The 72,089-nt window shown below is 36.1% G+C and overlaps 1 protein-coding gene across 1 annotated transcript; it reads right to left on the bottom strand.

The window, feature by feature from the left end:
* Positions 1-40,149: 40,149 nt before the first annotated feature.
* On the bottom strand, positions 40,150-43,789 carry LOC116267387 (transcription factor MYB58). Its single transcript, XM_031649064.2, has 3 exons — positions 43,565-43,789; positions 42,135-42,264; positions 40,150-41,407 (listed from the first exon to the last, which is right to left on the bottom strand). The coding sequence occupies exons 1-3, from the start codon at positions 43,701-43,703 to the stop codon at positions 40,747-40,749; spliced, it is 930 nt and encodes a 309-aa protein (XP_031504924.1). The 5' UTR covers positions 43,704-43,789; the 3' UTR covers positions 40,150-40,746.
* Between the last annotated feature and the right edge of the window lie 28,300 nt (positions 43,790-72,089).

Below are 72,089 nucleotides of genomic sequence, written 5' to 3'. Positions count from 1 at the left end.
AAAAGATTTTGAACATAAAAATATCAGCCTCAATTAAAGTTGATCCCTTTGCAAAAATAACTTAATAAGCAGCCATTTGGGCATGCTCTCCTTTTAATTCAAATCTTTTTGAAAGATTTTATTAAAAACAGGTCAGCTTAGTTAAAGCCGACCCATTTCCAAAAAATGAATTAGAGCAACCTCTTTTTGCATGCTCTCTTTCTCTTCTTTCAAGTCATTTGAATGGCTTCAAATTAAAGCAAAACCGACTCAATTAAGGTTGGTGTTTTTTCGAAAACCAATTAAAGAGCAGCCTCTTTAGACGTTCTCTTTTTCGCTTCTTTGAAAACTACATTGAATGATTTCAATTGAGATCAAAGATAACTTAATTGAGTTAGCTGGTTTGCAAAACAAAACAATTAAATCAGTCCATCCTATGATGGAGCATTTAAAGAAAAGGAGGCTAGCCAACTAGACACAGACCCACTCTTCCTTTTCTTGGCTAGAATCTCAGCCACCTAATGAATGAAAACATTAATGCCTCCTTGGTTCCTAAAGCAAGGGAGAAGTCCCCAGGGAGCCATCAATACAACCTGGTTCTCAAGTTGAAGGGATTAAGTCCCTAAGAAATCCATCAATGCACAACTAGGAAACTCTATAAAAACAGCCCAAGCTATAGGCCCTGGGGGAGCTTCTCCTTTGGAAAGAAAACCCCTCTTTGGGAGCTTCCCCTTGGGAACGTCTTGAGCATCTCCCCTCAAGGATGAGCAGCAGTACACTACAGCTTGCCTCAGCAGCTATCAAGCTCCACCAGGCAGCCCCGACAAGTAGGCCTAGCACCGGGCTGGGCCGCTGATGAGTACCCGGTACCCGGCCCGGTACGGGCCCGGTCTGAGTACATTATTTACATTATCAGGCTTTAGCCCGTTGCACCTGGCTCGGCCTGACATCATAAGGGGCTGGGTCCGGGTTAACCGACTTGGCCCATGGGCCTGTTAGCCATTAGGTTTCGAGTTTTACGAAAGGGATTAGGGATTTAGGGTTTTCAAATTTTCATTTTTCATTGGAAAGAGAAAGAGCTGTGTGAGTTTGAGCCAGTCGCCTCACCCCTGATCCACCATTGCCGCTGTCAACCTTCGGTCCGCCACCGGTGCACCTCATGGCAGGACTAACAAGTGCTGGGGTTCGTTCGTCAGTCGTCACCGAGTCTGTTTCCCCTCTGGTGGTTCTTGTAGGAGGCTATTGATTTTCATCTTCATCGTGAGTAGGTCTGGCTGATCTCCTTTGATTTTGGATTCTTAAAGTTGGTGGTTTAAGTTCAGACATTCTGTTCGATTGTCGCTGTTCTTTTTCTTACTCTTCTCTATTTCTTTATTTTTCATCTACCATGATCCTATATGATTTATTCATCAGGAAAGGAGCCTTTTTGTGTTTTAAACATGATCCTCTCAAGACACATTAGTTACCAACTTTTACATGTTTTAGCAACATTAGTACTTAGGTTCGCCAACCATGCTCTATATTTAGGCATGATAGATCAGATTTTTTTGCCCTGTTTGGTTTTCCCACCCATGTTTAACAACTCCTGAAATATCACCGACTTGATTATTGTGTATATCTCCTTCACTCTTGTTTGCTCCCTTACCTTCTCCTTGATGGTAGCTGGCATCACACACTGACACAACTCTTGATTATTGTGTGTATCTCCTTCACTCGTATTACACATCCACCAAGTTTGTCATGAAGGCCAACCTTGCATTTGTTGGAGATTTAACTATAACAATAAGAAGGTTGGCCTTCAATAGAAATGAATTTGTTAATGCTAATGTGAAAAAGATTTCACTCTACCTACTCAAGATACATCGAAAGAGCCTCTCCGAGCACTCATATTTGACAGGCATCTATCACTGTTTCTAGAATCTATTTCATTTCTTTCTTTTCATATATCTTTGTTACATAGAGAGAATTTGATTAGCTTTTTAGTTAATGAATTTGATTAGCTTTTTAGTTACTAAATGATTTTATATACATGATGTCAAATGAATCTTGTTAGCTTTTTCTTCAGCTCAAGAGTTGAATCATTTCATGTGTTTAGGTTGTTTGGATTCTATTCAAATGGTAAGTTATGTCTTCCAGCATTGGGAATGAAGAATATCGTCTGATGGCAGATATGAAGGAAAATGAATCTTTTTCATCTACTGAAAAGAAAGTTGAATTTAAGAGGAAAAAAACTTCAATAGTATGGAATGACTTCACATTAGTACAATTTAAGGAAAAAGAGTATGCAAAATGCAACTATTGTGGTGAACGATTAGATGGACATAGTTCCAATGGTACGAGCCACTTAAAATGACATAGACATACTTGTGCCAAAAAAGAAATTACTGATGGAAAACAACAAACTTTGTCATTTGGAGTTAGTGAATTTGGTGCTACTTCTTTATGTCTATATAAATTTGACATGGAAACTATAAGAAAATGTATGGCTAAGTGTACAATAATGCATGCACTTCTTTTCAGTTTTGCAAAATATGAATATCATAACGATCTTCTAAAGGCTACCAATTCAAGGATTGTTCTATTTTCTAGAAAAACACTTACCAAAGAAGTTCAGTCAATGTTTAAGACTGAAAAAATGAAATACACAAAGTTTTAAATAACTACACGTAGTGGATTTTATTGACATTTGATATGTGGTCCTCACAGATAATGTTAGGATACTTATGCCTGAAAGCCCAATATATTCTTATAGATTGGTAATTGCACTCTCATATACTTCATTTTATACATGTGCCTCCATCACATAATGCAAGTTGTATATGTGACATTTTATAAGAGTGCATTACTACTAAGTGAGAAATTCAATTGAAGTTGTTTTCTGTTACTGCTGATAACTGTTCAGCAAATGATAGTGGAATAAGTTTACTAAGAAGGACCATAGAAAGAAACAATATTTCATTCCATTGAGAGGGGAATACATTCATATTCAATGTGGTGCACATATTATAAATCTCATGGTTAAAGATGGTATTAATGGTATGAATGATGCAATTTCAAAACTCGTGGCAATGTCAAATATGTAAGAAGATCACCAAAATAGCTACACGCTTTCAAGCAATGTGTAAAGGCAATGAGTTTGGATGAGAAAAAAAGTTTAAACTATGATGTTCCTACTCGATGGAATTCTACATTTATAATGTTGAGAGATGCATTGTTATTCAAAGATGTTTTTTAACATTTGACATCGTGTGATCCTAATTATGCATGTTTGCCTTCTGAGGATGAGTGGTCACATACATCTAATTTATGTCAGTTTTTAAAGGTATTCTACAATGTAACATATCTATTTTCTACCTCTAAGTTGGTAACATCTAATCTTATTTTTGAAGAAATTTTACCAATATACCATCATTTTCAAGGCATTGTGGAACATCAAATAAACGTATAAGGGAATTCATATGCAAAATACAAGAAAAAATTGACAAATACTTCTAGAGATACGATATTCTCTTTGCAATTGCAGTTGTTTTGAATCCTCGGTTCAAGTTGTCATACTTGAAGTATTTTCTTGACGAGTTGGATAAACCTGATGCAGTGGTAAAATATGAAGTTATAGAGAGCATTCTTCATGAATTGTATGTTGAGTACAAAAATATATATGATGATAGTGATATAAGTAATATGCAAAGACGCAATGCATCCACTAGTACCATGATTGCAATGAAAGAGTATATAAGTGTGACTAGATATGAGTTCAAAGCATACTTCAGCTCTGTATCTCTTGTAGTAGCTCACACAGATCAAGACAAATATTTGATTGATCTAATGGAAGGAATTGCACCTACTGCAGACTTCAAAATATTGTCTTGGTGGAAGACAAATGAAAACAAATATAAAATTGTTGCAAAGATGGCTCGAGATGTATTAACCATTCCCGTATCTACAGATGCTTTAGAATCTGCATTTAGTTATCAGGAAGAATTCTTAATGATTATTGATGCTCAACTACTCCTGAAAATGTAGAATCATTAATCTACACACAGAATTGGATTCATGATGCATGCAACTTATGTGAACTGTAAGATCTTCAAAGTTCAATCCAATTTATTTTACATATTAACATAGTAGTGTGCTTACATTAATATGTGTTACAGTTTTCATGATGCAGAGCACCATATTGACGAGGAAAGTTAATCCAATCCATGATTATCATGGTAAGTTTTTTTTTTAATTTGTAGTTTTTAGTATTCTATGCATGACCTTTAAGTTGCTTTTTACTGGACCTAGTTAATCTATCTTTCCACACTCACATGTATGATTGCAAACAACCACCTGTTAATTTTTATTAACACTTCTTTTTCATGTTAAGTTGCAGATGGACATTTCAAGGTTGCTAATGGACATTTCCTTGGTTTTTTTCAGGCTTGCTAATTGTGTATGATAAAGATAGTATGATTTTGTAGCTTTTGTTTATTTGGTTATTTTGGTTCATGGGAGGTCAAACCATTTGCCTTTTCTTGTTATGCCTGTACTTGGTATTATTTCTTTGGGTTTGAGGCCATATGGCCAAACTGATGTACCACCAAGGCAACTCGTGAGAACTGGAATTTCAAGAGCCTTGCTTGCTTGATGATCAAAATGTTCTTTGGAGGAAAATATGGAAAAGCTAATGAGTAGACGATCCGTCTAACTTTTCGATGTGGTAGGATTATGATATGTTTGGACGTGGGTGATGGCTAATGATCATCGTGATGGTGGTACTGGCTTTGGATGTTTCTTGGTGGCTACTGGTGCTCTTGTCCATGTGATGTGTTGTGTGCTGATTGATAGGTATGTTGTCGATATGGCACACAAATGATTGATATCAATGTAATATTGCTGCTTTTGTTGATGATTGACCACGTTTGGCAGATGATGGTGGTGGTGGTGGTATTAGTGTGAACATGCCACATTCAAGTTTTGATATTTCTCTGAACCGAACTGAACTGCAACCATCAACTTTCTCTTTTTAATGTTCATTTGATGCAGACCTCACTCTGTTGACTAACGTTAGAGCAAATATTACTGAACAGGCAGGACAAAGCATAAGCGAAAGAGGTTCTTATAAAGGGAGGGGGAGAAAAGTATGATGTAATTTTAAACACTGAACAGTATGCACATGAGATTAAAAAAACAGGGCCGACCCGATCTGACCGGGCCAGGCCTGGCCCATTTATCAATTAAAAACATGGGCCGGGCCGGGCCGGGCCTCAGAAGTGGTTGACTAGGCCGGTACCCGGCCCATTAATAGTTGGGCTGGGTAGCGGGCCGTCCAGATCCGAATATGATTTCTTAATGGCATTTTGTAATCGGGCTGGGCCGGGCCTTGGACGTCTCACAGCTCCAAGACCTTCTACAATTCCCTTGAATGCCTAGCAGCGGCAAGGTCCTCTTCAACAACCTTAGACATCCAGCTCCAAGGTATTCTGCAACAACTTTGGATGCCTAGCATCTCCAAGATCAACTATAGCAAGCTTGGGCACTCAACTCCAAGATCATCTACAGCAACTCAGCTCCAAGATCCTCTCCTCCTGTACGCCTCAAGTACAACAGGTTTGGACGTCGATGACTTTGAACTTGTTTTCAGCAGCTCTCAACTCTACTGCCCCTATCAAATTCAGCAGCTATGCTACTCCCTATCAAGCTAAACTTGCTCTGGTTCCATATCAAGCCAAGCACTCCTCAGCAACCCAGCTAGGCAGCTCCCTACCAGACAAATTCAACAACATCCCAAGTTGGCATAATGGCTGCCCCTTTCCCAAGCTTGTTTTCAGCTCATCAGCTCCCAAGCAGTAGCTTGCTCAGCAAGTATCTCCCTTTCGTCTACAGCAGCTCAGCCTGCTAGCTCCTACTCCAAGTAAACAGCCCTTGCTGTTCTCAATGGGACTCAGCAGAGCTCAGCCCTGCTACTCCCAAACCAACATAGCAGCTTCTGCTCAGCTGCTACTACCCAATCAGCCAGCAGTCTCCTTGCTGCTCTTTACCTATTCCAACAGAGTCCAACCTCCGCTGCTCCCAAATAAGCATAGTAGCAGCCTTATCATGCTGCTCCTATCAAAACCAGCAGGTTTCCTGGCGTGACCTACCAAGTCAAGCAGGGTTCAAACCCACTAATTTCTTCCAAACCTTACAGAGCTCAGCTCAGCTAGACCCTATCAAATCCATCCGAGCTCAGCCTTGATTTTGCTGCTCAAACTCAGCAAAGCACAATCTTTGCTACTCCCAAAGTCCCTAAAACAGTGACATCCTTGATGTCTTTAAGATGAAAACAGCAGCTCTGCTGTTCCAACCAGCAAAAACCTGCTGCTCCTCCCAATCAGCCACGATTTTCTGCTGACCCCAAGTCTCAAACAACAGTTTCAACAGCCCCCTTTTGTCCCCAAGCTTGGACCAGCAGCTCCCTGCTGTCCTCAATCCAAATCAGCAGCCTCATTGCTCCAGATTCACAGCTCACCTGCTGTCTTCAAGCTCCAACCAGCAGACCTGATGTTCTAAATCAGCGACTCCCTGCTGTCTTGAAGCTGCAGCTCCCTACTGCTCCCAAATTTGAATTAGTCTTGCTATTCTAAACCAAGCGCAGCAGTTCCGGTTCAACCCTTCTTCCTTCAAGCATTGGCTCAACCTTCTTTGCTCGAACAAGGTCAGCACTCTAAACTAATTTCAACTTGATTTTTGTTTGTTTGTATGAGATGAATGAAGAAGCCAGTGTGGGAAGAGACTTTGTTATCCAATTTAAAGCTGGGAACAATGTCCAGTGAGGTCAACTATGCCAAGATTGTACATGTTTATGCATATTTATGCATGCATCTATCTGCGTTTTGATAAAGAAACCCATTCCAAACTTGTTTTCAACAAAGAAAATGATTTTTTTCTCAATTGAACCACAGATGGACTCAAAACCAGATCTTTCAAAAGTCCTAAGTTGAGAACACCCATGGCAAGAAATCATAAAATAAAATGAGTGATGCTTGGCTCGATCATGTGGTGTCGTGCAACTTTCTTTCTTTTTTTTTTCATGTTCTTGTGAATGAAACACATGAGAGAGGGAAAAGAGAAATGAATGTATGACGTTCATACTCCAAAATGTTGCAAATCAAATACAATCTCAAATCTATCTACTCCAGCCTGCTAAGAATCAAACTCACTCAAATAATGAGTGTAGTCTACCTTACTAGCACCGATCAATCGTAATGAGCATGTTTTCAAATGAACCATTACTTATCCAAACTACATATTTTGAAATTTTCAAAAATCCCTACAATTTCTAAAATTTGGTTTGCCAAAATCGAAGAAAAATCAATGTCTAATCTAACTAGATTAGCAATCCTACAAACTAGAGTTATTCTCTTGTTTGAATCACAAGAAATTGGCTTAACTGTAGTCAAAATTGGTAATTTAAGAGAGAAATCTAGTTTTCCTCTTTTTCTCCTTTCCAAACCAGATCATAGACTTTCCCCAACAACATCTAAAATATATATTTTCAGATCTCAAACCAGCCATCACAAAGAGGGATGAGGACACCCAATTCTACCAGTTCTCCTAAGAACTGGACTCTTTCAAAAGAAAATTTTAAAAAATAAATTCTAAAAAGAGATTGATTTATCTCTTTCAAAATTCCAAAACCATCAAAAGAGATTTGAAAATTCAGATTTCAACCAATCAAATCCGCACTCTTTTCAAAACTCAAAAGAAGGTTTGGATTAGCCTGCCAATCCCTTAGGAACAACTCCTAAGTTCCCAAATGCTTCAAACTCCCCAAATATGACTTTAAGCAATACCAATTTTCCCAAAAATCAAGTTGAAGTCGTTGGAACAACAATTAGTCTCCTCATTACATTAGCTAAAGCTTATTTGTTCCTGTTCATTCCTATCTCAACAAGATGGACTTTACCTAGGCTGAGAATGGATCAACTATTAAATCTTGGGTGGAAATCTCTTTTACCTATTGCTCTCGGTAATCTATCATTGACAACTTCTTCCCAACTTGTTTCCAAAAGGGTGTGGAAACACATAAGAACTCTTGAATGGAAATTGAAAAGTACGATTGGATCAATTAAAACCCTTATTGAATAAATACTTCACTACTTGTGAACCCTCAGGTACTGTCTTCTTTAATGTTTGTTCAATTACTCTTTTACCTGCCAATGCTTTTAATCAAAATTCCACCAATATTTCAGCCAAAATGAGCTGAAATCAAACTTCCAACCAGCAAGTAAAAGCTCACCAAACCAACTAGAATTTTCAAAATTATTATCAATTTTACACCACTGGATTCAAGTTGATCCCAATGAGTTTTAGAACTCTACAAATCATTTTGACACAAAGATTACAAAAATTTAAAAAAATTTTGATTTCTAAAATCAAGCCAAGCTCAAAGACTATGTGCTAGGGCACATTCTTGATCCAAAATATCGAGAAGGAGTCTAGAAGCTATCCAACAATCCAAAACCATCCATTACCCTATCTCCAGGAATGAAAACTAAATACATTGCTCATGGAGAGGTGAAAGGTAAAAGTATGAAAGAAGCATACAGTTTGCTTTCATCTAGCATGCATTCACTCACTACAACAAGCACACAAACTCAATAATGGCTACTATATAAACACACCAATTCAAAGTTGCTACCATGGCCAGGACATATTGCAATGAATATTTGGATCCTTCATTTATGTCAAAGCGATAGACATTCAATCCTATTTCAAAATGATCTTCAAGGCTTAAAGCTTTCAAATCAATAATTTTTCAAAAGGAAATTTGGTTTTTGATTTCTCAAAATTTGGGTCTTCCAAAATAAGACTCCAAAATAAGCATTTTGCCTTTCATTTTGAACTTTAAGAGAAATTCAAAACCGGCAATGCCACCTATTCAATCTCGAAATTGGTTTATAACTAACCTTTAATTTCCAAAATCCCCATTTTCAATTATCAAAAGCATCAACATCCATTTTCCAATTCCAATCAAATTTTCCAGATCCATATTCAAACCAATCTTGGGATTAAACTAATAATCCAATTCAAATATTCATTCTTCAAAAAATTACTGGAATTCAAAAAAGAATCTCCATCAAACCCAAATTTTCAATCAAGTTCGAATAAACTTAAAAATCAAAATCCAATTCCTATACAATCATATAGAAAGATGATCAAATGATTTGTTGTTGTCACCTCAAAATTTTCCAAAAAGACTGTATTTTAATTTCACCTAAACAAAATTCTCAGTTATTTAGATTTAAATTAGATCCTAAGCCCAAGCCTAGACCCAAAACAAATTCACGACTATTCGATCCAAAAGGAATCTCTAAACCCATGTCCGAACCCAAACACAAAATTCAAATTCAAAACCCAACTTTAGACGTAAACTTGAAATCCAAAATCCAACTCTCAGATTCGAATTTGATCCAAAACCCAAGTTTAGATCCAAATTGAGAATTTCAATCTCAAAATCCAAAATCGAGATCAAAACAACGAAGTTTAATGCTATCAAGCACCGCACGAGCACACACAAACCTTCCCTTCATTTTATATCTCGTCCTCACACCAAAAGTGTGTTTTTAAGCTTAAACTACTCAGTAGAACCCGTTGGCGACCAATTGAACCTAATCCGGATCTAAAACGAACTCGGAATGATTCAAAATGAATTCAGTCCCTCCAAAAACTATTTTTACCCCTTGTAAATATACATAAAGTATGATTTTTGCATTTATTATTATTATATTATGAACGGCCCTCTCGGAGGCTAGGGAGGTGAAAGCCGCCCCTTAGTGATCCAGACGAGGAAATAAGGGGGGAGTTTCACCCCCCTTTATGAAGAATCTGAATGGTAGAACTGCGCTAGTGCTCGCTCGCATGGCAACGTGCTGCCACGTGATAGCACACACTCGCAGCGGCAATGTGGTGCAGGCCTATTTTGGGTCAAAAACCACCCCTTGGGGTGCAGGCCAAGGGGCAGTTTTGGCCTTGTTGGGTGGGCAATAGCCCCACCTACACCCCAAAGGGGTATTTGTAGGGCTAATGGTCAATCCCACTTGGTCAAAGCCCATGAGAAGATGTTAGAGGTATGTAGTCCTTATTTTAATTTCATTTTTCCTTGCTACTTTCCTATGGCCGTGCAAGAAAGTTCTAAGGACTTCTTATCTGGAGTCGAGAGTTACACTTGAGTGCACTGGAAGTATGAGCAAGGCGAAATAAATTTCATTTTTCATTTATTTTCGAAAATATGCTTGTAATGTTGTTTTATTCACAATTTATGCTTGAGATGATGTTCATGTGTGATAGATTAATTTTCCTTAACTAATGAGCAAATGCATGGCGAGAATGGGTGTTTGGGTTGGGATTTCTTCATTCTTATGTTGATTTTTGAGGTTGGGATTTGTCCAACCCGGGGAAGCCATTCACATATATGTATATGTTAAAAATGCATTTTCATGTCATTCTCACACTTAATTTCTTTCTTAATGACCCGATTAGGAATACAAATGAATGCTTTATTACATTGTTTGATTTTCTTTTATACCCAATGGTGGAAGAAATAAATTCTCTTGTAACAAACAAAATAATAATGTATTATGTTCACATATAAAAATATTTGGAATCATGTTTTTCAAAAGATTTTCAAAAGCAAGAACTCTCTTTAATGATGCCTTGGAAATTCAGCCTAAGCTCTTGCATGAGCCCAAGTTCCCCTCCGGCCTACATATAAAAATTGAAGTCGGATATTTTCAAGTTTTTGACACTCATGAAGACATATACATATATACATGTTATATACATATACGTGTACATGATTATCTCTCTTTGTCATTCTCCCTTTATAATTCAATATATTTATTTATGAATTTTCATATATATACGAATGAATATATATGTGTATTTCATTTTCCCTCTCTAGAATCTTTTGTTTCTCTCTTCAAGTTAAATGTCATCTTTTACAAATTTCTCTCTCTCTCTCTCTCTCTCTCTCTATATATATATATATATATATGTATAGACATATAAAATACATATAATGATACATATCTCCCTCTTTTTTTAAATCCTTTATTTGGTAATCTTTAAAATCTCTTTCTCTCTAAGGGCCGTTTGACAGCAAGAAATCTAGAATAAGAAATATGTTTCCAGAAACAAAATTTCAGAAATAGTGAAATGGAAATAAAATGCATTATTTCCAAAATGGCTGTTTGTTTGATAGATCTGGATTTACATCCATGGAAACAAGTTTCCATGTTTGTCAGTCGAAGTGGAAACGAAGGGAGGGGCAGCCGAAGAGCTTGGGGGTTCTGTGTGTGGTTGCGAAGCGGAAACGAAGGGTGGTGGAGAAGAAGAGGGTTGCGGCGGCAAGAGATGGGGAGCGCGTAATGGAGGCGGTGCCATTGGCGGCGGCGGGGGACGTGGGGAGGTGCGGAGGCGGCTGCCCCAACCCTCTTCACAGCCCTCCTTCCTATTCACAGCCATCCTTCAGGCAACTCTCTCTCTCTCTCTCTCGCTCTCTCACACACAGGAGGCCAACGCCCTTCACCCCCAAATTCTTTTAAACCCGTTCTTCCTCCTTCTCCCTTCTTCCTCCCCCTACTTCCCTTTTTCCTCCGCGTCCTTTCTTCCTCCTCCCTCCTTCCCTTCTTCCTCCTTCCTCCTTCCCTTTTTCCTCTCTCCTCTCCCTTCTTCCTCCTCTCTCCTTCCCTTCTTCCTCATTCTTCCTCCTCTCTCCTCTCCCTTCTTCCTCCTCCCTCCTTCCCTTCTTCCTCCGCGTCCCTCCTCCTCCTTCCTCCCCAACGGGCAAAAAAAAAAAAATACTGGAAAAATGTTTCCACCCTCCCGGTGGAACCATCTTTCCGAAAATAAATTTCCGTTTCCCATTTCAACGGTAAAAAAAAAATTTCCATGTTTGATAAAACTGAAAATATTTTAAAAATTCGAAATTTATTTCTTCTGCTATAGTAGATTTCTCGCCCATCAAACGGGCCCCTATGGAAGTATTTCATCTTTCCATTGTTTTGGATATTTTTCTCCAAAGATTTAATACTTTAACTTTCCATTTGTCGACTTCACCAAGACCAAAAATCAAGTAATGACCCAATATTGGAATCAATGATCTACAATTCCATTCCATTTTCAAAAACTTTTCTCTTTTCATAAAAATACTTATGACAATTTTATAAATAAAAATGAGAAACTTAGATGTATGTGATGGTAGGAATGATTCTAGATGAATGTCATGGTAGAAATGAATGATTTTCTTCTAATCTTGTAGGATCAACGCATTCATACATTCACATTCACTTAAAATCACAAATAATTACAAACACATCTCTAAAAGAACTTAAGCAAGATGAGATGAAGCTCTAACTACGTAGTAACCGAATTAAAGCAAAATTTTAAACCTACTTACAGTCTTAAAAGAACACTAAAGTGACTTCAAAAAGTGATCTCCAAAGGTTTCTAAGCGATATTTGTAAAGATTTCTCAATTTAAAACATCTCAAATCAAAATGTTTTTCACTCTCAAAATCTTGAAACATCAAGTCTTCAATATTTTTTCAAACACTACACCATATTTAGAATGAAAAGATGTTTAAGCCAAAACGAAATGCATAAAAAATAAATATAGCCCTTGGATTGGTTACATCCGGTAGAGGTACTGAGAACGGTCAATCTTCGTACCAACAGACGAGTCCCTTTCTCTCTCATTTAAAATAAAATCTCATTTTTCTGGAGCACTCCACAAACTAAAATATTTTTGGAGATGCAAAAACTTATACAATTGAAAAATGTTAGACTATGGCCTGATTATCCCTATTAAAGATGATAGGAATGATATGACCTCATATAGATAGGTGGATCCCTTTTTCCTAAAATCTTTCAAAACCAATTTCAAAATTCTGTTGCTTCATGCATCCTTCCCTATTCTCGAATAAGAGGGCTGTGAACAATGAGTTTAAAAAGGAGGAAGAAAATACTATGATTGTATGTTTTTGTATACTAAAGAGAAATGATTTATAATACTTATGAATATAGTATTGACATTTCCTGCAATAGCATTCTCATAGCTGCTACTTCACCTAGCATTGAAAACCTTAACATGTGAAGGTTCCCATCTATATGCTTCCCACTACAAGGCAGTGCAAATAATGAATCTTCCATCCATTAACACATAAGTATAACAATTTGAATAATAATTTACCTTGTCCACCTTAAATTGTGTGAAGACCTTAGTACTCATAGGTGCGTCACACATACTTGGGTATTTTTTGGCACTTGTTGCCTATAAAACAAAACTATTCTATGATGGAAAGCAATAATATCAAATATAAAATAAAAAATATTAATTACCTAAACACAATTTCATGCATCTTTTTTTAGATGAGCTGACAATATTCCATGAATGATATGTCAGTGGTGTTACTTCTATATTTTAAGCCATGGTTCCAATGAATGAACTCAACCACTAGCCTCCTGACCAAGTGGAGACCTTAATTGTTCACACGAATCATGTGCTTTTATCCACCATTCAACTTTGTTGTTACAGGTGTTTGATTCACACTACGAGTGGTTATTTTTTGGCATACTTTGACAGTTGGTAACAAGGGATTGGTATTTCATGATTAAATATAAGTAATATGCTTTGCTAGTAGAAGATGATATATTTCATGTAGGCCATTTCAGTTTCTTTCTATTTAATGGAGAAAGTAGGTTTTTTTCTCAAGAGGAATTATTTGTTATGATTCTAATTGGAGCAAAAAAAAAAGAAAAAGATGTGACCATCCTCTTTGCCAAAGAAGAAGTCATTGGCAATTGAATTGCCTGTGTTAATCTTGGTTGAGAATGCAAAGCTACGTAAGTGTGGACATCAACCTCTCTCTAAACTACTTTTATTAGTAATGAAGAGGAGTGTAAACAGATCAAATCCGAGTCGGATGCATGTACTCTTCCCCATATCCACTTTACCAGGTTTTCACATATTTGGATTTGAAACGATGGGGAAAAAATCCAAACCATATGAATTTGAATCGAAATTCACATTCCCAATCCGATTTTAGATTCACATTGAATCTTGAACGAACTTTTGAACCAAATCCAAACTGCATTAGATCTGAAAATAATATATATTGGAAATAGGGCATTTATCTAAAACTAAATCCCCAATATGATTATAAGGTATTTGTTTAAATATGAATCCAATTAAATGCACGTCATTTCTTGAATTTGAATTCAATTAGATTTATTGATCAGATATAAAATATCAAGTATAAAATAAAACACATTAATTACCTAGATGAGTCGCAAATATTCCATGAGTGATATGTCAATGGTGTCACTTGCAGATTTTAAGCCATGGTTCCAATGAAGGAATTCAACCACTCGCCTCCTAACCAACTGGCTGATTATAATCGTTCACATGATCCATGTGCTGTTAGTCAGCATTCAGCTTTGTAGTTACTCGTGCTTGATTCACACTATGGGTGGTTATTGTTGGGCATACTATGACAATTGGTAAATAAGATATTGATATTTCATGATTATATATAATTAACATACTTTGAAGTAAAATATTCTCAATAAATTCCATTGCTACTTAAAAATATTTCATTTGATGCCATTTTGTTGCTAGCAGAATATGACATATGTTGCCTGTTTGCCATTTGAAAAACAACTAGAGACAGAACAAGACAAGTGATACATGATAAGGAGAGAGACAGAAAGACAAAGGAAAATATAACATGAATGTTTGCTTGTTAAAATTTTGTGCATATTTTTATAGAGCACATCTTTGATTACAATGAAGTGTTTATATGCATGATTACAACCAACTAAAGAAATTGCATTGATGTTTCTTTAGGAGATCGTTGACCATTGCCATGGGCACATCCTTCTTAACCTAAGCCACACAATAATTTGCATTGTTATCCTCATCGCTTGGCAAAATTGTAAAAATTTAAAGCATAATAATCATTATCTTCACTAGCTTATTTTGCTAGAATGCCTTATAAATCTCTAGGTGTTGTTCTAATGGCAACATGTCAATCATTGTCTAATGTTCTAATGGCAATATGTCAATAATTGTGTAATGAATTTTACATGCAAAATCTTGAGATATTAACATGAATGGATAAACTTTATGAGACTTGATGCGGTGATCTAATCAAGCTGCAGCCAAAGTCCAAGCTGCTGGTTGAAGAGGGATGGCTTGAGGGAGGTGAGACAGAAGTAGCAGCTGTTAAGCTGTGGTGGGCTTGAGACCTACGGTCCAATTCATTGAAGCTCAGCTGTTGACGATGAAAGTTGTCTTACTGGGTCATCTTGCTGAGAAGAGGTGGCTGCTGGGGAAAACTATTAGAGATAAGGTTGCCGATCCAACGTCCTTGCCAACCTTGCAACGTAAGTCAAATTTTGAATATCAAGCCAAATATGGAAGAAATGGATTTGACAGTGAAAAGAGGAAAGCAATTAATGCTCCAACGTGTGAAGATGTCAAAATCCTTCAAAGGGAAAGAAATTCAAATTTGTAATCAAGATCCAAAATCTTTTGCATCTTGATAGATCAGCCTGAAACTTTTATTTAGCTTTCTTTCCTCTCTAACATATTCTAACATTGTGAGAGAGGATTCCCTTTTCAGAATTGTAATCCTAAAAGAAAGACTTCGTGGACGTAGGTCGAGCTTGACCGAACCACGTAATTTCTCATGTGGTCTCTCTCCCTTTCTCTTGTTCCATCTCCCTCATTCTCTCATTTCATTGATTTTCACATGGTATCAAAGCCACGTTCGCTTCAGCAATCCACCATGGCAACTATCAATCCTCAATGGAATGCTATCGCAAGCCTCGTGTCTGTCAAGCTAGAAGAAAACAACTATCTTCTCTAGAAATCGCAACTACGTAGTGCCATGTATAGCCAAGATTTATTGAGGTATGTTGACAACTTATGTACTCCTCCACATGTAAAACTGAATAATGAAATAAATCTGGAGTACATCAAATGGAAGCGCTCCGACCAGCTTGCGTTAAGCTGGATATTGTCAACTATTAGTGAATCTATACTCACTCAAATTATCTTCTATGACACAGCTCGTGAAGTTTGGGTGGCCCTGGCTAACTCCCATGCATCTCATTCAAATATTCATATTCTTCAGTTAAAGAGGGATTTGCAAAATGCCAAAAAGAATGACAAAAGTATGTTAGAGTATCTCAATTACGTGAGATTTTTGGTTGATTCTCTTGGAGCTGTGAATGAAGTTGTATTAGATTTAGATTTGGTTTTGCATACTCTCAACGGTCTGCCAAGTGAGTATGAAAGTTTTACTACTACAGTAACCATGTCCAAAATACTACCCACCTTTTCTGAGTAACATGATTTCTTACTCAATCAAGAGCATTGACTTCAATTGCTTGCTCCTAAAAATTCTGCACAAGTTGAGTCTTTAGCCTTTTTCACTCAATGAGGAGGCTATGGTGGTGGAGGAAACTGTGGCAGTCATGGGGAAAATAGTGGCCATAATGGTCGTGGTGGCCGTAGCCATGGAAGAAACTTTTACCCCGTTGGACAAAGTACTCCAGGGCAAAAGAATTCTGCAAATCAGTAGGTTATATGTCAATTTTGTGGGTGCATAAATCATATTGCGGGGACGTGTTAACATACCAAAGGCCTTTATGGCCATGGCTTTGAATGGAGGCCGCGACAATGCCTGGTACCCTGACAGTGGTGGGACTCACTATGTGACTCCATGGAAGACAAAGTCGATTACCAAGGTGGAGAAGGTGTTCTTATAGGCAACGATACTAAGGCTCCAATTTCTCATATTGGTAACATATTTCTCAATTCAATCTTTCATTCTTTTCAGTTAAAGAATGCTGTGCATGTGCCAATGATCAGTCAAAATCTTATATCCATCTCACATTTTACAAAATACAACAATTGCTCCATAGAGTTTGATGCTAATGGATTTGTTGTTAGAGATTTACAAACAAGGGCAGCACTTCACAAAGGCAAAACTAAGGATGGTTTATACTTATGGGCTGATGAAGACAGCAAGAAATCCAAGCATGCTCTTATTGCGTAGCATTCTAGAAGTCTTCCAACCAATCTTTGGCACCAACGGCTGGGTCACTCTCACTTGAAGACATTGAATTTGCTTAAGAAAAATAATTATGTGCCTTTGGATGATAGTAAACTTGATTTCTGTTCTAGTTGTGTTTTGACTAAGATGCATCGACTGCCATTTGATTTTAGTTCAAGTAATAGCATTCATCCTCTTCATTTGCTTCATGCTGATATTTGGAGGCCTGCCCCAACGTGCTCTAGAGAAGGCTACAAATATTATCTATTGATTGTGGATGATTTCTCACGTTTTAGTTGGATCTTTCCACTTGTTAGAAAATCTAAAACATTCTTGTGGTGGACCCTATTCCTGGTTAGAAATATAGTGAAATCATCTTTCCCATCCTTTCTCTAGATCCCGCTACTAAGAAAGAGGTTCACTTCTTAAAATATCCTATATATGTAGGTGGGAACTCAGATTTATCCTAATGGGAGCAAGAGTAACAATACAGTCTATAATGCTTCAATAACAGGGATAGTAAGTAAAATAGTACGTAAAGAAAAGAAAGGTGGATATGAAATAACCATATCTGATGCATCGAATGGACACGAAATGGTTGATATTATATCTCCAGGACCAGAACTTCTTGTTTCTAAAGGTGAATACATCAAGCTTGATCAGTCTCATGCTTCAAAAATTTCAAGATGCTTGTGGAAAAACAATTGGGATATGAGATAAAAAATTTTCATAGCGATTCTAGTGGCAAGTTTCTAAGCAATGATTTCTCAAATTTTCTCAGTTCAAATGGGCTAAAAAGATGGCTTTCTTGCCCCCACATGCCTCAACAAAATGACATTGTGAAAAGAAAACATCACCATGTTGTTGAAACCGGGTTAAGTATGATGATCCATGTCTCTCTCCTTCAACGGTTTTGGGTTGATTCATTTAGGACAGCAGTTCACATCATCAACCGATTGCCTAGTCCAGAACTCAGAAATAAATCTCCATTTGAAATTGTTTTCAATTCTACCCCTCAATATGATTATTTTCAAGTTTTTGGATGTACATGCTATCCATTTCTTGTGCCATATAGAGAGTCCAAACTCTCTCCAAAATCCAAAGCATGCGTCTTTCTTGGCTATGAGACATGTCATAAGGGATACATATGTTTAGATCCAATTATTAACATGGTCTTTATTAGCAGACATGTTGTTTTTAACGAGACAAGTTTCTTAATTCATCGATATGGTTCTCCAACCATTGAAAGGGAGCTGGAAAATAGATTTCCAATCATCTACACATGCCTCCAGTTGGGACACAAAAAGAAGACAATCTCAAGAAAATTTGATCTGGTCCAAATCAATCCCAATATATATTATTACCCAGTCCCCATTCATGATAAGGAGATCCGACAACAAACAACCATTCTATCAATTCAGTTGATGCAAGTCATAATCATGGGGTTCAAGAAAATGTCATTGATCAATCTCTTCCTTCTCTCACCATTGAGATCTCAAGCAGGACTCATCCCATGATCACAAGGTCTCAAGATGGGACTAGGCGACCCAAGGTTTATGTGGCAGCTACATCTCTAGAAGAAAGAGAACCAGAGGATCTTGAGGAGGCTTTAAAAGAACCACGATGGATCAAAGCCATACAAAATGAAATGGACACTCTTTACAAAAATCAAACATGGGATCTTGTCACACCACCTAAGGGAGTTAATCTAGTTGGATGTAAGTGGGTTTTCAAAATGAAACGATGCTCAGATGGGACTATCGCTCACTATAAGGCCAGACTTGTGGTCAAAGGTTATAGCCAGAGGGAAGTAATAGATTATTCAAACACATATAGTCGAGTGATAAAACCTACCACTACACGGGTCGTCCTCTCTATTGTTGTGTCCAAAGGCTGGACCGTTCATCAATTGGATGTTAACAATGCCTTTCTTCATGAGATTCTAAAGGAAGAAGTTTTCATGACTCAATCACCAGCTTTTGAGAATACAGCAAAGCCTCACCAAGTGTGTCACCTCAAGAAGGCACTTTATGGCTTAAAGCAAGGATCTGGGGCCTGGTTTGAAAGACTTAAAGGATATCTTCTCGAAAATGGGTTCAGGAAGTCATTAGTTGACACTTCACTCTTTGTTAGAAAAACCCAAGATAAAATCATCTTTCTACTTATATATGTAGATAATATAATTATTACAGGAAATAATAATCAAGAAATTCAAAGGATTATACATAGTTTTGGACGAGCCTTCTTCATAAAAGATCTTGGAAAATTACATTTCTTCCTCGGCATTGAAGTGTCACTTCAAAAAGACAAAAATTTTCTCTTGCAGGGAAAATATATCAAAGATATTTTGAGGCGAGCAAACATGGAGAATGCAAAATCTTGTGTCACGCCTGCTGCTCCAAATGTTCCTCTATCCAAACTCGATGGTGAAAACCTGGAAAATGAGACTTAGTATCGTCAGATCATAGGAGCACTTCAGTATGTCACTTTAACACGCCCTGGCTATGTCACCGCGGTACCGGTATGGGTGCTGGTATGGGTACGGGAAAATGGGTATGGGTACGACGTTTTTGCAAATCAAGGTACGGGTATGGTGTATTTTTTATGCGATAATATTAATTTTTTAATTAAAAAAATTGTAAATTTTGAAAAATCAGAGAGGAAGAAACAGAGGCCAACCCACTCACCGTCCGTTGCCTTCGGTGCCCTAGCCGTCCACCACCGCTCCATTGCTGCCTTGCTGGTTGCCGTCCACCGATGTTGCCCAAAAGAAACGTGAACCCAAGGAAAGCACCCACCGTCACCGCCCAAGGCAAGCACCCACCGTCGCCTCCGTTGCTGTCTGCTGGTTGCCATCCACCGGTCGTCCATCGCCACCGCCGCCGCCGGTCATCGAAGCTTTTCAGTTTTTAGAAGAAACAGAGGCAGAGAAGGAGAACCAGAGAAGAAGACGTCGGGCAAAATGTGTTAGGGTTTATGTTTTTTCAGATCAAATTATGGTTTGGATCTGGTTTCAACCCGAAACCAGATCCAAACGTACCTCCACGTACCCCTGTACTGGTACACGCGCCTCCCAGGCATACCGCGGTGACATAGTGCCCGGGTATTACTTATGCATTGAATAAAGTTTGCTAGTTCATGCACCAGCCGACTTCAACTCACTGGACTCATGTTAAAAGAATTTTATGATATCTTAAAGGTACCATACAACATGGTTTTGAGATATCAAAATCTAATTCTTTCACATTATCTGCTTACTCTGATGCCGATTGGGCCGGGTGCCCGGACGACCGAAGATCCACTAGTGGCTATATTACAAAAATTGGGCACAATGTCATATGTTGGAAATCCACCAAACAACAGAAAATGGCAAATTCTAGCACATAAGCAGAATACAAGGTCATTGCAGGAGCTCTTTCAGAAGTAATATGGCTAAATAACTTGATGAAAGATCTGAAAATTCAAGCTGAAAAATAACCAATTTTATGGTGCGGAAACATTGGACCAACATATTTGGCGGCAAATCTAGTTTTTCATGCACAAACAAAACACATAGAAATTGACTATCATTTCATCAGAGAGAAGGCGACAGACAATACAATTGAGATTAAATTCAATCAAAAAAACAATTAGCTGATATTTTCACTAAGCCATTACCAGGGCCAAGATTTCATTATCTCAAGGAAATGCTAAACGTCCTTGAAATGAAGATTGGATCGAATAAGGTTGCCAATCCAACGTCCTTGCCAATCTTGCAATGTAAGACAAATTTTGAATATCAAGCCAAATATGGAAGAAATGGAATTGATGGTGAAAAGAGGAAAGCAATTAATGCTCCAACGTATGAAGATGTCAAAATCTTTTCAAAGGGAAAGAAATTCAAATTTGTAATCAAGATTCAAAATTTTTGGATTTTGATAGACCAGCCTGAAACTTCTATTTAGCTTTCTTTCCTCTCTAACATATTCTAATGTTGTGAGAGAGGATTCCCTTTTCAGAATTGTAATCCTAAAGGAAAGACTTCATGGACGTAGGTCGAGCTTGACTGAACCACGTAATTTCTCGTGTGGTCTCTCTCCCTTTCTCTCGTTCCCTCTCTCTCACTCTCTCGTTTCATTGATTTTCACAAAAACTACCTAGCTGAAGTGCAGCAGCTAATAGAGCAAGGGCTGGGGATGTCTGGGAGCTCAGCTGCTATGATGAGCTGAATTGCTAAACGTTTAGATGAAGACGTTAGCTGAAGATGAGGATGGTTAGAACAAGTTGCAGTTGAAGATGTCTGAGATGTAAGAGCTCTCTGCGTGAGATGAAGTATCATTTGCCGAAGATGCGTGAGGTATGAGCTGAAGATGTCCAATAGCTCAGCTGAAGACGACAATGGTTGTAGGAGAAATCAGCTGAAGAAGCCTGAGATAGCAGAGCTCCCTGCGTGAGCTGAAGTACCACTTGCTGAACATGCCTGAGATGGCTTCCTTCCCTTGGGCTGCAAGTGCTCTATTTATAGGGCTCTAGCTGTGCATAATGGGAAGATTTTGAAAAGGAGATTAGGCTGATCTACTTTTCAGATTTGAAAATTTCCCAAGGAGATTTAAAGAAGGGCACATCCCAAATAGCTGATCCTTTGTTTCTCTTTTTTTTTTTTTTTTTTTTTCTCAAAAATAGATCAGCTTAATTGAGCTGATCTACTTATACACACACACACACACACACACACACACACATATATATATATATATATATATACAAGAAAGGATTTGACAGTGAGATGAGCACACCCATTTGGTTGGCTTTTTGTTTTAGTTTTGTTTAGCTTTAATTGAGCCGTTCTGATTTTCCAGATATTTTTCCAAAAGAAGCAGGTCTAATTAAATTTTCTTATTGTTTTTGAGATTTTAACTGCTAACATAGTAGCCTTTTAAATTCCCAACCAATGGAGGACAGGCCTGCTGGAGGCTGTCTTCCCAATTGGTCATGGAAGTAAATCAGCTTTTATGAAGCAGATCTACTAAGGTATGTTTCTGTTAACATTAAGTTTTAAAATCATTTAAAACAAGAGAAAATTTTCTTAAAAAGTAGAGGAGCACACCTTAAAAAAAGGAACAAGCTTAATTGAGGTTGATCACATTTGTTAATATCCTCTTCTAAACAAAGAAAATTTTGAAAAGTTAAAAGAGAACACACCCAATTTGGGGAGCCTTTTGAGTTAAATTTATACACCTTTTTGTTCAAAATCTTGAGTTTTTTCACAAGAATTTGGAAATTTAGTAGAGTTCATCCACTAGGATGAATCTTTGATTCAAGGAAATTCCAGCTTTTAGAAGCTTTTTTAGAATTTTTGACGTTGAAGACTAGCTCTTCGCTTTGGAATAGATCAACTTTTAAGTTGGTTTTAAGATAATTTAAAATGATTTCAAAGTTTTTTTTTAATTTTTTTTTGGGGGGTGGGGTGGGGATCACTACCCAAGCGAGCTATCCCAAATTGTTTTGATTCAGGTCATTTTCTTCTTGATTAGAATTCTTTTAAACGATTTTAAGAAAGAATATGAAGAGAGAGAAAGAGAAAGAGAAAGAGAGGGAGGATGACCTTAACTCGCCCCTCTAAGTCAGCTCTAATTGGGCTGGCTTAGATTGTTTTCTTTCTCTTTTTGTGGAGCTCAGCTAACTAAAAAAAATCTAGCTTGGGCTCATGTTTGAATCTTTTTAGGAGTATTCTCTCTCTCAAAAGAGAGAGAGAGAGAGAGAGAGAGGAGAGAGAGAGAGAGAGAGAGAGAGACACCATGAGGCAGCTGCTCTTTGAGGGAGTCTTCGAAACATACCAGCTTTGAATAAGCTTGTTTTACTTTTTATTGAAATCTTTTTAAAGATAGAGAGACAACAGCGCTCTCATGTTGGCCGTGCTAATTAAGATTTTTAGAAAATGCACCAGCTTTGAATGAGCTGGTTTGTTAAAAATCATTCAAAGATGATTTAAAGAGGGAAGCTCATCTAAATGAGGTTCTAATTACAGCTCTGAAAATGATTCTAGAGAAAGAAAGGAAGATACACCCAAATGAGACTCTCTTTAATTTGGGTTAATCTCTTTTTTAGGTGAAGTCTTTTAGGAGAAAGAGAATTGATTTTTTAATTCTCTTTAATCATTTTCTTAGTTGGATTCCAACTAAAGAAAATCTAATTTCCCGACTTGAAAAGTTTTGAATTATATGTCGTGGTAGGAAGACCAAGTCTTCTTTTAAGATTTTCAAGAGCCCATCGTGCCTTTTAGTAGACTTCAATTTTGGTAATTATCATTTTAGAGTGTGGATTTTTACTACGCGTAATTCAATTGCTTGGTAATCCATGCTCTTTCAGCTTGTTCGAATTGGGTCATGCAATCACATACAGTAAATTGATTTGAGACAACCTTATATTATGGTTTCTATGATTTAGATTGTCGTGGTCATTTTGATCCAAAATTCTGGTGATAGAGAAACTGAAATTAAGTTTCTAACTTAGTTTAGATTAGGGTTTTAGAATTGAAATTGAATTTCAGACTTATCTCCTTAGCTTCGGTCTAAAATGATCTTAGAACTTTATTTTAGTTATGATTTGAATCCGAAATATTGTTTCAAGTCTGATCGAAGATTTGATTTTACAATTCAAGGCTTCGGCTTGAATTAGAATCAAAATTGTGATCGAACCCTAGACTCAAGTCCAGAATTTGAAGAGCATATTTTCTTTTCCTTTCAAAATAAAAGAATGGTGAAATCAATTCACATGATGAGTCCTACCCACATATTTTCCTTGTTGAAAGCGTGAAATTTAATCAGTCTAAATGCATTAACTTTCATTTTCACCCTGCGGTGAGGATTCCATCCATACTTCATGTGCAAGTCAAACATACAAAGTTCTTCAAAACTGCTACGGCTCACCTGCTCTGACAAGTTGAATGTCAAGCTGTTTCCTTTTTTTCTCGGATACCATCTAAACTGAAATGACGTTTAATCTACTGCAATTAATTGGTAAGGAAGTGAAAATTCTGAAATAACGTTTTATCTACCGCAACAAGGTACAGCAGATTAGTTGAATATGTGAATGCAAATAGTGATTAAGACGATGGTGGGCCATAAAATTGCATAAACTGAGTCTCATTAAAGTATGAACTGCTCTGAACCCAATGTCCTTAGTCAGATTAGATAACGTCAGACTAGTTAAATTTGGATTGCATTCCTAGTCAGGTCTGGGTTCATTTTTTAAAAATTTGCATCCACCTGCTCTGAACCCAATGTCCTGAGTTAGAATTCAATTTCACAAGATTACAATATTAAAATTGTTCTTATGCATTGTAAAAGTGGAGGTACAAAGAGGCCAAGGCTTTTCCACTTTTCTCCTGACCCTTGGGGTCCAAGGCTGCTTCGGGACCTAGAGTACAACGCATTAGCATATGCACCTTGGGGGAGTTGTGTCCACAAGAACCAAACTGATAACCGGATTTTTACTGGCCCACTAGCCTGACCAGCTATGCTACGCTACTTGGGAAAATTATGAGCTTCAACAAATTAAATAACAGGAATTAACCAGAGGCCCCTGCTTGGCGATTGTCTGCATGGTGAGGTCTCACTCAGAAATTCAGAAATTGAGGCTTTTTATGAAAGTGCAGCTAAAGGTTGAACAGTTAATGGAAATTCCTACAACTATTTATAGGAATGAGCACACATACACATGGTACAAGATGTGATTATTAAGCGAGAGGCCAGGCAACGGACATGTATAATTTCTGTGCGTTATATTTAAACATCGAAACCTTTTAGGTGCTCTTTTTTCAAAATTTGTACTGTACTTTCCAACTTTGAACTTGTTCGGTCCGATTTTGCAAAGAAATCTAGATCCAATTCCTAACTGGATTTGGATTAAAAAAGTGTTTCATAATCAAATCTAAATATGTGTTCAATATGAGACTTAATTAAGGTCCACCTTATCTGGATTCAGTTTAAAGAAATTAGCTAGCGTCTAAATGTGTCTCTGAATCTGTTTAAAGTGAATTCAATTAATGCCATTTGGTAAAGGCTGGATCTGACCTGAATCCAAACCATTTAATGAATGTGATTTACATTGTCAAGAAGAACATGACATTGTGATATCCTTGAACCAGTTTATTTAGATCTGGATATGTTAATAGGACTTCATAAGGCTAAAAAAGTCCACATGATTTAAAAATTCTAAGAATTTTGTAAGTCATTAAAAATCTTGCCAAGACATGCACAAGGCTCAGACAATGTGTTCTTTTTGAAAAAAAGTACAAACCCTTAAATGCCTAAATATGATCTGTTGAAAATTTAACTAGTCACCCAGATAACAAGCACTTCAGAAAAGGAAAAACAATTCCTTATACTCTATAATCACAAATAATTAATATAACCTACAATTTATCTTACAATATTTCTTTAAATTAATGTAATAATCTTTCATGACATATTTCTTTAAATTGATTATCATCTTGTGAACTCTGTCCTGCACAAACGATCTACTGTGAATCAGACCTGCCTGACTTGGAATTTTGAAAAAGCACTTAAACAGAGGTCCAGACAGATTTACGTATGCACACAAACTGATTGGTTTTAATCAGATCTCTGGTCCAAAACTGATTGGTTTTTATACATGGTCCAAAGCAGGTGGGTTTTTTCCATGTTAGAACACAAAACAGAATTAGGACACACTCTGTCCAGATTAATAAGATCTTCATCAATGTCTTCATCCTGATCTATTTTGTTTCTGTGCTTTGATCGAATCTGTTTGTTCTGACCTGAAACCATATCCCTTAGTTGTTTAGACTGGATCAGATCTGGTACAGGTCCAGACCAATACCTGGAGCTGTTCCATTATGAACTGATCCGGTTTGATTCTGGACCAATTAGGTTCTTCTGAACCAGTTTGTTCGGGCGACTGGTTCAATCACATTTTTCAGTAGATTAATAAAGTTTTGGATTCATAAACGCCTATTTCATCGTACATAATGCTTTGAAACCGATGTAGGGGCAATAAGTATGCAATGGTTATAAGATTTCCATGTGAATAATAAGTTAGTCCAAAGAAAGGTTCATTGTTTGACAAGATCAATTATCAAACATTTATTGCTGACAAAGAGTGCTGCTTGCGATCGACATTATAGTACAAAGAATGAATATCGATGATGCGCTAAGTATCATGTGATGAGTTATTTCGTGTTAACGGAGGGAAATGAATGATATCGTGATGCAAAATGTGCTAGGACATGGTGGAATCTACAACATGCATCACCTGCAGTTTAGATGATCTGATGCTATAATGGAATTTCTTAGCCAAGCTAAAGCTACATCCAGTGGTCGCTAAGCTATAGCAATCATATGCACTCATATGGTCAGGGGTAGAGCCATAATTTTTTTATGAGGCAAGCCAAATTAAAATTTTTAAATTTTGATTAAGGCCGAAATATCATTTTTTAAAATTTTAATATAAAGCAAGTGAATTTTTTTAAAATTTACATGTAAATTAAAAAAAATTGAAGTGGGCTGAGGCCCATGCGGGCCTACCTTGACTCCACCCATGCATATGGTGCATATTGCCACTTCCAAGCTCCTTGATGGTCATGGATGAAACTCAATCATGCTTGTTAGGGACGAGGTCCTCTTTCTGTCTCTCACCGAAACCACCAAGAGAAAGGAAACCGAAAAAAGGAAGAAAAAGAAATCACAAAGATTTTATGTGGTTTGGAGACAAAGTTCTCTTGAGTCCATGGCTGCTACATAGAAATGTTTTCACTGTCACATATAAATCGAAGAATGCAGAAGAAACCACTCCTCCTCAAAAGCATGGGGATTAGGGCAAACCCGTAAAGCATAGAATTACATAAATGCCCTTACAAAGTTTCATTTATTACAAAAGTAGGATATGTGGAAAATAGAGAAGCCTATTAAGTATTAAGTATGGTTCAGACTCTGCACTCCAACAACCATGAGATTAAGTAAGGTAGGAAGCCTTGAAATTTCTTGCCTTATTGATTGGGGTGGTGCCAAAGATTAGTTGCTCCATGGATGGAAAGGACTTAAGAACTTAAACCAAACACTGGATGGTACTTAGAATCCATGGCTTCCTATCATATGTGTGCCCATTCCTCTGTAAGGTTGACCACTCATCACCCAGACCATGTCTTATCGTGAGATTTCTTTCATCATTTTACATGAAGAATTTTTTTTCACATAAAAACTTTTTCTGTGAATTAAATTCCCCCTTCTATTTGCCATGGAATCTTAAACCTTTTCCTTTTTTCTGCTAAGTTCTCCTATTATATATTTTTCTACTTCTGGTCTGATCATTGAGGTTTCCATCTTATTTAAAGCAGAACCATGGAGGTCAAAAAGAAGACAGAAAAATGAAAGGAAATCCTTTAGAACAACTTGCGCATCAGAATTCCATGGATCGAGGGACAAAGTAAAGCTCTTGCACAGGGGCGTAGGCATAGGCACCGTCTGGGCAATTGCCATACCCACCAATAAAAAATGTTTATTTTTACATTGGTATTTCTGGGTAATTTTTTTTATGTATATAAAATTTTCCCTTTGCTAGAATTTTCTGGCTCCATCCTTATTCTTGCATATATTATTAACTTGAGTACAAGCATCATGTGTGAAAGTACAAAATTGAACAATTTGTTTTCTTTCTTCATGTTTTCAAAAAAATAAAAAATAAAACACACTCAAACTATAAGATTTAGCTACTATTTCAATGGCATGAAAGCCAAGGGCTCTAAGTAAGCATGACCCTATGTGCAGGGGCGAAACTAAAAATTTTTAGCTAAGAGACACTAGTAATAAATTTTAAATTTTTAAGCAGCACCAATATGAAAATGAAAATAATTACCCTAATGCGTCAATATGAAAACAAGTTTTTTTTTTTTTGGCTCCATGTGGGCGGCTGCCCACACCTGCCTCCACCCCTGCCTATACGCTTGTTTAGGCTTAGCTCAAAAGCCCCCGGCAGTGGAATTTGAAGTCTTACAACACATCATCTCCATACCCCGATAAATGGATGCTTAATTCTTGCCTTCGTCACTATGAGAAGATTCTCAGTGTATGTAACATGGTAGTGAAGTACTGATGCAATAGTTTATTCAACAAAGAGCCAAACTTGAAATCAATAACAAAGTACCTTATATATGGCCGATATCATCCTTAAAATAACACCGATTTTCTTCTACTCTTTGGACACAACTGCTGGCGTTTTATTCTGGTCATTGCATGTGCTGTGGTCAATATCATGCAACATCGTAAAGCTTACGCGTTGGTGTCAGTAAAAGGAGTACATGTAACTTTGTCTTTATGGCAAAGGAAGCACACCTTCACGTTAAAGAAGGAAATTAAGAAGGTAGAAATAAGGTGCCTGGTCATGTCCTCCAACTCTAAACGTGAAGAACGAGAACCTAGTCAAGCATGTGGAGCCCTTTCAAGATTTGGTTCGCGATTCGTTCCGGACATGATAACGAAAGCATAAAGAAAGACAAAGAAAGAGTCAATCATATGAAATTGGTAGTCTATCTCTTCATTTTCAAGGGATAAAGGGCGAAAATTTTCAAGATACTTAAGAAAAATGAGGAAAATTAATTGCATATATATCGTTAAGGTCAATTACCATATGTATCCGTTTGCCTTGTGCCTATACAGAAGATCGTCTCAACCATTTGCTTGAAATTGCATTCCTTCCCTTAAATGACCCACACTAATTAAAAAGAAAAAAATGACTTATACACAGACTTGATAGCTGTTCTTCGTTCAACGTGAACTCATTTAGCTTACTATGGGACTATCATAAGCTGCTTTATCATGTTATTCCTAGTTTTGAGCTCTTATGGTGCGAACTTCTTGTGCTTTACTTGGGAGATATTGACATCCAAGTTGAAGTATAATGGGAGAGTTACCTTGAGACACAAAAGGCAGGCCTGGTGCTTTAAGATAATGGAAGGAAAGGTGGGGGTTTCGACTCTCAGTTGGGTGATAGGTTAAAATACTCATCATGCTCACCCGAAAATATAGATGACTTTAAAAATACGAGTGCCAGGGATTGGGGGAGATCGATGATCATGTCAATCATAATAAGCCAGAGAGAGAATAGGTGTGAATCATTTGTTGCAAGTTCAAAGTATTACAACAATTTCTCTGCTGGGTTGAAAAGTATGTATATATACATAAAATGGTTTTTGTAATGTAAGTATCCAGAAATATGAGCGCTACTTGGATCACCATGAGTTATTCGATTAATATCGTCAGGTAATTAACCCATGCATACATGTACAAGTTGCTGCCAGCTAAATAAATAACTTTTATTTTAAAAACTATATATATACATATATGTATATGAATTTAAATATGCAAAATGCCAGATGTTTTCAGGTAGTTAAAAATTAAATATCTCATGTGCCGACTATCTTATAGCTGCAGTTTCTTAATTTTTTAAACAACGATCCCGCAATCACGGGCATCCGGCAGATTTCAAGTCTTATACATAGACCAGAATTAATGAGAATCATCTATGCATGGTTTCAATTCAAAGTACAGAGATTAATTTGAAAATATGGAATCCGTGCTATTTCTCAAAAGACCAAAATACCCTTAAAAGAGAAAAGAGATAAATAAAGAAATAAAAGAAAAATAACTCAGTTTCTTTAAATAAAAACACTTGCCTCTTTAATTGCGGTTATCTGATTCCTGTTAAGCGTATATATAAGGGTCTGATAGTTATTTTCCACCCCACCTTACTGCCTAAAATTTTCAAAATTTTTTATTCACCTCCCTTTTAAAAATTTTGGAAATCAAATAATGTCCCTCCTTAGAAAAAAAAATCCTTGCTCTGCAGCTGATGCCTACCTACCAAAATGTTACACCATTCAATTTTATTTGATAAAGTGAATTTAACGATCCACCGTCTTTTCTATCTAGCCATTCGCCTATGCACATTGAAGTCCGCTTATTCAAGTTAATCCAACTCTGATTGGACTTGATAGATAATTAATTAATATAGACTAAGGTTTGACAGAAAATAATCGTGAAAATACGACGTACAAGTTGGTTTCGACTCCCAATTTTTGAAACATTAATGTAAAACCATACAATGTAAATCCTCATGAAATCTAATCCTTGCATCGGATTTTGATTTTTTTTATAGACCCATAAATTTGATAATTTTGTGTGTACAGTGTGTGTATTAATTAAGCTTTGAAACCATTATCCAAATCTTATAGCATTATATGAATGAAAAAAGTGGTGTATATATATATATATATATATAGAGAGAGAGAGAGAGAGAGAGAGAGAGGACCAGTAGTGACACAAGAGAGTACCATCTCAATGAACATCATTTTGTTGATATACATATGGACATGCGGATTCAACACTATTATGTTTGCCTGTCCATTTTGTAATTCCTAGATTTGGGCATGTTTTCAAATCTAACTCTGCCAATGAACTCAAACCGGTTAGATCCACACGTCTGAACAAAATTGTCAAAATCCACTGTGCATTAAATTTTCTCTCTCTCACACACGCACGCACACACACACACACACACATATTTTCAAGAATCTTGACTTTTAGTCAATCTTTCATATCTCTTTGTCATCGATTGAATTAATTTCATAATGGGAAGAGTTAAGAAAAAAAAAAGGAGCCAAGTCATCATGTTAGATATAATAATTTCAATATTCTTGACTTTTACTCTATCTTTCTTATGCCTTTCTCATTAATTGATTTGATTTAATAAGGCCGGAAGATTTAAGAAATGAATGGAAGCCAAGTCATGATATATATATATATAATATATATATATATATATAATATATATATATATAAAATATATATATATATATATATATATATATATATATATATATATATATAGCCATCAAATGGGAAGATGCATTAACCGAAAAATGGGTCACAAGTTGCCACTAACAAAATTCAAAAAAAGGAAAAAAAATAGAAAACAAGCAAAAGGGAGATAGAGAGAGGTGCTTGCTGGTGTTAGCGGTAGAGTATATATATATATATATATATATAGCCATCAAATGGGAAGATGCATTAACCGAAAAATGGGTCACAAGTTGCCACTAACAAAATTCAAGAAAAGGAAAAAAAATAGAAAACAAGCAAAAGGGAAATAGAGAGAGGTGCTTGCTGGTGTTAACGGTAGAGAGGCAGTAGGGGCAGTAGTTTGCTAGGATGCTAAGGCAATGGGGATGAAAAATGTTAATGTAGCTATCAAGGATGAGCAAAGCAAAAGTTGTGGTGCATTGGGAAGTCCCTATAAAATAAAGTACCCAAGGGCAGACAAGAAACTATTGTGCCAAAGGTGGCACAATAACAAGAAGAGGAGGTAAAGGTCACAAATGGGGAGAGGGGAGTGCCAAAGAGCGATGGGTCCACAAAATAAGGTAAGAGATAAGGGCAGTAAGAAATCATTGAATTGTAGGATGCCTCATCAGAAGGCCAAAGTGAATGCAAAGGAGGGCTCATGAAGACCACACTTCTGGCATAGGAAACGAAAGAATGAATGGTCAGAGATGACAAGCTGCTACAACTAAGATTAAAGGGGCATCTGACATACCCAAAATCATGGAATTTTATAATAAAATTGCTCATTTTTCAAGAACTTGGAATTATTAAACAAACAGGGTATTTTGTTTCCAAAATTAGGAAACTGTAACCTGGAATTTTGATTCCATTTTAGTTTAAGAAGGAATGATAATTATGGAATTTTCATTCTTGAATCAAAATCCCAAACCATCGAACACCCTAAAGGAAAGCAAGATTTGCAAATTAAAAGGGGCATTCTAAAGACACAATAAAATTTACTAAGGAAACAATTTGAAAATTAAATGGATTCTTTATAAAACATCAAGAGGGTGCACAAATGAAGTGTGCCCATTGACTGAGTGGAGTAAAACTAGGAGACTTTCATCCTTGGTGGGGGTCTTCAACCAACAGTTAGAGTTGTGGCAAGGTGGAAGCCATGCCCAGCTAAAGCTATTGTGTGGGGGATGCACACCATGACAAAATCATGTGTGGAATGGGGCACGCATTCTGCTGATGGAGTGACCAAGCCCAGTTCGTCTAAGGTACGTGTTTGGTACTAGGTGACCTACCTTGGTTTAGCTTGGGCTCTGGTGATTTGGCCAGGTTAGCCTCTCCTGGTAGGGGTCTAAGGATGTGGGTTCTTGAAGGGATTGAGTGCCTATTGCACATCATGTTCACTCCTTGGAATTGGTTTCGTTCTCCACATCAAGCAGTTAGATACCTATCATAAAAAGGGCCTTTGTCTTCCCAAGTCTAACCTAGTTACTCATCATCGTATTGGGCCAAAGTTTGATGGATCACTCTACCCTTGCTATAGATTTTCCTCACTCTCATGATTTGGATTGGGAATGGTGTAAGATCATCCCATTGAGCTTTGATTTAAATAGAGGTTCATCATGAGAAGGTTTTAGGTGACGTACATGAAAAACATGATGGATTTCTGAAGTAGAGGATTAAGTCAATCACCTCAATTTAAGGAGAAGTATGAAGCAAGGTTGGCTAAACAAGGTCTTTCGTCCTTATATCAATTGTTTGTAGACTACCTAGTCACTCACCTATAATGTTTTTTCTTTTCTTCTTTTATGATGCAGCTGCCTCATTCTATTTTAGGTCATAATCAAAATCTTCTTTATTGTTATCAATAATTCATCTTTTACTCTTAGCTATTTGCCTACATTGGGGTTTTTGCAAACAACTTTTTCATACTGTAGACTTAGAGGTAGATAATCAAATGTAACTTCAAACAAGGTCATGAGAGTGTAGGGATAAAAACTAATATCCAAGGTAGAACTTTATCCATGATTTGGGATGAGGATTGAATGGATAAAGATTTCCATGATACGGTTCACCACTTTAATTGGCCGTCAATTTTAAGATCATAAAGCCAAAGTAAAGCAGAGTTCAATTTCCATAAGTCTCAAATACTTGTGCTACAACCTACTTAAAACGTGTGAGTTTCCATCACTCATAATGGTATGAGGGAACCCATAAATTTGCCTACATGCTCATCCAAAGTTTCAACTATTGACTTGACAAATCATGTTCTAGGCATTGAAATAAAATGAATATACTTAATGAGCTGGTCCAATATAACTACAAATGTCTACTTTCAATGAGAGTTGGCTATGACTTCAATAAAGTCCATAGAATTGTCCACCCAGACTTTTCAAGAATAGGTAAAGGATATAAATGACATTGTGATTTGTACTACCATATTTTTTATCATTGGCAAGGGACAGGCTTTTTGACATCTTCATTATGTTCTTTCATGACTTTTTGAGTCAATATAATTTTTGAACACCTTTATGTGTAGCTATGGTTGTATTATAGAGAGGAATAATAATGAGAGATCAAGTTATATTAGGTGAACAACCAAATTCAACCTTCATAGTACATAACTGCATTTCTAAGAATGTATTTAGAACATTTCAGAGGAATATTTAAGAGCTTTGATCAAATTCAGACTTTTCTTTATCTATGGCTTGGTCTTCTTTTATTTGATGATATAGATAAAACAACGATCAATGCTAAGTTTGCTTTTTTTTTTTCCAAATGGTCACACATAACTCTCGAGAAGGCATAAGTGCCACCATTTATTTTGATTCTTTTTGCGTTGAATTTCAAAGTCATAGGCCTCAATCTTGGCAAACTGCTTCTGACATATAAGAGGTGATGCATTGTCTACTGAGGTACTTTAAGCTGTAGTGATCTATGTGAGCAATAAAATGATGGCCTGAGATATAAGACATTCATTTATTTAACGCCATCATAGTAATCAACATTTTTTTGGTCGTAAGTGAACAATGGATGAACACAAAAATTAAAAGCTTTAGTCAAATAGACACCTCTTAGCTACACACAACCTCAATCCCCACATAATTGGTCGCATCTCAATCATCATGACTTTCAAAAAACACAGAAACATGAGTATAAGTGCATTTATCATTGCTTCCTTAAGCACCGTAAAAGATTGCAGAGCCTTCTTGGTCCAAATAAATGATCTTTCTTTAAAAGCTGAGTTAGAGGAAGGTAATGTGGCAATAGTGGTGGGCAAATTGCTTTCAGTAATTGGTGAGATATAGAAAACCTCTTAAGAATTTGATATCTTCTAGTGTGGGCTGTATGCTCATAGCCTAGAGATTTTTCAAATGGCTTTCACCTTAAAAGAGTGGAAAATGTGGCATAAGTAAGACACTTCCAGTTAACGAAAATGCATTTACTCTTCTTTGAAAAAGGATAGTGCCTTTGATAAATATAAACATGACACAGATGTTGAGACAAGGTTTTTGAATATATAAGGATGCCATCAAAGATGACAAGGATAAAAGAGTGGAGGTAGGAACAAATGACAATATTCATGGCTCCCCAGATGGTAGCAAGGGTATTATCTTGACTGGCGGATATGACAAAAATTCATAGTAGTCACCATGGGTTTGGAATGTGATTTTCTCAATGTCTTGAAAGACAAATGGATCTAGTTAACACATAATCTAATGTTTAGCTTTGGAGAAGTAATAGATAACAAGTAGTTGATCAAGAAGTTCACTAATGGCTGAAATTTAATTTTTGTTCTTGAAAGAAATGTCATTTAAGGCATTGCAAATAATATAGAACCTGTAAGTGTTGTCATTCTTCTTGACAAGTGGAATGTGAAAAGGGAATGGATTGGAAGATGGTTTAATTGCACAAATCTGTAATATCTCTTTGGCAAGTATCTCAATCTTTTTCTTTTAGATATAGGCATATTGATAAGATATATGTTCATGAGGTTTGGTTCTCTTAGAGAATGATATGATAGTCATAAGTGTTAGAGTAGACCATCTTAAAAAACTTGATGGAATTCACCAACAATGACCTACAATATTTTTTGGGGTGGGTTGTGGGGGGGGGGGGGGTGTGGGGTGATTAAGGGAGGAGACTTCCTCTTTCTTGAGAGAGTCAACTGTAGTGCACCCATAAACATTCAAGCTTCTTTACTATATTGCAGAATTTTCAAAGTTTGCTTTGTCTTTCTATGAGTTTTCAAAGTCTTACCTTTTAAGCATGTCACCTTTCATTAATTAGGCAAGTCATGGTCATCTTTGAAAAGCCTCATGTGCATTCTCAAAACACGTGACACTTTTACTCAGTTGACAAAATATATATGTCTATTTCAAAATAAGTCTTTTGTAATTGGAATTTGACAACCGGACACATAGAACTACGTAAAAATCTATTGCTATTATCAATAATTATGCCAAAAGAGTGGTATTCAAATGATAATTAATGCCCTTAGTGACATCTTCATTTATAAAGTTATGATTGTAACATGGGTTAACTATAAAATCTACGTCTCCTAACACCTTTAACTCTCATGACATTGGGAGCGTTGGTTTTTAATAAGGTTTGGTAGGTCACCGACGCCACCTAGGCTAGCCCGTTATCACCGAGCCTACCTATGGCTAATACCTGCCTAAGGTCCTACAAGATCCATCCCTAGCTGCAAGCCCATCATATTCTATGTCCTAGGTCTACCCATGAAACATGAAAGGGCACCAGAGTGATGCAATACCTATGAGCTCAAATTTGTCTTACCAGAGTTTGCCAACACATTGGATGAATAACTGTGCTACAACTAGTTGTAATCAATGGATATTTTGAGCTACACAAGGTGGTAGAAAACAAGAAAGATGGTGATTGCATCTATTCCTCTATGAGGGCTAGTACTTATTTGGTGGTTAGAGTTATAAAATGCAAGAGCATTGAGGATAAGAAAAATTTCATAGCTAGGGGGAGATGAAGAGACTGATGAATACCAAGTCTGATCTTGCAGATTATACATAGAGAGCCTACCACCTATACATTTAGAGGGTCTATAATTAGGAGTGTAATTAGGAGTTCTACCATCTCTTCCTTCGGGTCAGGTTTATGAGATGCTAGAGCAGCAAATTGCCAAGTATACTTCTTGACTTCTGTTTGTTATTTTGATGAGTTTACTTATGTTCATGTTACATCATTAGTTCATGTTACCTTCTTTGTATTAAATATAGAAGACAAGTTGAACCATCGTAGTAAATGTTCAACCAAGCCTGTAAACTTCAACATGTAAGGACCTCCAACAAGGGTAGCAAGCTACTTAAAGCATGTAGAAGAGTCTAAGGATTAGAACAAAAATGATAGTGGTTCAACATTCAACACTAGGTCCAAGATATATGGCCCTAGTTCTAAGAACAAGTGGTTTCATTGTCATGGGTTTGGTTATGTAGCTTCCTAGTGTTCCATAAGAGTTAAGCCTACCTACTTAGTAGACAAAGAACAGTCCTTGGATGATTCTCACTATGATAATGATGGATAGTCTTAGTTTTTAGTAAGTGTTCGGAGAGAGTTGAATTTGTAAAATTTGAGAAGAATGTTGTTAGTAATTTGACATATATTAGGTATGCTCAGATGATAGTAAGTAATTATATAATTCTATATTCCATACATGTTGCAAGTGTGAAAAGCACATTTATGATGTGATAAGATTGTGGGGCATGTGAAAAGATGGTGACAACATCCTTGGTTGAGCTTTTGAACCTAAACATAGAGAAAACACACCCACTTCTAGAAAATGTTGTGGTTCAACAAGAGGAATGAATGTCCTATCGTGAATAGGTATTTATATATATTCTCGATAGGTTTGCATTATAAGGACAATATATGATATGATGTAGTTCCTATGGGGGTGTGTCACATATTGTCAAGAGGACCCTAGTAGTATGACATGAAGGATATTCATGATGACTGCAATAATACCTACACTTTTATGTGCATGAGACCACTATTAGATTGTTTCTTTTTTAGGCGTTAGGGTATCACAATGTAGGGAAATGAAATAAGGTTATAGGATTATCAAACCATTTGAGAAAGATTAGACTATTGTAAGGATGATTGCTATTGTTTAGCTATTATAGAGAATACCTTTGTTGTCTCTACTGACATGCCTGAGAGTATGTAGCCATTTTTTCAGGAGTTTGTTGACATCATACCAAACGAGCTCCCTAATGGTCTTTTTTTCTTATTAACTATTCAACATACTATAGATTTTGTCTCATGGTCTAGTGTCCATAATTTGCAAGCTTATCCTTTGAACTCAATAGATAATGTAAAAATATAACTTCATGTAAACAAAAGTTTCATTAAGAAAAGTGTCAGTCCTTACATAATACCTATGTTTATCACCCATAAGAAGGATGGGTCAAAGCACATATATGCCGAAAGTAGGACAATAAATAAGATACTACCAAGTATAATTTTCTCATCATTAAGTTAGACAACAAGTTAGATTGGTTACTCGGTTTGCATGTCTTTTCCAAGATTGATCTTAAGAGTGACTACCATCAAATTTGTATTCGAGAAAGGAATGAATAGAAAACAACTTATAAAAGCACATATGGCCTTTATGAGTAGGTAGTGATGCCCTTTGGTTTATCAAATTCACCTAACACCTTTCCATGTCATGACAAAGGTTTTGAGGTAGCCGCTAGGTAAATTTGTGGTGATATATTTTGATGATGTTCTTGTTTACAGTCTCAAAGAATCAGAATATTTGGCATACTTGAAATAGGTTTGACTGTTTTTAAAAAAGAAAAGCTTTTTGTTGAAGCAAAGAAGTGTACTTTCATGTAACTAAGTTTCGTTTTCTTGGGTTTTGTAGTTTCTATAGATGGTGTGAAGGCTGACCCTTCAAAGTTCTAAGCAATCATAAATTAGCCAACTCCAAAATTTATTAGGAAAGCATGAAGTTTTCATGGGTTCGGTACATCCTTTCATTGCTTTATTAGGAATTTTATTACCATTATGTCACCCATTGCTATGTGTCTCTAAGGTACTAAATTTATTTGGACTTTCGATGTGGATAGGGCATCCACTGCCATCAAAATGAAGATGACACATGCCTTATTTTGGCACGTCCAGATTTTTTTCAAATTTTTAAAATTGAATGTGATGTCTCAAATGTAGGCATAGGGTGGGTTTTGAGCCAAAACCATTAGCCTATTGCTTTCTTTAAGGAGAAGTTGATGACAACAAAGCATAATTTCTTCATGTATGATGTTGGATTTTATGTTGTACTTTAGAGTCTTCACTCTTCACTATTGGAGGCACTACTTAATTTACAAAGTTTGTTCCTTAAATAAATCATTAGGCATTATAAAATTTTAAACAATCTAAAGAAGGTCAGTGTTCTCATGCTGTGTGGATAGCATCTTTTCAAGGGTATTCTTTTCCAATGCTCTTAGCCGTAAGGGGGATTCAAGGTTTGCAAAGATTTACACCCCACTGATCATGATTTCAAAAGTATGTGGGAAACTTATTTTTCTAAGTTATCTTGAAGTGACCTTCAATTTTTATCCATGATAGTTATCTCTTTTATGGAAAGAGGTTGTGTATCTCTAATTCCTTAGGCTTTTCGTCATTTCTAAGTCATATGGCAATGGTCTTTTTAGTTATTTAATTTGGTTGCAATAGAACATTTGATTTATCATTTGAATGCTATTTTTGGCCAAAATTATATCGTGATGCAACTTATTGTGTGTGACAGACGTCTAGGGGAAAAAAGCAAAATGTCACATTGCATACACCCTTGCCAATTCTAGATCACCCCTAGGGAACATGTGTTCATGGATTCTATAGTAGGCTTACTCAAGACTGTTAGAAATTTCAATTTGTGATAGTTGACTGGTTCTCAAAGATATCCCTTTCATTTCATGCAAGCATACAACTGATGCCTCCTTATTTGTGTTCTACTATATTACAATTGTTGTGTCTTTCCATGTACTTCCATAGTCTAGCACTTCTGACAGGAACACCTGCTTCTTACGACATTTTTTGCATTCTTTATGGGATTTGTTGAAAATAATATTGTAATTAAGTAATGCCAACTATTCCAAGATGAATAGACAAATTGAGGTGGTTAACCATAGTGTAGGGAATCAATTTTATTGCATTCTCAAGGTTCATGTTAAAACGTGGGAACTTATGCTGCCACATGCTAAATTTTCATATAACAATTCTATCATAGGTCTACAAGTATCATTCCTTTTCAAATTGTTCATATTGTTCATGGTAGGACTTCTATGCACGTAGTTGATTTTGCCCCTCTAGCACATGTGAGTAAGGCTTACTTGCTATTAGTTTTGTTGTTGAGTATATGCAGAAAATTTGTACTCAAGTGAAACAAAAGTTAGAAGGGAACTATGATGTCTATAAAGAACATGTTGACTAGTCGTGCCGTCACATGAGTTTTGAGGTTGGGGACCTAGTCATGACTATGTGTTTAAAGCATTTCTCAGTCGATACATATCATTAGTTAAACCCACGTAAATATGGTCCATTGAAGGTCCTCCAAAATTTTAGTGACAATGCATACTTAATTGACTTACTAGTGATTGAAACATATCTTCCCACTTCAATATCTTGACCTTCGGCATATCATAATGTCTCAAATTCATCAAAGCTGAATTCTTCCTTGGCAGGAAAAAATGATGTAGAGTGAACCTAAAGGAACAGATAAATTCAGAGTCGATAGATGCATCTAGGGACTCGTCCCCGACAAGAGAATGATAGAGACCTCCAATGTGGACCTACATGCAAGGCATGTTTTAGGACAAGATAAAGTGCAGGTGGGGAGATCCACGCACATGATGAAGGGATAGAGGAAACACATATTCAGCCTTTTCCAAGAATAGTTTGATTGTTTGGACCCCTTTAGTATGCTTTTGGTTACTTTAAGTACATATTAGATCAATTTCTCTATTTATTTGAGTGAGGGTATACATACCCACATCTTCAAAGTCGCAGTCTTAAACTAAAACCTTAATTTACTAAAACATCAGAAAATCCCATCTCCCGCACCATAACCATGATTCAAGCCATTCATAAATTGGAACAAGGTTCATCCCATGGTTTATTTAACAAGAAAGTCTGCCTATACTATACGCATGCTTCATTTACAACACAAAATAAAATTCAACAAGTTATATACCAAGATTAATTTCATTCCCATGAGTTCATATACATCGATTGGTGTGGATCTTCACATTCTCTATCAAATGAGCCCCACCTTCTTTGGACAAGTTAAAAGCCTTACACTTTGAAATGCACACTTAGTGTGTTTTTATGTCAATGACTAGGAACAGACTGGCAATTACTCCACGTTGACAATTGCCCAGCCACATAGGTGTACAAGTCTGTCTTTCCTTCTTTCTGATAGCTACTGATTAGGATAAAAGCCTATACAAGCGACCCTACTAAAATATATCACTTCTTGGCCAAACTTCAAGAAAACCATGTGCAGGCACTAGAAGCAAAATATCATCTCGCTAATTTTGCCCTCAAAACTATTCAACTATCATAAGCCCTGGTTCAAAACAAGGTTTTGCTTGCTTTCGAAATGTCTTTCTTTTATTATTTATCATTTAGGGATGGTTTGGCAATGAGAACAATCTGTTAAAGTATTCCATGAATCTGCCCAATCTTTGGCATGGTTTCATAGAAGAACAGTTACAGACTGAATCCTTTACCAAACAAGCCCTTGATTTTCTGACCAAGAAATGTGATATACTTTTGATTAGGGTGTGCTAAATTTTACAAATCAAATATAGGTGGAGATGAAGGCCAATTTTCAAAGTACATGAAGATGGGATCATTTGATTCATATGAAGATTGACCATAGGAGCCTGTCTGGAGTACTGTGTCAACCAACGACTCAATATTCTTGGGCTTATGGTCTATGGAACTTTGTTGGTGTTGATCATCTGACCATAGTCCAAGCTCATTCTCTAGATAACTTATCCACATCTTGTTTTCATCATTCACATTCACCGCCTCCTCATCCATTGATGTGTTATGATCAACTGTTGAACTATCTTGGTAAGCACTAGAACTGGCCGCAAAGCCGGGGGAGCCGTCAAGAAGGTCGAAGAACGATAGCTGCGGATCATCCGGAAGTTCAAATATTTCTTCTAATTGAATTTGATCAGAGGAGTTGTATGATTTGTGCTGGAGCATGTGTGGATCATTGGAGATGGAAGTCTGGCACTGTAATTCCACATGTTTTGGTTCTTCAATGTTGAGGCATGAAATTGATTCCATGGATGAACTAGGTGAGTCCATGTGATCAGTACTGCTCGGTGATGAAGATGGACTTGATCCTTTTGATTTCAAGCGTTTCTTCAAGTGGGTGTTCCACACATTCTTGATCTCGTTATCTGTTCTTCCTGGCAGGCGAGATGCAATGGCTGACCACCTGAAACATATGGCCACTATCATCTACTTAGATTAATTTGTTAGATATAGATGAAAAACAAGCATGTGCGAACAGAAACAGAGAGAAAGCGCATCTTTGTGTTTTTGAATCAAGAGGAAAGCAATCAGCTTTCTGATGATGAGATAGCGACATATATATAAGAATTTTTTTTTAAAAAACGCTAGAAAATATCCTGCAAGACCTCGCCCTCACTCACTGGCGGAACCAACATTTTTTTTTTTCCAAACAAAAAGTGTTGAAAGTTTTAATGGTAAAATTTCATTTTTTTCAAAAACTTAAGGGGGAGGAATAGTGGGAATTACCACCATGGCCCCTGCCGACCATCCTTGGCTACGTTCCTGCCCTTTTTTTTCCTCACCCTTTCACCTACTCCCACTGTCTTTTCTCACTTTAAAATTGACCCATTTTAAAAGCAAAGAGAAAAGAATCCGGAAAGCTAGTCTGAAAATGATGTACATTCGTTTTGTTTATATATATATGTAACTCATCCCTTAAAACACTACAAAAGTTGTCGCTAGAAACACAACAAATAGTCCCTACACTGTAAACTCTCTAAAACCTATGTGGTCAAAGACTTTTGATGACAGTTTTTAATTTTTTAGCAATCAACTAACAAACAACGTCACGCCAATTTCAATTACTTCATATATATACATATTTTTGAAAGAGATAAAGATTTTAGAAAGAGATATGAAAGATGTCTCACTTATTGCCGAGCAGTTCATGTAACTTGATGATGGCGTCTTCTTCCTCAGGGCTGAAGTTTCCACGCTTGATGTCTGGCCTCAGATAGTTGATCCATCTCAGTCGACAGCTCTTTCCGCAACGCAGCAACCCTGCAATTAAACGTTTGCCACATATAGAGCCCCAAGTAAACATCAAATCGCTAGTTTGGTTCTACGGTAAGAAAATACTATTGCACGTCCCCACAAAGGTGCCCCCCTTTTACTCGTTTCCCAAAGCTTGGGGCCCAATTCTCGGGACGAGTACGTACTCTGTAGCTCATTAAGGCTAAAGCGAACTTTGTTATACTCCGCCAGCCTGTAAGAGGGTCCGAGCACCGTGGGTCATCGACCGCGTGCATACATAGGATTCCTATGTCCATATCCATCCCTATTCTCTCCCCACAAGTAATTTACAAGATTATTGAACCACGATTATGGTTGGTTGACGTAATTCGTGCATGACTTTGACGTGACAATTAATCTGATATAAATTCAATAAAGCTGGATGGGGCCATTCGGCTTAATACTTTTTTTCTTTTGGGACTTTGTCTAAGTTACGTGCCAACCTCTTAAAATTGCTAGAGTTTTAGCGTTTGATTAAAATTTGCAGATGAAGTTCCTTACCTTATGTATCCTAGCTGTCCATGTAGACGGGCTCTTGTATGATATTTTTTTTTAAAGTGCAACCACCATTAGACTATATTTGTTAAACCCTCTTGGATTATTATAAAGAAAAGCCATTTTCTTTGAAAGTACGATCCATTTGCAAAGTTAATGAAAGCCTCTAGTCTGCTACAAGCTTGGAATAAATAACTAAGGCCACAAATATTTATTTATATTCATGAATCGAGTACTAAGACTTAGCTTCTTAAATAATCTCCGATGACAACCATCTACTCACTTCAAGTTTCGTGAGCCAGTAGACCCATTGTCACTGGTTTTGTCTGTCGACATGAACTAGTGGTTTCAAGTCATGTCCGAGGGCCGAAACCCCCAACCTTTTTCTCCTCCTTAGACAAGGGGATGGCGAACCTTCAGTTTGATGTCACACCTTACATTAGAAGGACAGGCCATCAAAATTGGGCTCAGGGGAATTGAATTGATGATCTGTGGTCTGCGAGCCCAAAAAACACGACCAGTTACAACTATACCCCTCGTAAAAGTAAGGAGGAGTTCGATGTAAACCAGTGGCCGACAACTATCGTTAGGACACTTCCCACAAGTAGCGGTATACCGCTTTCTGATCGTCTCCAGAAAACTCTGCACACTGTCAAATGTTTTTTGAGAGAGAGAGAGTGAACAACGAATTCGTTTGAATGAAACACATCAAGAGCAATGAAAGTAAGGCATACAATAAATCAGATCCGAAAATTAAGAGAGCGAGAGAGAGAGAGAGAGAGAGAGATGGAACCTGCTTGTTTGGGGAGGGCGCGCCAGTTGCCGTGGCCATGCTTCTGGATGTAGGCGACCAGCTTCATGTCCTCAAGAGGAGTCCATGGCCCCTTCTTCAGCCCTACCTTCTCACAGCAAGGTGCACGTCCACGCCCCATGTCTGCAGACCTCCACTGCTCCTCTCTGTCTCCTCTCTCTGTCTGTCTGTCTCTCTCTCTCTCTCTCAATGCTACTATGGCCGCTACCAACCCCATCTTGCACTATTTATATGGGGAGAAAGCGTCCCCTCAACCCACACGAGTCATTTCATATTATATCTATATTTCCTTAAAAAAAAGTTACCATAAGTTATTGTCTACATACCAAACCCCCAAAGAATGCTTCCTAAGTCTTCATCGCTTCTTGCTTCAGTTGCACAACTTACCGAACTCCCCACAATCTCTCTGTCTCTCTCTCTCGTTCTCTCTCTAATTCGATATTGTTTCAGCATCTTTGACTTGTGTGTATTTTCAAGGGTCCCAAGCCACAAACAATGTTTATGTCTATGTATATGGCCCCAATCACTTATTTCGTTGTGGTTTTTCTTCAACCCCAATGCCAATGTAGGCGCCCACTATTGGAATGTCTCTCCTTTGTGGAAAAGGTAACGCCACCACATCAAGTATATATATGAAACATTCAATGGCGACTAATAGCCCACCATTTGTTTTCTCCCTATTCCCACCACAAATCTAAGGACTGACCAAGTCAATTGGTCTTACATATATATATATATATATATATTTGACCTTCCATGTAATCACGGTCTTCCGATGCATTGTATCGAACAAGTGTGATTAAAGACATTATCTAATACAATGCATCAGAAGGTGCGCTAAGGCTTGATGATATCATCCAATGCATCGCATCCAAAGGTGTTGAGTCTTGAATGCTGATTATGTTATTTGAAAGTCACTCAGTAATCAAGAGCATCCCATCTATTAGGATGGACAGTTAAGAACTAAAGATAAAAAGATGATAGATATTTTTGTCATCTACTATCGTTATCTAATATTAGTGGACAGTTAAGAACTAAAGATAAAAAGATATAGATATTTTTGTCATCTACTATCGTCATCTAATATTAATTTGCACATTTTTAACCCGATATAATGCATGCTGAGGCAGAATGATTTCTCAGTTCAAACACAGATGAAAAAGTTCAAAAATCAAAGCATTAAATATATTTCGTTCTTTCGAACACATTTTTAACCCGATATAATGCATGCTGAGGCAGAATGATTTCTCAGTTCAAACACAGATGAAAAAGTTCAAAAATCAAAGCATTAAATATATTTCGTTCTTTCGAAAAAGTTATCTCATATATGTCACCTTGTACGCATTCCACCTGGTTGTCAACTTTTACTTCGTCTACACATAAATTTATGAGAAAAGTCGATCATGGTGCGAGGTCCAACCTTACTGGTTTAACCTGCTTAACTATATGGTTATTTCCTTGTCAAAGTAAAATGAACTTCGAGATAAAGGATAAGAAGAGAAAGGTTACAACATAGTTTACAAAAAATAATTAATCCAACACCCGTGCGACTTATGTGCAGTACCAAGTTAAAGGATCATCATATAGTTGGATTGTAAAAGCAAATAAGATCGATTTTTTAATTTTTTTTCCTCACAATGATGTTGAAGTTGCGATGTTGTTGTCGATAGTCGTGTGACACAGGAAGGTTTGGTTGAGTTTTAATTACGGAGCGCCAACATGTTATATATATATATATATATATCTATATATATATATATATATATATATATCACCAACATTCATCAGATTTATACCACTCACTAATAATTCTCCAAACATCCCTCCACAAGTTGACCCCAAGAGCCGACTCATGTTAATTCATTTGCGAGGCATCTTGTGAAGCTCTCTTTGGACTTTCCCAGCTCCAAAATCCTTCAGCTTGTACGAATTATAATTAGTTTATTAAAAAACGTTATTCCTAATATGAAAGTTAATATATATGAGAAGTTGGTGGGTACCAGACTCCTAGGTGCTACACCCATAATAAATCATCTTGACCGTTGATTTCTTCAAGATGATTAACCGGTATTGTTTTTTATTTTGTGTCACTAAAAAGCATCATAAAAAGGTGTATTCGTCACAATTAGTGCTTGGTCATTGTTCTTTTTTGTTGAATATACATTTTTTTTTGCTGCTTTTAGTGACACAAATAAAAATTAACCACCCATTCACAGGGATATTCGGCTTATTTCAATTTCACACACACACATATATATATATATATATATATATTGAATGGTAGATGATTAAGAGAAAAATAAAAGGGAAAAGATGATGGATATTTTCGTCATCCAATATTAGTTTACACATTTTGTTTCTTGTTTTTCTCTCAATCATGCTTTACATAGACGGTCTTGATTTCATGGCTGAGTTAATCTAGATAACTAGAGTCATCGTTCACTCATTGATATGATCATGGTAAAAAACAGACACTTAGGTCAGGGATAAAAAACATACCTTTGGATTTTTAAAGGGTTTTTTTTTGTAATTTAATGTTATTGATATGATCTTAGGAATGTGTTGATGCAAAACACATATTAAGTTGATAATTTGTTAGTCTTTAATGGTGTTTTTATAATAAGAAAAAAAATGAACAGCCCCCATGGCATGGTAATAAAAAAATCAACATTTTTCACTAAAACAACTTGAAAAAATGCATGTTTTATATCCAAATAGTCTTTATAAGTATATCAACATGTTTATATGGTATTTAAAATAGTTTTTGAACGAAAAATCAACGGATCTGTTTTTTATCCCCGACCTAACTGTTTGGTTTTTACCAACTATATATATAGTATATATATATATATATATATATATGTATAAAATGACGGCTTATAGTTTCCTAAAGTTCAGTAAATGATTACTATTAAATAATTGGCTACCGGCTTTTCTTTTCCAAAATAACACTGTTCAGCATCAAGACTTTTGAGAGGATTGCTGAAACACATTAGGAAAAGAAACACATAGTTTAAAGATACCACGTCTACGTCATCGTATTAGCACGATAGACTACCAACCACATGTATTTCTCAATTGAGCAAAAAAGGTAACAGTACTTCTTCGTTCATTCGATCGCCTGCCTTTCATGACCTCATGAAAGAAGCATGAAAGGTACAGTTGAACTCGTGAATTGAATTGTCATTTTTTGAAGTTTCTTTTTCTTTTCTTTATTTTTTTCAAAAAAAAAAACAAAAATCTTTTTACAATTGGGATGTGGGGGCATTTAAACCTATGAATTGTCATTTTTTGAAGTTTTTTTACCCTTTTTTTTCAAAGAAAAAAGAATCATTTATTAAATGGTTTAGAAATTTTGGTCGCTAGTATTTTGTAATGTTTGAAAATAAGAGATTATGATGTGACACCTTCAACATTGTCAATAATATTCAGCCAGGACATAGGTAGGATTTTCACTTGATATGTTGAATTAAAAGATTGTAGCATATGGGGACGTACCTAATATTCTACCGCAGTTATTTGCAGCTAGGGGTTTTTGGTGAAGTTCGTTGTCTTGGGTCTAAGGGTTAGGACAACAAACATGTGATGACTTTAGGTCTAAAATTAAGAAGGTTTGTTACCAGTTGGTCAGTAAGAGTCCAACTCGCCTTGGAAGTTGAGAAGACCCTTGAGTCATGTCCCCGTTTTTCTATATATCTTCCCTTTTTTTCTCTATAATTTAATTGTCTTCACACCGTGCCGTCAGTTGGCCCCATTTCACCACAAGCCTATGTCATTAATGATAAGAATTAGTTCTCAAGTGGGTTGATCCTCTTCTCTCCCTCCCTCTCTCTCTCTCTCTCTCTATATATATATATATATATATATATATATATATATATATAGAGAGAGAGAGAGAGAGAGAGAGAGGCCCCTATCCTCCCCTAAAAAAATATTTATCTCAAGAAGTATTTCTCTCTTAGATAAAAAAATCTAATTTGTTGACTTTTTCGGTGAAGACTGCCCTGACACTTGGTCTTTGATCCAGTGACTGACTATTGTTTGACACAACTAACACCAATGAATATATATATATATAGGCCCCAGCAAACATTGCCGGCACCGCAGAAGAGAGATGATGGCTGCCCCACCTAAAATGCCTTGGGGGATCAGTTGCGTCCCCGAACACCCAAACAGGACTTTTTGTCTTTTTAAACAAATGGTGGAGCGCCCAATCAAAAGGTCAAGGCTTCACACACACACACGTATATATATATATATATATATATATATATATATATATATATATATATATATATATATATATATATATATATATATAGAGAGAGAGAGAGAGAGAGAGAGAGAGAGAGAGAGAGAGATTTTTAAACAAAAAATGGTGCATATTTTTTTACTGACAATCAGCTTTTTGACATGATTAAGAGAAAAAATTCATCACAATTGATCAACATGAAAAAGAAGTGAATTCATCGTGTAATTAGCTCACTCCATCTGAGCTCCCCCTTTCATCCTTTTCATCTGCATATGAAAAATAAAATTGATAAAAAAACGTTAAAGTTGTCAATAAACATGCTTCATGATTTTGGAGACACTATTATTCCGGGCCTCATATTGCCACGTGTACTTGTTCGCCTGGTTATCACATACCGCATATTAAAATCAATTTGCATCTAAAATGAAACTCAACAACCTCAAGAAACAAAAAGAAAAAAACTTACATGGAACAAATATTAACACAAGTTTTCGTTATTGAAGCTTATGAGTTTATGAGCATTAACCCTATTCTAATAAGACAAAAACCAAGACTTGCATAAGCATTATAATATAAATATATATGAAGCTTAAATTGATGTTAATCAAATAAACCACTCTCATTATTTTCTCAATTGTGTAGTCAAAAGATTAAAGGAGAACTTGATTGCATGTCACACGGCTCACCAGGAGGTCAGTTGGAAGAACATTAGAACTTGATGAGCAGCTTACTGGCTAAGGGACGCTAGTTCGAAAATTTTAAAGTTTTAAGGAGTATCAATATGTAAATGAAAAAAATTACCCTGATGTATTAATATAAAGATTACCACTTTCTTGGGCCTGTGTGGGCACTTGCTCACACATTTAGTTCCTATACCTGCATCTGCCCCTAAGCTTACTTGCAGCAGGTCAAGAAATGGTGCAGTTGCAAAAACACGAAGTGTACTACGGTCATCAATGGTATCTCCAGAGCGCATCGGTGAAACTGACATTAGCAATGTCCAGAGGTAACACGTCGATAAAGGTAAAGTTATACAGATGAGCAGGGCAAACGCTGGTAATTTTTCACCGAAAAAAGTTCGTCAAGAAAAACATTCTTCAACGCAAGCATGACCACGCGTTAGTAAAACTGACTTCTTTTTATCGATGTCTGCAAAATGGACTTTGGCACAAGTACCTTTTACAAACGTTCCATGCTGGGCTTAAGTAAAAGTGACTTGTTTAGCCACATTTGCAAACTAGACGTTGGTAAAAGCCAAACTTCAATGACATCCTAACACTATGCATCGGTGAAGGCTACTTTTCGCTGACGTCCACAAAAATGGATCTTCACCAACTTTTGCCTTTGAACGTCGCTAAAAATGGATCTTCACCAACTTTTGTCTTTGAATGTCGGTAAAAGTTGTCTTTCGTCAACGTCATTCTTCCCACACGTCGATGATTCTACTTTTTTTTTTCTTTTGTAGTGGGACTAGCCCATCTCAATGTCGGCTGCAAGCAAGATAATTAATAGAAGACCAAGAAATCTAAAATGTACCTAGGTAATGGTGTCAAAAGAGAGATATAGAGAACTTCTAAGCCTTCTATGGCCTTTATTAGTAGTTTCAATGGTCAAAGTGCAAAGGCTAGCTGCTGGTAGAAAAGTGCTGTACACAGATAACCAAATTATACATTGAGGAGAAAATGAAAATGCAACAAAGAGAATGAGTTAATTTACTGGAAGCTATTCTTAGATATCAGGCAGCAAAAACAAACTAAGAGATGTTTAGACTGCATGCACTACACACTGATCGTACAACTACAAGTTTTTGGCTACAGTGAACACGCTACAGTGAACAAAGTGTTAATCGAGTCAAGTTGAACATAGTAGTAACAGAGTAGTTTAGGTCATATATATAACTTTTTTGTGATATTGAAGAGATGATAGTTCTAGGAGGTTGCAAATTCATAAAATTTTATTCTTCCATACTTTTTATAAGTACTCTGTGTCACTTTTCCTCTATTTCGTTAATCTGCAACACATATAAACAACAAATGCCCATAAGAATCCTGTATTCATGGCACTGGTTCTTGACCCATTTGAATGAGAGGAATATACTAGGCTTGTTAGGCTTAGCACCCATATCTTCACTGAATTTTTTACTAAGAGAGGAAAGTTTAATGACTACATAAGCTTTGAGTATTCACCCAATCCTCAAGCATTCGAATGGTCCAATTTGCAACAAGTAGCAGAATACATATATATATATATATATGGGGAGGGGGAGAGAGAGAGAGATAAAGGAATTGGAAAATCCCAGACCATTAGGTCAGGGACAAAATAAATTATTGCTGAGAAAAACATTTAAAACAAACTTTCCTAATATATTTATAAAACTATATCCTGATGTAAAACATGCTTTGATTTAAGCTATTTTTATAAAAAAAGTGGACTTTTCTACTATCAAAATGTTGATACATATAATAGAGTAATGCATGTTAGAAAGAGAACAAAGCCAATTAATTATATCTCCCATCAAGGCTGGTCTCTGGCATGCCAAGCATGTTATAGCTGAGCAAATGGACTCTGTCCGTTGTCTTCCCAAAGTGATGCCTAAGTTCCCAATTAAACACATTTTTTATGTTAGTAGGTAAACACGATTTATTATATCACATATTAATTTTGGTACCTCAAGGGAAAAGGTAAAAACCATTTTCATTTGCCACAGGAACACTAAGCATTACAATAGCTTCAACTTGATGATGACCAAAATGAAGTAACGAGCTAAATATCTCAGAAATCACCATACGTACGTGCATAAGCCCATTCAACCCAAAATTTTAAATTTCCCCAATGAAAAGATTGAGGTGACTTATTCACTTAGTGATGTATTTAAGGATGTGGATGTAAACAACAAATACAAAGAGATCATCAATTTCCTATTATCTAAGAGTACAAACAACGTCCATCTCAATGCCCTAGAGAGAAAAATTAATGTGGTCAAGCAAAGGCAGAAAGAACCTTACAATCAGAATGGATAGTTTTGCATAAAATGGTAACAAAGAGAATGACATATCTAAAATTGTTCATGCGATAAACATTTTACTGAAGGACATTGAAACAGAATTCCAAAAGAACATTGATGCAAAGTGGTTAGCAAGGTTTCATAAAAGTTGCACATTATGCTATCCTAATTAACTTGACTATCCTACATACCTCAAAATGTAAATGTTATTGCCAAAAGCCTTTCTATCTCTGAGCTGCAGCTCTGTGGTCAAGCAAAGGCAGAAAGAACCTTACAATCAGAATGGATAGTTTTGCATAAAATGGTAGCAAAGAGAATGACATATCTAAAATTGTTCATGCAATAAACATTTTACTGAAGGACATTGAAACAGAATTCCAAAAGAACATTGATGCAAAAGTGGTTAGCAAGGTTTCATAAAAGTTGCACATTATACTATCCTAATTAACTTGACTATCCTACATACCTCAAAATGTAAATGTTATTGCCAAGAGCCTTTCTATCTCTGAGCTGCAGCTCTGCTGCAATATAAGCATTTATCATACACTATAAAAGAGAAAAGTTAATAAGCAATAAATAGCCATGAAGGTTTAGAGGATCAAGGGATGAAGTTATCACTGCAGTATCAGAGAGTAAAGGAAAATCTGTTGACACTCTAAAGCTTTTCAACACTACAACATTAAGGAAAACCCTTTAACACTGTAAAATTAGTGTGAGCATGAACACATAATTGTGTAATCAATTGGGGAAGAGGCAGACATCAAGCAAACTGATTGAAATGGCTTCATCTTAAATCCTTCAATCTTGCATCCTATAAATATTAGAAAAAGACAGATCATAGGCAATCAATCTCCCACTCAATCAAGCAATAAACATTGAACCCAAAGGAAAGGAAAGGAAATTAAGTGAAAGCACCATCTTTTGAAACTTGACATACTTTATTACTTTATTTGTGTTTAGCCATGATTTATTTCTTTACAACAAATTTAGGAAAAACAATATGCTTGTGGGTAAAAGCACCTTACATTTCACATAATATATCATGCATGTGACTGCTTATTGTGCAGCTGACTGAAAGGATCTTGAAGTCATGATGAGTGTACCAACAAACACACACACACACACACACAGAGAGAGAGAGAGAGAGAGAGAGAGGCAACGGTTGATGAACAAGTTGTATGCTGAGATCAAAGGAGAGGGATATCAATAGAGAGGCAAAGGCAGAGCATAGGCCAAAGGATGAAGAGAGAGACATGGATAACAAATAAAAACGAATCCCATGGAAGAGACTTCAACCAATACTCTATCCAAAAGAAGGAATTGAGAATGTGAGATGAAGAACTCTGAACTTGACAAAAAGTAGGCAAGAAAAACGTGAAGCCTACAAGAAAGCAAAAACCACCTACCTGCATTGCCTGAGAAAGACTGTTGTCATTTCAGCTAATGGACTGCTAGCTCTGCTTCTCTCTCGCCACGTCCTTCTGCATGGAAAAGCCAAACTTCCCTAAGGGAGGCTTCATCATCATTTTCTGCTTCCTGAGCTCCACACTTATAATACCCTTCATATCATATCCTTCATATCTTCTTCTGCTTAATTATGATTACTATTATTCTTCTTTGTCATTGTTGTGGGCATATATATATATATATACATGAACCCTATTACTAGGATTCATTCTAGGGACAGCGCATTAGGGTGGTCATTTGCTTGACCAGATATCCTTGAGAGCCATGCCATTCAACCCCAACCCCCCCCCCCCCCCCCCCCCCACCAACACCCAATAAAAAAACACATCTGCCTGATTATCTTCCTCAATCCCTCTCAGTTGCTGCCCATGAGCTGAAGCCTGACCCCCTTTACTGCTTTATCATCCAAGTCTAAAAGTCTGAGTTTATTCAATTAGCTAGACCTAAGCATGATACGAGTTAGAATCCTTATTTGGGGATTCAGGCTTTCCTGCTTGTTGAAGAAGTCCATGAACTCAATTTCATAGTGCCTTTCTGGATGCTTGATCAGCCTAGAATCTTAATGAGTCTACTTCAGACTTATTGAACTTCTATTATGATCTCTAGGGTAAATAATGGTGGATGAATTTGCACAATTTTCTACTTTTACTTATTGTGTATCTTAATTTAGATATATGTGGAGTGTTTGAATGGAAAAATGAATGTTTATATTGATATTAACCAAATTCTTATTCTACAAACTATGTGAGTAATATACCTATATAACGTGCACCATAGCATAAGATGTAGTGTGACACAACCTCGTTTTAGGTAGTGCATTCTACATAAATTTAAGAAGACCACCTGCTCTTAGTTAAGTTCATGAAAATCCTTCTCTCGTGGATTGTACACACTCTAAGGAGCTCTTTGATGGGAAATTTTCCATTTTGTGGAGGAAAGCATCAATTTGATAATAGCTTTGTAAATTTTTTTATTGGATGTCTGTAAAGAGACAAGCAGCTTTGTAAGATCAAACTCATGTTGGAAAAAAGAAATTTTACTCGTTTTATTGTGAAAGGTATTTTTCTCCTACAAAGATATATTAGTCTTTCTTTTTTGTCATTAATTCAAATGGCTCTATGTAGAAATGATAGTTTTGTCGAAAATCGTTAGTAAATCACTTCTTTTTGTGAGAATCTCTAAACTGAAACATCAATGAGTTAGGACACCTGAAATGTTATCCCATGAACATCTAGGGATTTGTGAAATGCTACAATATTTAAATAATTGATCGTTTGAGAGCCATAAAGTTGAAAAAGATGAAAGATGCAAAATGGGGTATTGTCATAAACTTTAGAAAAATTAAGAATAATAAGAAATAATATAAAGTTCTTACCATGTTTATCCTATTGATCTTAGCGTCAGATTACAGTTTAAGAATGCTATATTAGTGTTCCATTAAGCTGTCCTCAAGGTTGCAGCAGATTCATGTAACACTTATATCGTGTTCACCAGATGCCACTAAAGAAAATGCTAATAGAAAAAAGAGGCAGGACAAGACCAACAAGTAATATGTTTTCCGGCAAATTGCCCAATGGTAGTTGATCAAGTGTTTTTGTATCTATTAGGAATTTATTAAATCCATACTATCACAAGAGCTCAACACAATATTCATATTTGCTATAACTCCAAATCCAAGATGTATAGATTAGACAATATGCAACTAGTTGACAATTTTATAATTTTGGCATTCTTTCTAATGTAGTCAATTCATTCAATTTTCAAGCTGTGGAAAATGCAATCACTTAGGTAGTTCTCAGGTATCAAACACTCTTTTATTACTAATTGAAAGCCATAATTCTTGATTAAACTATGAAAGAAGTGTAAACATATTCCATTGAATTAAGAATAAGTTGAAAATAGACATCATGTAGGGTCAAGATAGATGGATGGAAAATAAGACAAGAATATTCCCAAATTTTCTTATATATTGTCCAACAACCTATTTTATTAGTTCCGTTACATTCTAATGTTTGTTGACACTTTTTCATGTTTTGATGATGCCAAAAATTTAAAATATAAATATGTTGTGCTGCACACACACACAAACATATGGGAGACTTATAATCAAGTCATCCCTAAAAGCCTATAAACCATCATGGAAAACAACATAAATTATCACCACACTCTAACCCATTGGTAATACTCGTGCTATGGTACTTTTAATAACTGTTTTTCAAAATTTTGTCATGTGGCAACATCCCATTGCTAGCTGATTTCATAAGTTGGTTTAGCCACATATTTCACTTTAAGGTTTTTCCTTTTAAAATAATCATGCACATGTAATTTTTATATCTAAAAACTTAGAGATGAAAACAAATTAAATTGTGAATATTTTAGGCCCAAAAATTCAAACTTTGATTTGAAACTTACAAAACTTGAGTTCTTCATTGACAAAATATTAGTTTCGGAAGTTAGATACTAATAAGTTATTGGTGTAAGTCATTCTTGAACCTTCCCTCTTCTTTTTCATCCACCAGGAATTGCTGGGAGATGGCTCTCCATCTTTATTAAAGAAGTTATGTACAAGATGCATGATATCAACTGAGATTCACAATAAAAAACACACCATGTAGATAAAGATGCTTGCCACCACAAGCCAAAATAGAACTAAAAAAACACTGGGAACAACTATCAACTTAGTCGATGCCTCGTGAATCAAAAGGACCTTTTTACTATCCATTCTACCCACATCTGCCACAGGAAGCTCATGAAGCATGACCAATATGTTCTAGTGTTTATTTTGGGAACTCCAATGCAGTGGCTTGAGTCTGCTGCTATCTTTCATTACTCTTTTTGACAATTTCTTCTGAACCTAGTTGTTAGACACAATTTTTAATGAGAAAGTAGATGACTAAAACGAAGTCATGCAACTAATTAGAAGGTTCGATTATGCCTCATTACTTCCTTCTTGGCTGATTTTAGTTCACCTCTATTTCCCCATACTCAATGACAAACATTATTTTTGCCCATACATGGAAGCCCGAATAATGTAAAATCTATTAATGGCTCCACCTATAATTGCTCATACTTGATTGTTGCCATATGTATGTCCACTACTGTTCTTCCCTCCTAAATCCATACCATACTTCGGAGACTATTCTTACATACATTTCAAATAGTTCTTTGCATCTTCTTCTATGATGATGATGCTATCTTCTATGGCTCACCATGTTTCTAATGATCTAAATATGCCAATAGATCACAAAGAAATAGCTCGTCCAACACTTTGTTAACCTTCAATGAGAAAATTTCACTGCAAGCCAAAGTTGACATTATTTGGTCATTGACTACCATAGAATTCTTGTTTGCCAATTTCTTTTACGATGAAGTTCTACACACCTAGGACATAACTACAACTGATGAGCACATGATTGTTTGATTCCTTTGCCTTACTACATAACTACAAATCTATCAGCAAGAAGAAAGCACAAACTATAGTTTTTGTCTAATGTGGGTAGTTCATAGTTGAAAAAAGCCCATGATTCAGACTCAGATTGACTGAAGATTGGATCCAATGGGTCTGAGAGTTGACTCAACAACTTGGTGAGGTTACTCATAAAGTTTTATTACACACTTATTTATAAATAGGAGAAAAGTAAGCCTGTTAGGACTTTATGCTCAATTTTTTTATTAACTAAAATCGAATAACATGTAATATGAAGATTTGTGTATATTCAATGTTTCTGATATTTCACAATTTGAAAAAAACAACATTCAATATTTAGCAACACAAGACAAAAAAAAACATGTAATTACTTGACGTTCCCAACTGACTTGGTAGACCCTAACTCGTGACCCAATAAATAGATGACTATAGGTGACTCATGTGACTGGCAGCTCAGATCAGCAAGTTTGACAACTATAGAGAAGTCAACCTTCACACAACAAATATAAAAAACTACATGCCCTTCTAGTTTTATAGTCTTCTAGACTTCCTTGTGCTAAGCTCCTTTGCCTCTCTAGGATCCCATAACAATATATTACACTTTAGATTCACTCTTCTATTTCTAATCTCTCTAACTACCGCATCAACACATAATGGAGGGGGCATAATATAAGAGAAACAAGTAGATTATCATTCCAGTCAAACTACTTTTCAAAGAAGATCTTTAAATGTCCTTTACTATCATAATATAATAATCTTTTTACCTTTTTTATGAGAAGAGTTTTCCCACTCTATTGGTTCACCCATAATTTCACTCTTGTTCTTGAGTAGACCTCCCTATGACTGCGGTGGCTATTAGTTTCAGCCTCATATAGCTTAACCAACCCCATGACCTTTGATGCTTTCTCTTTAACCTAAGATGGAGAGCTCCTTGTAAATGTCTCTTGAATTATATACAACTCTAGACAAAGGAGCTAATGTTTACTATTTGGCATATTCTTGCCTCTATAAAGGCTATGTTAGTCTTTTGAAGTGGTGAAAGGCCCACTCCTCATTCCTTATCAAGCTTGTAGATCCTCTTCTAACATTTCAAATGGAGCCTTCTCTTTTCTTCCTTATTTTCATAGAAGAACTTCATCATGCACGATTCCAACTTGACAACAGAAACCGGGAAGTTGGAATGGTTGCATCTAGAAGACTGGAATGGATGTCAATCTATGTTGGATGAGGCAAAATCACTCTACCTATAATAATAATCTTGCTTTTCATATAGCTAATTTGTTCTCAATTATGATATGTATTTAGTAGAGAATGTCCCCAAATGCTAGTCTAATATTCCAACCAAACAATTATCTTTATATGCACTCATATTAATAGGAAATAGAAAAAATTTACCTCTATTCACTTTGAGGCCTACAAACATCTTCATTTGTTGAAGTAATTCTTTGATTTTGTTAATATGAAACATGTTCCCGTTACTAAACAAAATCATGTCATCAACATACATGAAAGTGCTAACTATAGGCAAGGCTGTGGAGAGGTTCAATCTATCCCCTCCTAATGCAACCAAGCAGGCTCCTTGTGACAACTTTCATTTCTATTAGAAATAAGTAAGGGTACATTAGGAATCCTTGGTGAAAACCTCACACTCTTAATTGTTACACTTTCTGTCCTATTAATGAACATTGCAAAGTAGACATAATATGCACATTTTATCACATTATGAACTTAGCAAGGTTAAAAGCCTGACTAGAACATACTCATTTTTAAAAATTTCTAGGATACTCTACCATAGGCCTTCAACAATTCAAGCTTTAGGCTAGCGACTTCCTTAATTCTCCCATTGGATAAATCAATTAGATCATTGGCCAACTATTGATCATGCAAGATCTGGTCCTTAAGGAAGACCCATTGACTAGAGCGGGTGATTCTAAGGAGGGCAAACTGCATAAGAAAAACTAAAATCTTAGATATGACTTTGTAGATCAAATTATAGGGGCAAGTTTGGGCAAAAGATCTTTTAGACTAACTGCTCCTATGTACTTAGGGATTAGGATGATATTAGAATGACTTATACTTTGTACTAACTTATAGTAACAAAAAAAGAAGAAACAACTCTAATGAGATCATCCTTCATAATAGGCCATATCTCTTGGTAATAGTCATTCAGGTCATGACTTGCAAAACTTTCTTTATAAAGCCTCCTTATAGTCTCCAAGACTTTGTTTTTAATGAATGGTTGAATATGATGATGATGTTCCCTTTCATAACTAAAACCCATCACTAAGAGGGAATGATAAGTCACTAGAAGCTTAATCAACGTGAAGAAGTGATTCAGAATAGCCATGGCCACCTCCTTAATGACTTCTATAGAGTCAAGTGTCATTCTTTCTAGTTTAACTATTTTATTTTTCAGTTGCCTCCCTTGGTAATCTCCTATATGTTTACACTTTGTTTTGTTCTTCCAAAGTACTTCCATCAACAAACCCTTTTTAGGCTCATTATCCTTTCTTTTAATAGCAACTATAATACGCCTCTCAACCCCTTCTTGGAGGTTTCTTAATTCAACAAACATGTGCTATGTTCTGTCATTAATGAAACAGAAGATGGATAGTTCCATACTGTCAATGTACTTTTTATTTTATTTAACTTGCACAAAAACTTGACCATCAGGTAGTTAGGATCTTACTTGTTACATTGCTCATCAATGGTAGTTATACATCCTATGCAAAGAGTTGGGAATCAAAATCAATAGTTCCCCAAAAGACTCCTTAGTATGTTAACTACCAACAACATTATTGCTTTCTAATTAGAAGAAAGCTTGGCCACCAACTTTACATTGCATTCCCAATTGGATTCCTCTTGCTACTAGTGATTAACTAGATGACTACCAAGTTTGCATTTAGGTTACTGGTACTTTTGCTGTAAGTTGGATGGCCCACTAGTTTTGCCTCTACGGCTGTTCATTACACTAAAGTCCCTAGTGATTGTTATAGGGATGTCATAGATTGGATAAGGTTCCTTAGAGTTGCAAAATAGTTCATCCTTAGCACATGAATGTTCAGCATATAAATACTAATGACTTTGGTACTCAGCCAAACTTCATCTGAAAAAAAACCTAAGACCTATCATCTATAATAAAATAACCAATCAATTAACCTTTAGTCTGATTCATAAACATACAATCCATGCGGAACCATCCCACATGCTTTGTGTTAGTCATCACACTAGGTTGCCTCCCCTTTTAGCAATATTCTGGACAATTATTTCCTTGACTTTGTATTGGTTGGGAATGTGATATTGAGTTTTGTACATACAAGATAAATATGAAGTCTTGTTATGCTATAGCCCCTATAATACCCCTCACATTCTATGTTATCTTTTTTTACCATTCTAAAGGGAAATATCCATGAGATGTTCACCTCCTTAATCCATATTTTCTGTTATGTCTACCCTTCCCTCCTCCTCCAACATCTGAGAACAAGACACACTTCTTTTTGGCATTCCTAGCCAACTAGAATTTAGCCTTCATTTTGATTATCTTGGTCAATGATCTCCACAAGTGGTTTTCTATTTTCTCATTATGGATGCTTGCTACTTTTGAAACATTTAGCTTCTATCTATGTGGTTTCAAGCTGCTCACGTCACCGACCTTACTCTTTCAAAATTTTCTAATGGTATCATGAGAAGCCAATGTGTCCATAGTAATGAAAAAAACTTGTAGGGACTAAAGACCCCTACATCCTTACTAGCCCCTAGAACCACAAAGGGATTACAGAAGCATGGTATGAGAGACACCCCTTTCACTAGGTTTGCTTATACTAAAGTAGCTTCAATAATATCTTGTTGAATATTGGGCACAAGCAGTTTTCTATGAGGTGTTTATAGCTTACATATTCACTAACCAATCATTTACCTCTCACCGTTTTTCCATGCCTTCATTAACCATAGATTCTTAGGATTTGAATTTGGCCTAGTGACATTCACTAATTTCAACTGCATCTATAGGTCTTTCTCAAATTTCTTAGGTTTTGAATTGAGTCTAGTGGCATTGGTTAATTTGAACTTCATCCATGGGTCTTCCTCAAATGACTCTAGATTTTTGGTTCTCAAATAGTCAGTTCTTTGAAGCGCTACACTTATAGTATTGGTGGTAGCTCCATGTACGTTTCAAAAATGTTATGTGTGATTCATATAGAGTCTCTTATTCAAGAATCTCCTTGTCTCCCAGCCTTAACTTCAGTAATGGAATAAATCGGAAGTTTAGAGGGATTTCTAGCATGATGCGAGTGTAACTCACTCTGCTTCATTCTCTTTTACACTTGATTTTCTCCATTACTATCAACATTTAGGGATCATGGTATGCACAAAATGTGTATGCACTCCATAGATTTTCAGGGGTTTTGGAAAACTTATGCAAATTGAGATTCTCTTTTACTTACCTATGTGCATCTCTATGCTATGAATCTATTTCATTGCATTAAGGGTTCTCGCCCCCACTTATTAGGCCTTCCTCTAGAGAACAATCTAAGTTTCTCTTCTATTTAAATACTAATTAGAAACTAACTGTTCCCACCACTAGTAACTTAGGGTTATTGATAAAAGTCGATTGCTACCAAGTGCTTCAAAAACAAAACTATAGTCCATGTCTAGTCCTCCACATTCTCCCCATAATCCTGCAAAGGATTTTTATTGAAAGGGGGAAGCCATTCACTGCAATGCTTATAGGTGGATCAAGATCATTGGGCCCCCATCTACCGTCATCGCCTTTGGCATGTTCAAGAAATCTGGGCCATTTTGGTATTCAATGACATCTATCCATAAGTGTCTTTTACCCTATGATGGGTGCAATGCATCCTCTCCATTTCCATCCTATGACTCTTCAATGGTTTCCCCTCCATGGCACTGGCACATTCCATTTCACTCTTAAATATGATTTCATAAAGGGGTGAAAATTTAACTATAGACTATGTAGCACCTTTGACGATACCAAAACAGGGTGATAAATGTATAGTAATTATCATTTTTCTAGAAAAATTGATATATTGTAAACATAAAATAGTGGGGAAATGAGTGAACACAAAAAACAAAAATTAAAACAATTAACTTAAATGAATTGAACATCTAATAAGTTTTCACCCAATGAAACTTTATCTTCAGCTAGTTATCTTTTTTCATTGAAGAAGAAGAAGATTGAGAGAGGTATCAACAATTGCTTCAAATATTTGTCCAACATATCATGAAACTAATACATACAAATAAATATAGAGCTATAACAATTTAATAAATCTAAAATTATTGGTTAAGTCATCTAATTTCTCGTTCCATATGATTGTAGACATATCAAGTCAAACATCTACTTGCTAAGCTATTATATTGTAGACATATTTAATATCATTACCAAATTCTTGATCTAGTGTGAGTGAATTAATTAGAAAAAACTAGCATACAAAAACATAGATATAGTAGCATTTTAGAAAATGAGTAACAGATTTGATAGTGCCATTGTAGAGTTTAGAATTTTCCTTTAGTAAGTATATATATGTGCTTCATAATATTTGATCGGAGACGTTCATAATATATGACCTCCACAAGAACTGATTATCCCTATTAGAAATTAAGCAAAAATCTAGGTCACCCACTAGAATAATCAAACATGGAATATCAACCCAATCATTAGGTTTTCCTAAACTAATGAAGATACAAAAATGGGTCATAGAAGTTATAGCAATAAAGACTTCATCAACCAGGGGGATGGAGATAGAAGGTGCAAGAAACTAGGGTTATTGAGGAATCCTCTTTTAGATTAATATCAATCCTCCTTTTAACAGAGATCCCACAATGCTTTGAGGGGATATAGTTCTGATGAGGAAATGATTTTTTAAGAAGACTAGTGAGAAGATGTAGAATCAATATCTCTTCTTGTTAGTCCACCAATGCTTAAACCTTGGGTGGATTTAGTTGAAAAAGATCTGATGATGATTAATGAAGGTGATACTCCATTGGAAATTCTGGAGGAAGGGGGAGACTGAAGATTGTGATACCCTAGGTTGTTTTACAGGAGAAGAACTCATATCATCGGACAATGATATGTTATTTTGTGGGAGATTTAAGAAGATGGGGGTTCGAACCATACTTTATTACGTAGGGTTTAAGAAACCTTTGGAAGGAGTCCTGTAACCTTAAGTTTTCTTTTTTCAAAAGATGATATTTTTTTGTTGATGTTAATAGAGAGAGATGAACTCAAGATTGTTATTTAAAAGGTGGCGTCTATGACAGAAAAACCTAGTTGCTAACAAGTGGTACTCGAGTGATTCTTTGCAGATCGAGGAGTCTCTAAGAGTGCCGTTGTGGATAAAATCTTTATGAGTTCCTATCATATTTGTGGAATTGAAGAATTTTCTTCAATATCACTCGAGCTTTTGGCGGTGAATTACTCTGATATTCTAACAACATCCTTAATTAAGATAGCGTCAGTTCGAATTTGCATTAAGGTTCTGTTTAAATTTATACCAGACTGATTGTAGATGGTGTTAGCCATGGACGAAATTGTTCCCTAAGAAGCGGTTTATGAGAGTAGTATTAGATTATGCTTTCAATTTCGGCAGAGTACTCATATGACTACAAATTGTGAATGGAAAAAGTGCACTAGGGTTTGCAGTCTATGAACCATCAATTGACTGATAGATGGTAAAAGATCAAGATTTCTCGTAGGAAAAGAGGGAGGGGTGATAGTACTATATGGGAACAATGGCTTAGGCTAGGAACTTCTAACAACATGGCCAAAGATGATGGGATGAGGTAAATATTTGGAGAGAAGCAAAACCAAATGAGGTGCATGATGACTCCCTGCTTGGGAATGATAATGAAGCTGGTTTATCCAATCCATAAGGTGCTCCTCACTAATATGGAGGAAGAGGTGAATATAGATTATTCACATAGTTGATGTATGAAACTTTATGCCCTATCGTTTTATCTTTGGTAAGGATTGTCATACATGTATTCCTTCTTGTCCTCAGACATCTTCGGATATGGAATTTGTGGGCCCAAGTCCACCTCTAGTTTTGAGGAGAATAGTTTCCAAATCATGAGGGAGGGCAATAGTAAACATGAGGAGGATCTGGTGTTAGGGAATGGTGATGAGCTCTTGGGGACTCGAATTTCTCATTACATCAAAACCAAAAGAACAAAAGTGGCAAGAATTTTTTCCCCCTACAAGGGATTTTTGGAAGAAAGAAATGAAAACCTCTTAAGAAAATCTGTAATCAAGTTGGGGATGCAAATGAAAAATTTATGGTTGATGGGGTGAAATGCTCTGAGAAATTAGATACTACCATTATTGTTAAACTATGAAGAAGGTGCTAGGGCAGGTGCCTTCTAATAGTAATTCACACTCTTCGTTGAAGGTTAGGAGAATATCGATCTTTGAAGGGCCGTTAGATGGAGGCACTCTTTCTATTTCAAGATGTTATTTTTAGCATGGAATGTTCGAGAATTGATCAGAAGTGTGATCTAGAGAGAATTGTTGACCAATATCTAGGAATATGTCTCTGAATTGGTTTTTCCTTTTTACTCAATGATGACCACGAGTAATATGGAATTATAGAGCTGATGTTATAAAGAATATGCCTTTTGTTCTAATTTTCCATATACAGGTGAGCATGTTAGAGTAGTTGTCAGGTGGAGGTGAGCAGATTTAATGGTATGGCCAATGTAAGATATAATTGGATACAATTTGAGTGCATTGAAAGAAGATCTTAAAAGGTCTTCATTGTTTTTGGTGTGTATTTACCACTGAATAGACTTATGAGAAGAGAGTCTTTCAAGGTGTTGCTGGAAAATATAAAGGGTATAGATGGCCCAGTTGCAATGGTGGGAAATTTTAATCCCCTTAAAAATAGCCAAGATAAATTTAGTAGCATTTCTAATTTGAATTCTCGTAGAGAGTGCTTACATTTTCTAAGTGCAAGAAACTTGAGGATTCATCATGATCCAATTGTTTCTTTCACATAGTTGAGTAATAAAAAAAAAGGACAAAAAAACTTGCTACTGATTGAACAAGATTATGTCTAACAAAGCCTAGTGTTTGTGTGAAAAAGTTAATTTTTCTTTAAAAGTACTACCTTGATACTTATAGGATCCTTGTAATTGCTATCAATAACAAGAATTTAAATATGAGGTGGAGGAGCTCTTTTTGTTTTTCTTGCAATTGGGCTTCTCCATTCATATTGTGAGTTAATTATTAAGGACAGCTGGTTTGCCTTGTGAGGAGATGCCAAATTATGTGAATGTTAAAGAAGTGAGATCACAACTTAAAAGTAATTTTGTGTTTTCAAGATAACAAATTTGGTATGGGAACCCCATATTTTGTAGAAGTTAATAGCATTTGGTTTCAAGGGTGGAGCAAAAACTTTTTTTTGTAGGGCACTAAATATACAGTTAACAAATTTTAGTTGCCTTTGAGGTAGTGACCCGAGTCTCATGAGGCTGCCCCATGTAACTGGAATCAAGTCCAACATGTAAATGTAAGGTTTCAATATTAGGTTCTGTAGGGCGTATGCTCCACAGAGACCCACCTATCTCTGTGCCTCATTGGTTAGCTAAATCATGAAATCTATAAAGAAACTTAGAAGCAAGTGGCTCGTTTACTTTTCAAAGACTAGTAGATAAAAAGATGTTGATCCTCAAAATGGAGAATTCCAAGGTTATAGAAGGGTAAAGTAGTTGTTGATCATACAAGATTTTATAAGTTGAAGAATGCAAGCTGGTTTCCTGTCCAAAGATTGCAGTTCCCTAATGTAATAAACTCATTACAGTTTACTAATGAGTAGTAAATTGTAGAGAATTGGAGAAAGTGGTTAAATAAAGGATATTTACAATGGAATGAAGGATAAGTTGCCTGAATTGCTTGGTAGGCATATGATAATCATGTGTTACTGAGGGCGAAATGAAGTCTATTCTTTACACTTGAGGGTAAATTTTTTACCCTTTGTAGATTGCAGAAATTTAGTTTTTGTCTGTAATTAAGTGCTACCTCTGTAATGAGGCAGCAGAAGATGTTATTTAAATATTTCTGAAATGTAAAATAGCTAAATCACTGTGGCATTTTATAGGGAGAATGTTTGATCTGAGGATTTTCTTTTTGCTTTTTATATCAATCAAATTTTAACAAGATGGTGCAGGAGGAAATTTAGGCAGCATTGGACTAGATAGGGCTAGAGACTATGCTTTCTGATGGTGGTCTAGACTTTATAGAGAAGAAGAAATGAAGTGATGCATAACGTGAAGCATGGAGGTTTTTTTAAAACAAAGCTTAAACTGTTGTCTGATAAAAGCATATCATTGTCAACGCCTGGTGGATTAGGAACTAAAGAGATGATATTATTAACTGCCTAGATCTAGGCATAAGATCAAACCCTTGGCCTCCTTTTAATCAATGGAACATGGGTATCCAGTTGATATTTAGCTGAGAGAAAGGCAGTCGATGCATCACTTACATTTTGAGAATAATAGATGGTGAAGATTTTTATGTGGAATATACTTGCTTTTTGCAAAAACAAAAAGGAGTGCTATAAATCTTCTACTTGGTTTTCTAAGGAAATTTCAAGAGTTTGATCGCTCTATCGATGTAGTGGTCAGCCTAATTGCAAGTAGAAATTTGTGGTTACCTATTGTCAAATGTTATGGCAGTGGAGAATGGAAGTTGATCAAAGACATATCTTGTAATTGTAATATAAGAGTTATGAATTGTAGATCATCTTCAGATGTTGCTGCTTTGCTTAGACAACAAATTTTTGTGGGATAGCTATAGAATAGGTAACATCTATGTGAGTTGAGGTTGTAATCTTGTTTGCTTTTTGGCCGACTAAGACTTTTTTATTTGTTTGTAAACTCATTCATTCTTTGTAATAAAGAGGGGAGACCTTCTCCCAACAGCGTGCAGTGGCAAGGTGGGGTTTTTTTATTCCTAAAGCTCTTTGAAATGGTCACCGATACAAATCAAAGGTTCGAAGTCCTTCTCAAACAGGTAGTTAGAGTAGCCCTCAACAAATTCTTTAAAAGCAACATAAATAGCAATGCTCTAAAGTGTTTGCACTTAAGAGGAATGAACTTTTGGAGAGAATGAAAAGACATAAATTGCCAAGAACCATATTCTATAATGAGGCTCAAAACCTGTGGCATGTCACCACAATAGTAGGGCATCATTCAGGCTGGAGACAATGAACATTGGATCTTCATAGTGAGCAGGGTTGAGAAATTGCAATAGAGGCAAGTGAGTACAAAAGGGAACTAGTTAGGTAAGCCACTTATTGATGGTATGGGGTGCGTGGTTCTCATGGAAGGGATGGACAAATGTTTGGCCACACAAGGCTGCTTCACGGTACTTTTGGATCGAAGTATTTGATACACCAATTGATGAGGATAGATATGAGAGGCTACATGATGTCATCATGAAGTTGGACCTAAAGCATAGATCAGAAATGGGGACTTGTTGATGCCATAGTGCAGGGGTGGAGCCAGATGTGGCAAGTGTGCTATTTCCCATAAAATCCAAAAATTTTATTTATTTTTGCATTGATGTTTTTTAATAGGTAGTCTATTCATATGCTATGTCCCCCATAATTATTTAATTACCTCGTGCCCCTTAATTACTTTATTGCGTCTAACCTTTTCTTTTTCTTTTTTTCTGAATGCATTCCTCTTCACCAAACAATTTCTGGCTCTACCCTCGTCATGGACAAAACAAATTAAGCTTCATTGTGATAGCAAAAACATTTTCAAAGGAGCATGGCTTTGGCGAAGAGAGCTAGGATGATGGACAAACAATAGAAGGGGAACACAATGGAGACCAAAGCTGAGATTGCCCTCTATGGGTTAATATAGGGTATAGTTCAGGGTCGAAGAGAGGTGGGAAATGGCAGGATAAGGGGTTTTGAAAGAGATTTGGGGGCTGGCAACTAAGAAAGTAATAGAGATGCATGGGGGAAAATAGTGGAAAGAGAAAACAAGGAATGAGGAAAGAGAAGTGCCACAACAAAGAAGTCTAGCTCAGAAGCAAAAGGAAGACAAAAGGGGGTCAGTTGCAGTAGCGGACCTATGTGTGCACCCACGTCAGCCCATGACAAATCCCTTTGTCATGGAGCTCGACCCAGGCCCAATGACATGTGCTGCCCACGACAGACCCAGGTAGGTGCCCCACAACACCTCAGCTTCGAGGTAAAGTGCTTCAGTGCTTAGGCCACTCAAAGTAAAAGTCGACTCATGAGTCATGACTCAAGTCTCATCTTGACATAAAATTTCCATTGAAAATTTTCATTTTCCGCCCCCCACCATTCATTGAATCACCAAAGGGGCAAAGGTAAGCCGTGAGAGCAGCATTCTGATTCTCTGAACGTGTGAAACTAGTGATTGTTTGCATCCCCAAAAATTTTTTGGTCTTTGGAGTGCTCCAGAAAAATGAGGTTTTTATTTTAAATTAGAGAAAGAAAGGGACTCGCCCGTCGGTATGAGGGTTGACCATTCCTGGCGCCTTTATCGAGGGTGATCAATCTAGGGGCTATGTTCATTCTTGTTGCATTCCATTTTGACTTAAACAACTTTTTCATTTTGAATGCAGTGTTGTGTTTGAGAAAATGTTGAAGATTTGATGTTTCGAACTCTTGAAAAAGTTATTGAAGAATCATTTGAGAGTGTAAAACACTTTTATTAAATATTTACAAATACCATTTGGAAAGCTTGGAAAATCATTTTTGAAGTGGATTTAGTGTTCTCTTAAGACTTTAAGTAAGTTTGAGGTTTTGCTCTAATTTGGTTACTACCTAGTTAGAACTCCATCTCATCTTGCTTAAGTTCTTTTAGAAAGGTGTTTGTGATTATAAGTGATGTTAAGTGAATATGAATGCATGAATGCATTGATCCTACATGATTAGAAGACAATAATTCATTCCTACCATAACATTCATCTAAATGCATTATTACCATCATATATATCTAAGGTTTCTCATTTTTTACTTATAAGATTGTCATAAATATTGTCATGAAAAAAGAAAAGTTTTTGAAAATATAATGGGGTTGTAGACCATCAAACATGATTCCAATATTGGGTCATTACTTGATTTTTTGTTTTAGTGAAGTCAACAAATAGGAAGTTAAAACCTTAGATCTTTGGAGAAAAATATCCAAAAGAATGGAAAAGATAAAATACTCCCATAGAAAGAAAGAGAGAGAGAAAGAGATTTCAAATATCATTAAATGAATTTTTTTTTTAAAAAGGGGCAGATACGTATCTTTATATGTATTTTAAATGCATATACGTACATATATATATATGTATATGTATACATACATGTAGACATATGTATGTGATAACTTGTGAAAATGAAGTATTAACTTAAATAGAGAGGGAAAAAAAGATCTTAAAAGAAAGAGAGACAGAGAGAGAGAAATGCACATATGCATGTACATATTATCACACATATATGAAAGTTTATAAAAAATGATATTGATTCGAAGAGAAAGAGAGATTTTAGAGGAAAGGAAATAGATAAATAATACACGTACATATATATATATATATATATATATATATATATATATATATACAAGAAATTTATAGAAGAAGACATTTAACTTGAAGAGAGAAATAAAAGATTCTAGGAAGAGAAAATAGGACATATATATATATATGCATTCATGTGTATATGAAAATTTGTAAAATAAAATGTGGAAATATAGAAAGAAAATGATAAAGAACACAATCATGTGCACATATACATATATATATGTATGTGTCTTGATGAGATTAAAATTAAGAAATGACTTAAAATATCCGACTTCAATTTTATGTAGGCTGGAGAGGAACTTGGGTTCATGCAAGAGCCTAAGCTAAGTCTCCAAAGCCTCATTAGAGAGAGTTCTTACTTTCAAAAATCTTTTGAAAAGCATGATTTCAAATATTTTTATATATGAACATAAAACATAACTATTTTGTTTGTTACAAGGGAATATATTTCTTCCACCATTGGGTATGGAAGAAAATCAAGCAACATAATAAGGCACCCATTAACGTTTCTAATCGGGTGATTAAGAAAGAAACTAAACGTAAGAATGACATGAAGATGCATATTAACTTGTACATATAAGTGAAGGGCTTTCCCGGGTTGGACAAGTTCCAACCTCAAAAATTAACATAAAAATGAGAAAAATCTAAACCCCAAGCACTCATTCTCACCGTTCATTCACATACGAAAAACAATTAACTAGGCATGTATAGCAAATCAACATTCAAGACAAGAAAGAAATATGCTTTAATCATAAAATGAAATCTTATTTCACCTTTTCATGTTCCCGGTACACTCAAGAATAGCTCCTGACTCTGAAAAGAAGGTTTAAGAGTTATATTATATGGCCATGGGGAGATGACGAATGGAGAAAGCAAGGGAAATAAATGGGTTGAGATATTGGTTACATACCTCTAATAAGAATGGTTTTAGGAAAATGAATACCATTTGTTCGAATGATCCTAGATTTGCCTTGAGTGAAACTCCAAGGTGATGAAGATATTTTTCCAATAGATCTCCTTGTGTTCCCTTGAAGAATTGGAATTTGGAGAAGCTTGCTCTCAAGGTTGGAAGAGAAAAGGAATGAGAAGGAAAGAAAAAGAGAGAAATGGAGAAAGAGAGCTAAGGGAAAACTCTAAGCCCTCAAGTGAAAATGCACTAGAGGTTCCCCAAGGGCTAATTCATGCCCAAGAGGGAAGATTATGGGGGTATTTATATGGAGTTTTGTTGCCAAAAATCAAAATTCAAATTTTTTTGAATTTGACAAGATTTTCATGTGAATTTCAATTTTTTTATAGGTTTTGACTAATTGGGATTGGCCACTAGCCCTACAAATACCCCTTTGGTGTGGGCAGGGCTAATGCCCACCTAAAGAATTCAAGATCACCCTCCAACGATCGATTTTTAAAGGAAAATGGGGCCTACCCAGTGAGCAGGCCCCGGTTTGGGCACCGGCGCTCGGGATTACACACGTGCGCGATCTCGCGTCTCGCAAAACTACTATTTTTAAAAAAAATTAAATGATATAAAATAAAATGAAATAAATAAGGGCTTTTCACATAAAAGCATAAAAACCCTTTTTTTAATTTATTTAACTGGCATATAAAATTGGTTTTTGTTACAAATAGGTGGTTGACTTTGTTTTAAGTGACTCCAGAGTTGGTTTAAATCTGAATTGGGTTTAATTGGTCATCAACTCGTTCTAGCCCGCGACTTAGGCTTAAAAACACGTTTGTCACAGGCCTATAGTGCCACTCTGTCAATGGCTTTGCTCATCAGGCTGTGACCATCGTTCGTCACATAGCTATGCCGTCGGTCGCTGGTCAAGGTTTGCCTCCAATTTCCCAAAGTGGCCCAACCAGTGCTGGCATAGGTGTTGTGGAGGGTACTATGGTGTCACTGAGTGCTTCTTATTCTTCTTCTTCTTCTTCTTCTTGATTGTGAGTTATTGCTTATAAACTTTGTGTAGACTACTTTTGATAATGCCTCTTTGTCTCTTTCATCTTATTTGATAGGAGTTGCCGAGTTGGTGTGAGGGGTTGGGCCATGTGGTGTGGCCATTGGGTTTTGCCATTTCTGGCCATTGCCACACTAGGTGATTTTGGAGTTTCCATTACATATGCTATGTAAGTCTCTCTCTCGCTCTCTCTTCTTCTTCTTCTTCTTCATAAAATAAGTTTGATTTTGGGGATTGGGAGTTTCTAGTTAAGCTTTCTGATTAGTGATTACTCGTTTAGGGGTTTCAATTTACCCTTTTTTTATGGATAATTTATGGGTTTGTGTTTTTGTGGGCATTGGATTGGGGCTGTTTGGCGGTGAAATTAAGGGCGACTGACTTGGCCACAAGGATGTAAGGGTGATGGGCTGATAGCCCGATAGCTGGCCGGCCTTTAAGTCTTTCTCTTGCTCAGTATTCAGTAAGTCTCTATCTCACTCAATATTCGGTAAGTCTCTCTCTCTCTCACAATTTTTTTTTTTTTTTGGTATGATAATTTGATTTTGACTTTTATTTAAGCATTGTGTGTTCTTGTTCAATTACAGCTGTTAGTTTTATTTTTTTTGAAAAATGTTCAACATTGTGTAGTCAATTTAAATTCTACCATGTATAAGTTCCTTTTAATGTTCTTGTTGAATTAAAGCTCTTGTTTCATGTTCAATCCAGTTAGATTGCGAAAGATTGTAATATAGATATTAATTATGAATTATCCAATGACATGGAGAATGAATGGTGAGATTAATTTTTAACATCTCCATCATGCATAACATTAAACAATAACAAATACCACTACAATTATGACAATTGCTAGAGTTCATATCTTCGGCAAATGCTAGGACCATCTTCTCAATATCAAGCCATGGGCCTTGGACTAGCTTTCTCTACAAAGGAGTTTGGGTCGATACTTTCTTTGCAGGGCTTTATTGGTGTACTTGGACATCTACTAGAGAACAAGCATATTCAAAATATCCATCGATATGTGAGGTTGTAAACATAAAAGTATAGAACACACTTTCCCAGTTTATACAATAATGCATTTGTATCATGCCTAACTTCAACCTTAATGAAATGCAAATTGAATTCTTTATCATGTCTACTTGTCTTGGATTCTATGAAGTGTTTACCAACTTTTATGTGTTTTGTGTTTGTAATGAACAAGACAATTGATTAACAAAAGAGAGCAAAGTTGAATATTTTCATGAGAAGTTCCCCAAGATATTAAGCATATTGTTGTATCTATTTTCTCTTATAAGATCCTTTGAATAGAAAGTATTTCTTTAGGATAAGAGATAACCGAGACAGGTCAAAAGCCTACAACTGATGTATGTTTTTTTACATATTTTAGTAGAAAATATTTGTTTAAGACAAGGCATAACTCAGACAGGCCAAAAGCCTGCAAATATGATGTATGTTTTTTAACATGCTTTAGTAGAACATATTTGTTTTCAGAAGATAACTAAGGCCTATCAAAAGCCTGTAATTATAGTGCATGTGTATTTACATGCTTTAGTAGAATATATTTGTTTAGGGAAGAAGATAACTGAGATAGGTCAAAAGCCTTCAATTATGATATATGTTTTTTTTACATACTTTAGTAGAAGATATTTGTTTAGGATAGGGATAACTAAGATAAACCAAAAGTCTGTATTTATGGTGATATTTTAACTAATGATGCAATTGTTAAAAGATGTATGTTTTTAATAATACAGTCATAAGAAAATTAAAAAATTAAAGCTATAAAGTATTAATACTTTTTATATACTAATTATTTTTTATTTCATTTTTAATGAATAGGCATGGA

Source organism: Nymphaea colorata, chromosome 14 (genome assembly GCF_008831285.2).
Source record: "Nymphaea colorata isolate Beijing-Zhang1983 chromosome 14, ASM883128v2, whole genome shotgun sequence".
NCBI lineage: Eukaryota > Viridiplantae > Streptophyta > Magnoliopsida > Nymphaeales > Nymphaeaceae > Nymphaea > Nymphaea colorata.
The sequence above is the reverse complement of the archived record's forward strand: the minus strand, read 5'-3'. Positions and strand labels throughout refer to the sequence as shown.

Excerpts from the sequence above, each read along its gene's own strand:
- LOC116267387 (XM_031649064.2), bottom strand. The coding sequence starts at position 43,703 with ATGGGGCGTGGACGTGCACCTTGCTGTGAGAAGGTAGGGCTGAAGAAG. Across the intron at positions 42,265-43,564 it reads CGCCCTCCCCAAACAAGCAG|GGTTGCTGCGTTGCGGAAAG; the intron begins GTTCCATCTCTC and ends GTTTAATTGCAG. Across the intron at positions 41,408-42,134 it reads CATGAACTGCTCGGCAATAA|GTGGTCAGCCATTGCATCTC; the intron begins GTGAGACATCTT and ends CATATGTTTCAG.